This window comes from Cryptomeria japonica, chromosome 7, assembly GCF_030272615.1.
Source record: "Cryptomeria japonica chromosome 7, Sugi_1.0, whole genome shotgun sequence".
Taxonomy (NCBI): Eukaryota; Viridiplantae; Streptophyta; class Pinopsida; order Cupressales; family Cupressaceae; genus Cryptomeria; species Cryptomeria japonica.
Window position 1 is genome coordinate 370,075,577 of NC_081411.1, and position 72,089 is coordinate 370,147,665.

General features: G+C 35.2%; 2 protein-coding genes across 2 annotated transcripts; both read right to left on the bottom strand.

Moving 5' to 3' along the window:
• Window positions 1–18,205: 18,205 nt before the first annotated feature.
• Window positions 18,206–42,135, bottom strand: LOC131856771 (uncharacterized). The gene is made up of 6 exons (XM_059208692.1): window positions 42,071–42,135; window positions 28,595–28,658; window positions 28,104–28,543; window positions 23,899–23,962; window positions 23,408–23,847; window positions 18,206–18,302 (listed from the first exon to the last, which is right to left on the bottom strand). The coding sequence occupies exons 1-6, from the start codon at window positions 42,133–42,135 to the stop codon at window positions 18,206–18,208; spliced, it is 1,170 nt and encodes a 389-aa protein (XP_059064675.1).
• A 157-nt stretch (window positions 42,136–42,292) lies between these two features.
• Window positions 42,293–42,829, bottom strand: LOC131035435 (SKP1-like protein 1). Its single transcript, XM_057967131.2, has one exon. The coding sequence runs from the start codon at window positions 42,827–42,829 to the stop codon at window positions 42,293–42,295; it is 537 nt and encodes a 178-aa protein (XP_057823114.2).
• Between the last annotated feature and the right edge of the window lie 29,260 nt (window positions 42,830–72,089).

Consider the following 72,089-nt stretch of genomic DNA (forward strand, 5'->3'; position numbering starts at 1 on the left):
TCTTATTTTTCTTGTCATCTCTATCTATGGAAGCAGAAACATTCTAGTTTTTGAAGAGGTCCGAATCATCCTTTCTCCTAAAAAGAAGAGGCTTTCCATCAGCTTTCAAATTTTCCACAATGGCTTGCTTAATTTTAATAAACACCACTTCAGGGGAGGAGAAGGAGTCTCTAAAAATCTCATTGTTCCTTTCTTTCTAGATTCCCCAAACCACATGAGCCAAGGTGATGTCCCATAGAAATTTGATGAAGTTGTTCAACGAAAGGCATCTCCAACTAGTGAAACATTCTTGAATAGAAGCAGCAAAGACCCAATTCAGGTTCCAAATATGCAAAATCTATGACCAAATAGAATGAGATAAGGGAAATTGGATAGCTATATGGTTAATATTCTCTTCCTCATTATGGAAAAGGTAGCACCTATTGGGTAGATGGAAGCCTCTTTTGCAAAGATTATTAGTGGTGAGGATTTTATTCTGCAGAAGGATCCAAATAAATATATTGATCTTGGGAGTAAGACCACAAATGCAAGCTTTAAACCAAAAAGGGGAGGTTCAAGAGAGTGGGACAACAAAAGAACAATAGAGGCAACCGAATAACTACCAGAGGAAGTTCCCGCCCAAATGATTTTATCTTCAAGCAAAGGGTCCATCAAAACAGAACCAGAATAGGGTTGAGGGTTGGGTCTATGGAACTCAAATTCACCCAGTGGCTATCCCTCCAGTAATCATCCACCTTAGTACCAAATATGGCCTTGCACTCAGAGATAAAAGGAGAAAAGCAAACCTTATTGGAGAGGGGGGTCTCCAGTAACCAAGAATCCTCCCAAGAATTGGCTTTTCTACCATTACAAATAGTCCATCTTTTACCTAATCCAATGACCATTTTAGATTGGACAATATTATTCAAAATTGCAGATCCAGAAGGGGCTTCATAGGAATTTTAAAAAATATATAAGAGATGTCTGAGGTTGCATATATTTGGCTTGCGAGATTGAATTCCATTCACTAGTTTTCCCAAAAAATCTCCAGATTTGTTTAGCAAGAAGGGATTTATTAATGGTTTTGATGTTTCTTAGACCAAGGCTACCATATTTTTTAGGCCTACAAACTTTGTCCCAGGATATTAGAGAAATTTTTTTGCTCTCCTCAACCCCTGACCAAAGGAAGGACTTTTGAATCTTTTCAATAGTATTAGAAAACTTTGTCGGAATTCTAGATAGACTTAAAGCATACACAGGAAGACTCTAGAGGGAGGATTTCAATAATTGGATTTTCCCCACTTGGCTCATAAGGGTCCCTTTCTAGTGGGCTAATTCTATGTGGAATCTATCGACCAAGCTACTCCAAAATGTCTCAGGGGGATTTTTGCACCGAGAGAGACCCAAGTAGATAGAGGGGAACAAGTTGATCTAACAATCCAAAATTATAGCTATTCTTCCTTGCCTATCTTCAGGAGTGTTGACGAAGAAGAGGGAGCTTTTGATCTAGTTAATCAGCTCACTTGTGACTTGGCAATAATTGACCAAAGCTGATTTAGGGTTCTAGATTCCTTGATAGTAGATGCGTCCATCAACATTGTGTCATCACTAATTCTTGATGGGAGCAGACCTTGTCATCCGATGATGGTCTGACACATTTTAGTTGACCTTGAGAGACAAGTTTTTTGATATATCAGGCCAGACTTCCAAGAAAGATAACAAACAAAATAGAAGATATAGTATCCCCTTGTCTAAGACCCCTTGAAGACCTAAAGAAGTGGGTAGGAGAGCCATTAACAATAACCAAAAGTGAGGGAGTAGAGATCAGTTGGTAGATTAGCTGAATCACTCTCTCACCAAATCCAAAAGCTTTAAGGATTTTGAGAAGAAAGCACCAATCCACTCGATCATAAGCCTTTGATAGGTCAAGTTTCATCAAGAAACCTTGGTTTTTGGAGACTTCCAAGGAGTGAATAACCTCATGGATCGATATGATGGAATATAAATATTATTATAATGGAAGAGTGTGACTTTTGTAACCACCCTTGGTATTATTTAAATTAATAGATATTGGAGGTATGGAGGGGATACATAGAGAATAATATAGAGAAGGATTAATTGAAAGGAACACAAGAGAGGGGATAGTTAAAGGTCAGGTGGTTGGGCATTGGGCATTGGAGAAGGGGCATAGAGTGTGTGTCCAACTCGGGGTACAACGTACACCCAGAAGTGTCCTGGCCAGAGGCTCCCTTGCCTGGAAACCCTATACCTATAACTAATCCTCTGCCTACATTAATAAATTTCATATAATCATTGCCCTAATATTTTTATGAGTGATTATTTATCATTACCTTGAATAATTACTTTTGAAACTTTATTGAAATATTGTGTAAACACTTCATAATAAATAATAAATTAAACACCTTTATTTTAAATTATTTATCATTTAATCCACTCCAAATACTTAATTCTCTCCAACATAATAATAGGGTTGACATGGATCCTTAGCGAGCCTATGGAACGAGGGCTAGTCAAAATTGAATTTCATTAATAAAACTACTACAATAATGTGAAAATTTAGTATCAAATCAGTATATTCAAATAGACAACAAATTAACTCTTGGCTTATTGATAAATAAAGCTATAGCCTCTACTAAGGTTAGATGTCATTCAGAACAAAGAAAGCTTGGCACAATTTATATAGTGATGTTAAGATAATCCGTATTTTCTTATATTCAAAATTTGGAAATATATATATCATTGTAAATTGCCTTCTTACAAATGCATCCCATAAATAAATAAAAATAATAATTAAAAAATAAATAAATAGAAATATATATATATATATATATATAATTCTTCAATTTATATAATGTTCTTATAGCCACTTTGGCCAGTGCTATTGCGATTTTGAGGGAGTGTTTTCAAACCGGTAGGTTATATTTTGCAATAGTTTTCAAATAGATAAAAAAGCCTCCTACCTCATGCCTACAAACATACATATGATGTAACAACTCCATCATACTTAGTAGTAAAATAAAAGGAAATACCTCGAATAAATACAAAAGTTATTTTCATTGATTTGTTTGTTTATTTCTATTGGGAGTTAAGAGTTATTTATCTATAAGGATTTGTCTCTACAATTATTTCTAATTTTGTGCAATGTAGACCTCTATTGTAAATATTTATTAAACTAAATACAAAAGAACTAGAATGGTATATGATCTCTCCAATATCTTCTCACTTTTATCCTTATTTTTGTGTTTTACTTTAGACTAGCTATAAGCCTTTAGGATTAAATTTCGAAAAAAAAAAAACTGACAAAACAAAAATAAAATATTTCACTATAGAACTGTCAAACCTCAAGAGAAGAGTTAAATTACCCAATCAAACTTTATAAAGAGAGATGCAAGAACAAATTTTAGAACTCATTGTCTTTTGTACAAACTAGTTTGATTTCAAATCATTAGAAAATATAGGGGATTGTATACTCATACTATTTTTTCTTTTTGTTTGTTTGTTTCTTGTGCATTTTTAAGTGGTTTTGTTATGCTTAATATGTTTATTCCAAACCAACATTTATATTTGTTTAACAAAAGCTACATTGTGGGGCCATATTTCATAGTTCCCAAGATCAATTTGACATCCAAAAATGAATAAAATAAAATATTTAAATGAGTTAAAAACATTGTAGGAGCAAACATGAGGACATGTTAAACTTTATTGGGGGAAAAAATTTTAATTTTTTATATTTGACTAGATTAGTATCATTTAATCAAAATTCAAATACCTTAGTTACTTAAACAAAAGAAACATTGCAACTATTTTCTATAAAATGTCTTGTGGGTGTTCATAATGTATTATGTGTTTTCTTTTAAGATGCTAGTAATATATTTGTAGTATTATTTTTACCTATTGTACCGTGTTATTGGACTTGATCAACCCAATAAAATTGTACGTGTCCTATATTTACTCATGTAGTTCGGAATGCATGATTATAAACTTTGACTACATTTTGAATATATAGATTATAAAATATTCAATGATGAGCCACTACATAGTATAGGATGTGTATGCCATTCACTAGTTAAATGTTATGTTAAGACATTAAAGTTTATAAATTCTAAGTTACATACAAATTTATTAAAATGTATATGTTAAAAGAATGAGTCATATGAGATAAAATTGATGAAGCTGAAATATATGACCTTAAACAAATGAAATAAAAGCAATTCATTGAACTATAAAATTTTGATAGAAGAGATATATGTGTTATTGTCATAATTTTGATTGGCAAAGTGACTCCCTTGTAACTACTTGTTAATTTAGCTAGAATAGAAGAATATATATGGATTTAAAGAATGAAAAATATATATAGATGAAGTAAAAAAAAAAAACTAGAAATATTATGAAGAACAAATATGTTCAATATATATTTCTTCAATTATTAATTATGTGTTTTCTTTGAGCTGTGATGCAGATGTATCTCTTGCTATTGAGGAAAATAGCTAAATTATAGGGGGAGAAAATGTTAAGAGACTTTTTCCCATGAAATAATTTGTAATAAAGGAATATAAATATTATTATAATGAAAGGATGTGACTTTTGTAACCACCCTTGGTATTATTTAAATTAATAGATATTCGAGGTATGGAGGGGATACACAGAGAGGGGATGCACAAAGAATAATACAGAGAAGGATTAATTGAACGGAGCACATGAGAGGGGATAGTTAAAGGTCTCGTTGTTGGGCATTGGGCATTGGAGAAGGGGCATACAGTGTGTGTCCAACTCGGGGTACAATGTACACCTGGAAGTGTCCTGGCCAGGGCTGTGTTTATTTCATGTTGTGGAATACCTATAACTAATCCTCTACCTATAGGAAAGCAGCATCTTCGTGATTGCAAATTATTATCTCAATGATTTATTACTAATTATTGATGTACATTCATGTTTATAAAAGTTCATCTTTAGTATAATTGTTCTATAAATGTTTTGAAGGTTCATTTAAATAATCCGCTGCAAATACTTAATTAATCATAGGGGAAAAGTACCATTACAACCTAGACTAATCGGTTTGAAAAGCTCGATAGAGTCAACACCCGAGGTCTTAGGGATAAGGACCAAAAATGTGGCATTGATTTCTTTCAAAATCATCTTAGATCCAAAGAATTATTTAACACCCTTAACAATGTCCTGGCTAATAATGTGCCAAAAGAATAACATCGGGAAGTCATCTGGGCCAGGGGCTTTATTATCTTCAAAGGAAAAGACAAGTTGCTTGATCTCAGCATCAAAAGGGATACCAGGGAGAGATTTATTCTTGTCTCTCCTAATCATCTTTGAGATAGCAGCAAGGAATAAGTCTTGGGCACTTTTATCCAGATTGCAATCTGTGGACAATAGAGATGAGAAATAGGATCTATTCCTTTAAAAAGAGTGGTGGTGACTTTGTTCAAAGAAATTTATTAAGGATGAGAAGAAGTTCCAAATCTATAAAGTTTCTAGTCAACAAGGAATGTTTGTAGTCAATATTACCTGTGAAGCGCTTTAAGCACTAAAGGAAAATATAAAATAGTAATATTGGGTTTACATACTTCTAAACTGTTAATGGCAACATAAGTGTAAGAAAATAAAGTGTGCATGTTTGAAGATTATGATTATTGAGGAAATTTTAAATATGGTTGTAATAAGTTTTGTACGATCAATTTAAAATCTCACATTAACAAGAGGCTAAAAATTAAGATTGATGAGTTGTAATTGATATGATGTAAAGAGTTTGTAAAGGCTTATAAAAATGCATGAACATGTGCATCCCAATATAGTTCCAAAAGAAACCATGATATGTGAATAACTCTAACCATGCATTCAAATAAACTTTAGCATTGAAAATTTTAGAGCTATAAAATTCAATAGCTTCCATGGTTTCCCAAATGGCATACCACATCAAATTACACACGATCTTCCAAAATTCAATAGACACAATGATGACTTAGAAAAAAGACATTTACAATTGTTTAGTGACTTAATGGATGACTATAAACTACATCATGAAGATGTACTCATGAGGCTATTTGTTCAATACTTAAAGGATGATGCAAGAGAATTGTTTGCAAACTTATTACCACATTCCATCAACTCTTAGAATGAGTTTACATTACAATTCATTGAGAAATTTGGTGAAAGAGTATGTGTTTCTTCAATGCACAATGATTTCATAAACATCCACATTGGATAACATGAATTAGTTCCAGCTTTCAACCATAGATTTGCAAAGGAACTAAAGAGAATTCATAAACATGTTAATTACTAATGATACTATGACATTAGTTGTGTATTAGGTGCATTTGATAGGAAGATGATCTAAAGGATAAGAAGTGAGAAAACTATAAATTTTCATCAAGGAATTGAGATTGAAATTAATATTGAAAATGTTTCAAAGTATGAAATGGTTAGATTTCTCAAGTCTAAAACTATAGATTATCATAGAGAACAATATGCAACCAAATAAAACAAATAAGAATCTATAAATAAGTATCACAATTATTTTTCAGGCTACTATCCCAATTTATACTTCATTCCATGATGTTGGTTATACCATTCTAAGCAGTGTAAAGTTTGAGCCAAGGAATGATGCAATTCACATAGATGGAATGAATATGCTTCAACATGCATTTCTACCTCAAGTATATATCCACAATTTTTCATATGACTAGTGAAATGTTATGCACACACCTAAAAAATAATAGGAAAAATGTTCAAATATGTTGCTTAATAGGTTCAAACCAAGTAAGTTTACAAGGTTCTTGAATGGATTGAATTAGATGAAAATGTTAAGAGTCAAAATACATAAATATCAATCAAATCTTGGCTTGTCAAATTTCAGTCAACAATGAATTAGAGGTAGTTCATGATACTTAGGATGATGCATCGACTTCCAGAACCAATGAGATCATTATGAGTGATAGTGGTCTTGATGATAATGATAGAGCTAAAACTAAATTGCAGCCAAATGGTACCTATCACTCAAGTGAAATGTTTAATGATGTCAATTTTACTGCAATGATGCATTCATTATTAAATGACCAAGAATTGAGCAATATCAATTATGCCAATAGTGATTATATTACCACCAACCTTGCTCATGTGTCTTAATATTATGGTTTGAGTTAAGTTACATTCTTCCATATTGTCCTTAGTAGCTTATATAAGGAAAATAGAAAATCATGTGCAACATGTGAAGGTGACAATGATTTACGTAAATATTAATACCTTTATCAGTGATGACTATGAAAGTGCTCATATTTTTCAATTTTCCCATTCTTACAAAGTTGACTATGCTAGTTTTGACTCTATTACTCAAAACATTATAAATGAGGTACAAATGGAATCATTTACCATAGCCAAGGCTGATATTTCAAAATATCAATACATTAATTTTTGACAATGTCTATTGATTAATGATTAACTCAAAAGTAATGTTTGCATGATGTGCACAAAAATAAGTATGATAGTTTCCTCTTTGAAATGTAAACTTATGATGAAATGAGACTTTACGATTTTAGCTTTGCAGATGACTATGAGTGGTTTTAGATCACTACACGATGCATGGTAGTGACATAGATGATGGGCAGTGTTATAAACTATATAAGAATCTATTACTCAATCAATGTAGTATATACACCTCACTTGACGATGAAATAAATGACAATATGCATTATTTTATGCCTGGTTATGTAAAATAGAATGATGGAGGTAACATTGACAATGATATGTCTAGAGAAATGACCAATAATTTCAATGATAATATGTCAATGTTACTCATAGATTGTTTCTAATGCAATTAAATGGAAATAAGATATTTGACACTGTAATACATAAACTTTTGGTTTTTGGTAGCCCATGGCCACGCTAAAAGGTTTAGATTTATTTTTATAATGAAATATATAATGGTCGAGTGGAGTAGGCACTCGGTCTACTGCCCAAAGATCTAAATTCATACCATGCCCACAAGGGCAATACACCCACAAGCAAGAGCCAATATTGACACATTTATTATTTTTCAATTTGAAATGCTATTTTGTTTTGAGCTTGTAGAAATACCCTTAGAAATAGCTATGTAAAACTTGCCTAATTAGCATAATTTTGGAGAGTGATAATATGAAATCTATTGATTATCATAAGTTATCACTTGATGATCATGCTCATGTCACATAAGTGAGTACGTTTCGCTAGTTTCACATTAGCAAGATGAAATTTGATTAGCTTTCTATGCCCTCGACTGGTGAGTTTGGGAAGATTTTGCTATCTACACATTGCCAAAGATGCTTAGATGTCCTTTTTTTTTTGTTAATATATTGCATCCTATTGATTTTCATGAGATTCCCACTGGTATTCATACTCATGTGACATACATGAATGCATCTTTTTTGTTTCATAGCCTCAAGATTTGACTTGATCAATTTTCGATGCACAAAGTTGTTAGGGTTTGGAGAGTTTTGAAGACTTCAATTTTCTATGTCTACCCTAGATCACATCTTTAGTGATTAAAATGTCACACCCTTCTAAATATTTTTGTTAATCACACTCTCATATCATATGGTAAGTTGTGTGCCTGATTTCATGGCCTTGTGATCACATTTGATGAGTTTACATGAATCTAGATGTAAAAAAGACTATTTTGGTCCCAAAAAATTTTAGAAATTAAAATTTAAGAACTGCCCAATTCATCTTTTCGATATGTTTGTTTGGCGATGGTTCCAAGGTTGATTTGTTTGAAAACAAAAATACTATTTAACAAGCCCACAAAAGGATGACATAAGTCATGGCGTTATAAAGTCAATTAACTTTGACTCTAAAAAGCCTTTTATGCTTTGATTGGTAATGACTTTACATTTTCAATCAAACTATTTAGATATAAAGTTTATGCATGGCTCATTTTAATTACTTCTGCAATCCTACGAAGTAAAACCAATCAAGCCCAATCATGTTGCGGGATTTTGGGGAAATAGTGGGGGCTACATGAAAATTCAAATTCATTAATATAATAACTATTCCAAGTATTGAAGCAAGCAAAGGAATTAAAAGTGAAACTAAAATAGTATTTTGTAATGTTTAAAATAATAACCCCACTACCCCTAAGCAGATGCATTTAAACCAATTCGAAAGCCCATTTCAGAGTCGATTCTGGGGTCACCACCAGCAGGAGCATATCCAGCATCCTCACCAGGAGAAGTTTATCCAGCATTCCGACCAGCGGAGGTAAAGGCAGTAGAGCCGGCTTACCCATAAGCAAAGGCAGAGGCTACAGAAGAAGCAAAGGCACGGGCAAATCTAGCACAATCGTAGTTACGCCATTAATTTTCACGAGCCAACATGGAATAAAGTAAGCAAAACCAAAATTAAAAACCTTACCAAAGCTTTGTATTCCCCACTATCCCACAAAGAAATTAGGGCTCGGTGAGGAATGGGCATGGGATTGTGGAGATGTAAGATTTGATTAAGCAATTGTAATGGAATTAATAGAATAAACATAATATTGAATTAGATGTAAATTGATAAACTGACTATGATATTTAATAACCTAATAAGAATTATAAAGTCAATTGTTAGCAGAATAAATTGAATATCATAGCAACATACGTCCATCATATTATCATCAAATCATATATAAAACATTCTCAATATCTTATAAAATCAAGGTTTCCAATACTTATTTTCATATTGAGCACTAGAAATGGTCATTCTCACTCTAAGTAGATTCTAGTTTGCTTGAGTCCTTTATAGTTATGCAATCCCACTGAGAAAAATGATTCTTACATAGAACCTATGGTTCTTATATAGAACCTCTCATGCTTTTACATTATGAAAAACATAGCCCTAGCCACGACACTCCGAAGTGTATGTTGTACCTTGAGTTGGACACACAAATTAATATAATATCTTTTATTTTTTATCTCCCTTTTTAATTCTTAAAGGATTATTTCATTATTTTAAAAGGATTATTTCATTATTTTATCTTCTATTCAAGAAAAGTCACATAATAGGGGACGAGTTAGGGTTTGGCATTCCATGGCTTTTTGTCGCCTAGCGATGTGGTTCTCTAATTAGCCTTCTTTAAATCGTAATGTTTGCATACTGAAGGTGCTGCTTGTAATGGGGTGGAGCTCACTAAATGCCATTCCTGTAGAGAAGAGAGCATTGCCAACAATGCTAAGGGAGTGGGACAGAACATGTGCCTTTCCCCACTTGATGTCTTTCGTAGTCTTATGGTTGCGCTCATGATATTAGTTGATGATGTTGGTGGGATTGTGACTACTATTACTTACTCTCCTTACAATGTTGTTACATTGACTTTGTGATACCATTTTTTCTCTTCATCATTGGTGTTTCGATTGGACTTGTATGAATTTACAAGGACTTGAGGTCGGTGACTGTTGAGCTCACTAATTTACATGGAGAACTACGGCCTCATATTATTTATCCTTTGAAATAAGAAGAAGAATTTTTTGAGTTGAGATGTCTTCTTTGCAGAAACAAATTTTGGAGTGGCTTGTAATTTCCCTTGATTGCCATTTATCCTATAAAACAGGTGCGTTTTGCATTGAAATGGTTTTTGCTTCTTTGGCGGTCCTTTTTCTTCTCTTTCTGCCTGATTTCTCAAGCTCAATGGCTTACGTGTATCACCATTCTCATTTGTTCATCAACTATAGGAGAGGTAATCATTTGAATCTATCTTTTGGGTAGTTGAAGACATGCTGAATCTGTTCTGCAGTTGAAACTTTAACCACATCGGAATTGAAATGGGAAAAGCTGATAGAGTTTTGTTTATGGTTTCTCTTTGTGGATGCATACCAAGTGTTGCAACTCAAGCATGATTGAGGTTAAAGGTTTTCAATGTGTGTTTCTTTCATTTTATGAAATGCACATATGATGTAGGAGTTCTTTCCTGTACAAACATGTAGATTTGCATTTTACAAAAGTTTCAAATGAGCAAGCAAATGTGATAGAGGGGTCTGTGTTGCAGGACGCTATGATCTATCTATCATCTAATGTGATTTGAATTAATTGAATGTCTTCCTTAACGTATGCTATCTTTCAAGTGATTAAAGTTAAGCACGATTGTTTTTAACTGCATTAAAATTGGAAAAGATTTCAACGAATTTAGAGACTGTTAAAGAAAAATGGGTGATTTTATTCATTTAAAATGTGTTCATTAGGGGTAATCACTTTTGCCAATGAGGATCAAAGAGGAGAAAAGTATCTAGTTGTGAAATAAAATGCAACAACATAATAAATGTTTTCACTTAAGCGTGAAATATTTTTAGAAAATAGATAAACAGGAAAAAGAAAAAAATTAAAAACATTAGTGAAAATGATGTACAAATGAAGTAAATGTATTTACAAGATTCAATTGCCAAAGAAATTTTAAAAATATCTTAAATAAGATTGAAATAGTTTCATAAGAGCACTAAAGAGAGAAGTGTTATGCTACAGTCATAAACTTTCACTCGCCTGAAATTGTGTTGAACAGAAGAGCTAAGTGGGGACAAAGTGGAAATTCAGTTCTTGGCATAGGGGAGGGGTTGAAACATGGAAATTTTTATACACAAATATGAAACGATGCGTATATATATTAGCCAAGGGTATTATTGTTGTTAAATGATATTTTTCTTAAACTAAAAAAAATTCACGAGAAAGAGTCCTACAAGTGCAGAAAACACAAACTTATCTAATGCAGATTGGACGCAAAGCTAGAAAGGTGCAGATCAAACAAAGAAAAGGGAATAGTGTCAATACGGATTAAATATGTAATTTTCTTTTCTTCCAAAAGTTTGTATTAGACTAGGTAAAATAGAGAGATTTCTTTGTGTAGATTGTAAATCTTTTCTCTCTAGCAAATATTAATAAGATTATGAATTATTTTTTTACAGTAGTCATGCATTCTGAATGTTTCTGAGTGTAAGTAGGATTCACTGGTTGAATAAGAAGATTTATGAATGTAATGCATTAACATAATAAAATCCACTTATTTTGTTTGATTCGTTCATGGAATCTTTTCTGGTTTATAATTTGACCCCATGATCGAAGAATAGGCACAGATGTGTTCTAGGAGCTGATGCGTTTTCAAAACAATCTTAAATATTGAAATATCTTTTAGTTTGAGGACTAACCAGCAACATAAAATAACAATAATAAAAATTCTATTGTAAATGAAATTTAAAAGGATATTATTATTGTCATTTGGTTCAATAATTACATTCAATTATTGGCTTTACGGGAGTGAACTATCCAGTCAACTCACTAACTTAATTTGATTTATTAAAATGTAAATCTTATTGCCTAACAACTCCACTTTTTATCTAATGAAGAAAAACAAGAACAAAACTATATCAGCATTGGCCTAAACTTCCAAGTCTAGACAAATGTCTGAAATTTCCAACTCTTTTTTTCAGCATCAGCCTAGACTTCCTAATCTAGTCAAATGTCTAAAATCTCCAACTCTTTATCGCTATCAACCTAAACTTCATGATCTTGGTAAATAAATCTCCAACTCAAATCAGAATCAACCCAAACTCCTCATTTCTCCTCATTTCTGCATAAATACACTGCCATCCAAAACACAACTGTCCATTAATAGATGAATTTGAAATGAGTTTTAGCAGAGGGGATGAGCAGGTGGGTGTGGATGATCTAGGGTTTCGACTGGGGAAGATTCTGGAGAGGGAGGTGAGGATGGGGATGCACTACGACGGTGTGGACTTCTCTTCCTTGGCTGGTGCTGCTATTTTTCCTGGTCTCGTTGTTTTTGGGGTTGGCTTTTGTTCCACTCCCCTGTGTCTCTGCGTTGTTGTTCTTTCCTCTACAGCTGGGTGTGCCGATTCATTTTTGGTTCATTTTGGAGCTATCTCGACTTTTGGGTTCGATGGTTCTGGCCTTTTCTTTGATCGGTTCATCAGTTGTTCTCCCTATTATTGCCTTGATTCTCTTCGGTGATGCTTGGGGCTTATTTGTTCTGTTCCTTTTTGGTTTTTGTGTCCCCTGATTTGTACAAAGGGAGTTCTTCGGTTATATTTGGTGCCCTTTGTCTTTGGGTTGTTTCTAGAGGATGGGGACTGTCCCTTTATGGTTATATCTTGTAAACCCTTCCTGGCTTGTTGGTTTGGGTGTTGTTGGTCTTTCTTAATGTTCTTCCCTGGTTTTGGGTCTCGAACTTCATTTTTTGCATCTTTGGGCTTCTCTAGTCTTTTCTATTGAGGTGGTCTTATCTTCTATTGAGGGGGACATGGATGTGGCTAGATTTGTCCTTTTTTCTTTTGAGGTGGAGATGGATGCTTTTAAAGTTGTCTAGAAGTGCTATTCTTAAGGGAGCTGGCGCTAGCCTTTGTGCTATTTTTGTTCCTTTTTCTCCTAGTGAGATGGAGATTCCAAATGATTTGCTGGTGCTCAGTCTCTTGGTTGTTATTTTGAATGTCATGGGCACTACTGTTGAAGATGGAAAGTACTAGTGAGGGGTTGTTGATGCCCTATTTTTTGACTATTGGAGAGAAAAGAACCGTCTACTATATGGTCTACCTCCATTATTCCCTATTTTGGAAGTTTTTATGTATGTTTCTTTGCTCTTTCTCAAGACCAAGGTTAACAGTTCATTTCAAAAACCCATTGCTGGTTGTGTGAGCCTTATAACACCCATTCTTACTCGAAGCCTTATAAAACCCACTCTCAAGGTTGAGGGAGCTTGGAAAAATCTTATTTATTTTATTCTTTGGATTGGTTTTCATTTTTTTTATAATTAGAAGACATTGATTTATTCCATTTTTTTTGTTGGTTTTGACTTTTTTTATAATTAAAATAAATCTATATGTTCTAGGATTATCTAAATTTATATGTGATAATCTTCTTATTTCTTAAACCAGCTTAAACCTTGGTAAAAAGTTTGATATATAATCTCCATATTTTGTGTCATTTATTTATTCACTAGTTTCCTTAATCCTTCTCTTTTATACAATTGTTTGTGCTACCAATATAGAAACTATTTATGATCTAAAAATTCATAATCTAATACATTTTTACCTATGAGGAAAGAAATATTTGAGATTTCAAGCCTCCAAATTCAATGTATTCATCCTAATACACGATGAGCAAAATGTTGATGCATGATCTACTACAAAAATTTAAATTTACATGATCTATTATTTTTCTAAAATTGACATAGAAGACCACAACATGAATATACAATATAAAATTTAAACCTTTCAATTCTACTTTTGATTGCTTCTCCTTTCTCCTTACCTTCTTCTGTTTCTTTATTTTCACATTTGTATAATTGTATTATATTTATATCTATTAGGGTTATCTAAACTTATTTGTGGGCTATTATTATATTTTATTTTTTTAAATTATGAAGGTTATTATTTTCATTTTTCCAACTAAATCTACTTAATTTTTCAAATGTAATCATTAAAATAAAAAACCAAAATTCTCTATTAATTTTCTAGACTTGGCATAGAACAAAAACAACATGAATATACAATATAAATTTTGTACCTTTCAATTCTACTTTCCATTGCTTCTCCTCTCTTCGTACCTTCTTTTCTTGCTTTGTTTATGTATTTGTATAATTGTATTATATTTATATGTACTAGGGTTATCTAAACTTACATGTGCACTATTATTATATTTCATCTTATTTTTTATTATGAAGGTTATTATAGTGTCTCTCATGTAATTAAATCATATATAAAATATAGCTCAAATGGGTAGCATAGTTAGCTAAGGACTTTGGGTTGGCTATCAAATCATTGTAGGGATACCTCTAGAGAAAAATTAAATGAAACATAAAACATATGTAAAATTAAAATTATGTTTTCTATTTTATAAGTTCGGGCATATCTTAGAATGGTAGAAAGAGGGGGAGTGTAATGACATGAAAATTTTAATAGAAAACTCTTATCTTCCATCTTAAACAATAGATAAAATTTAATATTCATCTAAAAATAGTTTATGGCAAACTATTTTATTTATTGAAGACCTATATAATTTTTTAATAGATAAGTTTTTATTTTTATTTAATAGAAAAAGTTAATTTTATTTTTTCTCTCTCTTCTTTTAGGAAATCTTTAGATTATGAATAGTTTTGAATACAAGACTTTAAGTTGAATATTAGCCAAAAAATACTATCAATATTTGATCACTTTGAAAAGTATAAAAATATAATAGTACGTTTTTCCTTAAATCACCTTCCACCTTAGTTAGAGTTAATATGGAATGCACCCTTGATCAAATTTATTACCTCTCTTAAATTATTGCTTGCTAATTGTGATAGACCAAAATGTGGGTTATTGACCAAAACCAACATAACCCTCATATATGATTGAGGATTTATAGTAAAAAATAAGGCTGCAAGACTATTGTATTGCATGCAAATGACAAAAAAAAAAATGCATATAATATAGTATAAATCAAATCAAATATATGGAAACCCCAAAAATCTCAAATGAGGTATTGATGTTGATAAATTGTTGATAGTGTCGATTTGGTTGCTCAGAGATCCACTAGTATGATTATAAAATGAACAGCATAACAATAGCTCTATAAGTAGAATTTTTAATAAGAGGACCAAGGGAACAAATTAAGAGGTTTAATAGATGGATAAGATTAAAGGATTAGGGTTTTGGATTAAAGTTGTAGTCATGTGACAAGTGTCACATGAGGGATAGGATCTAGGGCTTGAAATAAGGTTAGGGGAACATCCTTATGGCAATGACTGGGATTAAGAGGTTAAGTCAAGATGGATGGATAGGATTTGAAGCTAAGTTTACTTTAATATATGTGTCTAGGTTCAATGAGTGTGTGACAAGGCTTAAGGTAGATATGTAAGGGGGAAAAGGTGGTGATAGTTCTGATACTTAATGCTCAGTAAATATGCGAAGCTAATAAGATGAGAGGGGGGGTGAATCATACAAACTTAATCTTCCATAAAAACATTAGATTCAACCTCAGTAACATATACTTCAATGATATAACCAAAACTATTAAACATGCAAACTCAAAAGCATATAAACATCATAAACCTCATAACACCAGATTTAACGTGGAAACCCAAATAGGGAAAAACCACTGTGGGATTTCGGACCCACTAAGAAATATATTCTTCTAGAGTATGCTCAGTTAAAAGCAAATCATGTTAAAGATTACAAACACATTGCTAGATGTGACCCGGTTAAGGGATTTCCCTCAGATCTGTTAGGATCTTCACCTTGTTAGAAGTGACCTTGTTAAAGGATTTCAAACACTCAATCAGAATGTCACCTTGCTAGAGGGTTTTACAAATAAGACTGTTAACTCCACTCGGTTAAGAGATTTTTGTCACTTCACAAAATAATAGTAATAAAAATCTATCTATAACTTCACATCTAAAATGCTAAAGTAGATTCTTATTTGCTCAATACAATCTAGACATAGAACTAATCTTGTCCATCTACTGGGCTGTATACTCTATTATACAAATAGTTCTTCAAGCTTCTATGCTCGGTAATTACTATGTAGCATCCCTATGCATACACTTGCCCGCATACATTGTTTATCCACGGTTCCCTATTTATAAGCAATTGCCAACCGCTTAATCTCCTTGATCACATTTCCCATGATCAATCATAGCCATCAGATCTTCAAACTTTGACCAAGTTCAATGTATTCTTCAATCTGAAAAATGTTTTACCATGCCTTGGAACTTGTGCTAGGGTATGCGGTTCAATCTACGCTGTAGATCTTCATGGCAATTTTCCTTTGCCATTGATTCTTTAACAAACTTTATGCATGACATACCAATCATTTAATTAGTTTCAGCTCATCAGCTCCCTTCATTAAATAATACATGTAACCATTTGATGCATTTTGTTATAGCTTGGTTACAACTCGGTAAATACTAAACTTTACTTGGTAGACACTCTGTCTTCATTAACCGATAATGATAACCTTAGGGTTTACCGACTAGGTTCCTCAAGGTTTACCGACTAGGTTCTTTGCTCGGTAACATAGTATAGTATTAACCTTACAATAAATAACATATGTATGATATCAAAACAATCTAAACATCATGATCTCATCATTGTCTAACTCGATAATAGTTGCCCATTGAATAACTTATTCATCCCCTTATTTTTGTGTCTTTTATCGACATCTTTATACTCATCAAATCATACTTCTTAAGATATGGTAACATCATACTGATTCAAAAAATCAATATCTTGACATCAATGATAAAATAATAATGTTAAGACAGTAAATCATCCTTAATCAGTTATATCCATAATCATCAACAACCTTCTCAATATCCTTATTGAAATGCCAACAATCTCCCATTGTCTGTTATAATGCCAACAAGTGGGACACTTGTCACATTTATATAAATTTAGATTGTGATACTTTTCATCTTATACAAATTTATATTATCCTTGACTCGAGGTAGACCTATGACCCTATATACAAATTCTCTTACAATATACCTTAGATCTATATCTCTCTTTTAGTTTTCCAGCTACAAATCTTACACCTGCATTATGTTGGTATTTTATCATTGTTTGGGACTGGTTCAATGAATGGGTACTTTGCTACCCAATCAGTCTTAAAACTCTTTGTCATCTCCTACACTCGCCCCAATTTTACTTTCCTTTTTCTTTTCTTCCTACCAACATCATCTTCAGTACTACCATTTGCATCCGAGTGAATTATCTCATTATGTGTATCCCTTAGAACATCTTTTGTCATGTCCGTATTGTCGTCCTCATTTGATGCATTTAACTCAATGACAATCCCACCTTGTGGTGGTGGTGGTCTATTGTGAATGGCTTTTGCAATTGCAGAAGTTGATGGACTAGAAAATTTGCCAATTCCAAAGAAAGACTCTATGGTAGTATCTTTAAGTTTAAGTTTTGGGCATTTTGATGGCCTCCCAATCCCTTCAGTTTCACCGCCTTGAGGAGTCTTACCCTTGTCTGACATCCCAATCCCTTCACCACCCTGAGGAGTCTCAGTCTCACCCTTGTCTGACATCTCAATCCCTTCACCATCCTGAGGAGTCTCAACCATGTCTGATTGTGACATCTTGAGTCTTAACCTCTCACTACGAATGAAAAGTTAAAATTAATACTATCAATATGAAGAAATAATTACTCACCTTTATGCCTTCTCAATTCTCTGAATCAGAAATCAGGAATGTCTGGGCCTATGTTGTAGGATTGTAACTCTGGCCCTCCACCCTACAATTAACTTCAGCGTTCCAACTCAAACTGTGGAATGCGAATCGTGAGCTCCCAAATTTACTAATCAAACAAGAACAAATTGTAAGAAAGAGTGTATTTATATCAATCCATGATTGCATTTTTGGCAAATTGCACGGGCGTTTAAAAATGCATCTTGATTCAAGTGCGGTGAAACGAGTCCTCAAATGCTTATAATGTTTTAATTGATATTGGTGATTTTGGCCGACACATGCAATGAACATTTAATTTACTGTTGGCGAATTAGGTCCTAGGTAGGTGGCCATTTTACTATTTCTGGCGAATAACGGAAGTGATCTAATACCCATGTCCAAGTGATTCTAGGGGAATATTATGGGCATGCACGTCAAACGGTGTGTGGTTAATGGTGAAGCCAGAATACAGTGTACTGTTAACCTCAAAATTCTAGGCGATTTGACCACTATGTTGCCCTAGACTATTCGCCATTTCCTAAAAAAAACAACATGGAATTCGCCAATTGGTGAAGATTCGCCACTAAAAAGCCCTTTGACCATAACCCTGAATTGTAAACCAAATTGAAACCTAACCCTACATGAAAGTGAACACAAATAATAAATTTTAACATAACTTAATTTAAATAGAATAATAACTTAGTTTATTTAATTTTAAAACTTAATTCAATAACTTAATTTAATAAATTAATTAATGAAATTTTAATTTAAAATTTTCTTTAATTAAAAAACTAGATTTATTAAATTTAAAACATTATTTAATATTTAATTTTTTTAAATAATTAATAGAAACTATTAAAGATAAATTAATAAATGTTTATTAATTTTGTTTCTTACATGTTGCACCTATGGATTCTACTAGCTTATATATATTAAATTATATGCATAAAGTAAGCCAAGAGATATGGAGGCTTTAATTTTTTATTTATTCCACTTAAATAGTATAGCTTTTATTTAAAAAAAAAATTAAAGCCTTGATATCTCTCTACTTACTTTATATGTATGTATGTATGTATTTATGTATGTAAATGTGTGTGTATTTATATATATATAAGCTAGTTTATTCACTAAAGAGCTATTTTATAGCTAGTAAATTTATTTTAAAGTTATTTTATTTAATTTTATTAAGTGTTTTAGTTCAATTGGTTGAGCACAATTGGTGAGGTGAGGAAATGGTATGTTCCTTGATTGCCCAATATACATAATAAATCATTTGAATTTAATACTTAATTATTAATTAATAATTGATTACTATTATTAATTATTTATTTAATAATATTATTATTGATTGATTATTAATAATGTTAATTATCTTCAAAATATTATTATTTAAAAAGATACAATTTTAAAATGGCTCTGCAAAATTTTGCCCAAACCATGACAAGTGGTAAGAAGTATCCTGAGATCAAGAAATCGCATTCAGCTACGAAAACCGCCCTTTGCCCTAAAATATCCAGGGGTCTAAGAGGACATCCCCATGGCAAGCTACCTCATTTTCTCAAAATGCCCACAAAAACAAGGTCAATTCAATGAATAGATTTGAAGCCCTTTCATCTATGCAATCCTACGCTACAAGCGTAAATTCGATCCCATTAACTCTGAATCAAATTTGCAAGAATGTTGATAGGGTTCCAGGTGGCCTCCCAATCAGCCAAAATAAATCTAAATTTACAAATAATAAGGATATCCCTGCATCTACGGTAGTAGATACTAATTGGTCAGGGAAACAAAGGAACCGTAGATCGGCACTGGAAAACCACAAGGACTAATCGGCAAGGAAGGACAATTGGTGGCCATCAGAAGAACCAACTTGATTTACTACAAATTTTATTGCCACAAGTCAAAATAGGGTTAAACTTGGGGAAAAAAGGCCTCATGGGGAGTCTTAGCCAAAACCATCAAGAGCCCTTTCTTTTAAGCCAGCAAAAAAGTCTCAAAATCATATTAGCAAGAAGCTAGTCAGAATACAATTATCATAAGTAACCAGTACACAAACGATATCTGGGAGGATTACAAGAGACGTGGTCTCTTTGGGAAATGGTGTGGTTTTGGTGCCTCCATCCAAGATATTATCTAGTGGTTGATCTCCACAACCAAAGGGAAGGTAAGTATCACAACCTTAGAAGATAATTATATGTTTATTCATTGAAAATTATAAGTATTAAGGGATAAATTACTAAATTTTCAACCTAGTTTATTTCAAGGGTACTATTTCTCCTTTTTTAAACGGCAACCAAATTTTTTCCCTAAGATTTTCGGAGATCATTCTATCCCAAGGTGGGTAGAACTAGCTAACCTCCCATTTGAGCTTATTCATGACCATTGCCTTGTCAGAATAGGTGACTCACTTGGGGGTTTTGAAGTTTTAGAAGAAAATTTTAGAGATTCTGCAACCATCAGAATGATGGTCAAATTGCCAATCAAAACTGTTAATATTGAGCCTATTAAAATTATAACAAATCATTCTTTGTATCGGATTAAATTGGAACTATTTAAAGGCAGAGTGGTCTCAAGAGAAGTTATCCTTCTAGATCTCATCCTACCCAACCCTAATCCATAAAATAGAAGTCCAACTTTACCCCCTAAGGATAAGATTGTTCTAACTCTCAATCTAGAAGGAGGAGGCTTCACCATAAATACTTTGATGAAGGCTACCACAGATAAATTGGACCTGAGTAGGAATACAATAGATAGGAAGGATAATGAAACCTTAAGTCAGGAATTAGAGGAAGGGGAAATTGCCTACGATGATGGTGGATTATTTGAGACACCCTCACTTGTGGATATAGATCCCCCTATCCCTTCCGTCGAAGAGATTACCCTCATGGATTGGTGCAAGCAGGGTTCTCCTTGGGAGAAATCAAACATGGCATTTAATGGAGGGGATATCGACAAGGCAGATGGCAGGGGTAGCCTGCCTTCTATTTTGAGCGATAAAGCCTGCTCAGTATCACAACTTAGTGACCCCCTAAATATATAAACCAAGGAAACTGAGGAAGAACATTCAAAGAGAATTGAAGTGGAAAATAGGATTATCTTAGATTATGTGGGTAATGAAACAGTTAATGATCTGATGGAAACTTTCATAGACAAAATTGCTGATGAGGAGGAACTAGCATATCAAAAAAGGCTTCTTATGCTAGGGCTCTTGAAGAAAGATATTATGTTGGATATAGTCCAAAAGGTTATGGGGATCATGGAATCAGAAAAGGAACTAGGAAAAGGCAACCTTGGATTAGCCAAAACCATAGAAGATATTGGTTCCCTTGATTGCACCAAAGAATTTAAAAGAAGGGGTAGGAAACCCCTATTGAAATTACTAAATGACGCTCTTCACATTGAATGTTAGGGGCCTAAATGCCCCTAACAAGCATCGAATCATAAAATGCTACTTAACAAAATTTAGCCCAGAATTAATTTTATTACAAGAAACAAAATTAAACAAGGATGATTTAGAAGCATTTAACAAAAAATTAGGGATAAGAGAAGTAGTGGAGATCCTAGCCATGGGGGCGTCTGGATGATTAGCAGTAATCTGGGACCTTAGGGCAGTTTCCTATGAGTCAATACATAAATCTCGCAACTGGTTGTGTGGTAGGATTAATAGTAACAAGAGAAATTTAAAATTCCTCTTGATAAATGTATATGGGCCCATTCAGAACAAGAACAAAGAGAAAACCTGAGCTGAAATTGAGCAATTCCTCACTTTGATGCCAGATCAATTTAGTATTATAGTAGGGGATTTCAATGCCATAGCAGATCCTCTGGAAAAATGTGGGGGCATGAAAAAAGTCTCCCAGGCCACCATAGTTTTAGAGAATGGATAATAAATAGAAATCTAATGGAAATCAAACTGAAATGAACTCCTTTACTTGGAAAAAATGGAGAAAAAGATTCTGCAATATTGCAAAAAAATTGGACAGATTTTTCTTACGGGGAAATTTGGCCAACATTCTAAACTCCTTTGAAGCAAATATCCTGCCAATATCTAGATCAGACCACTTCTCAATGTAGCTCAACATCTTAGAAGTCATCCCTTCTACCCGAAGCCCATTTAGATTAGAGCTAGTGTGGCTAAGAGATGAGAATATCTTAAATTTAATAGAAAAATGGTGGAAGGAAGCCGAGGCAATGGGTTCCAAATCCTTCCATGTAGTTGCCAAATTAAAAATAATATAGCAAAATTTAATAGCGTGGAATAAGAAAATTTTTGGAAATATCTTCAGCAAAAAAATTGAAATAGAAGAAGCTTTAAAGGTGTTGGTGTAAATAATTATTCATCATGGATATTATTACACTTACTTAAGTTTACTTAGGATAATGCATTTCATAGTAGTTTGGATATGAGACACTTGGGTGTTTGTGCCACATTGGGATAGTGTGTGTAGGAGAAATTCCACCTCTTATGGTGTTGATCTTGTTATTACACTATCATATCCACTTATTGTGGAGTGATAATTCCACCTTCGGTGGGTGATCCACCTCATGTGGAATATTATATTATTTCTCCTACCTACCCACACCTATTTCCTACCTACCCTTGTTTCTTATTGAGCCACATGTCATGTTTGTGTGCTCATACATATCCCTAGCCTTGCCTATATAAGCAGGCTCATCTACATTGTATTAAACAATTGTTGATCATTTTCTATTGATGAGAATACAGTTTATTCTTGTCCCATATTGTGTCTCTATCTTGTACATTTCATTGACCTCTTGATCTTGGCAAAATCCAACATGGTATCAGATCTTTTGGAGTCTCATTGATTCATCTTGAAGAGGCATTATTGCGACGTCAAGAGGTAGATCTTAGGAGCAGCATCTTTTGGAGGCGTCCTAGACCAGATCCGACCTCTCCATTGCGTCCAGAAGGCCATTTCCATGAATTTTGGTTATATAGTTGGCCTATTTTGGTGAGAAAATTTTTTTCTCCATTTTTGCCCTATATCGTACGGATTTCGAAAATTTTTTATATTTTTTTTGGAAAAAATTATTTTTCCTTTTTCAGAAAAATTTTTCAAAAAATTGAAAAATCAAAAAAAAAATTGAAAAGATCAAAAAAATTTGAAAAAGCAAAAAAAAGAAATCAAAAAAAAAAAAACGATTTTTTGGGGGGTCTGTAGACCCCCCCCCCCTCGTGCTCCCATAACTTGCAGGTCGCAGGAGCCTCCGTACCTGACAGTGCACGTACCTGTCTGCACCTCTGGCCGTCTCCTCTGCCGCACACGTACCACGTCCCGCACCTCGTTCTGACCGCCATCTCCAATGCCGGCCAGATCCCGCACCTGCACCGCCCAGCACCCGGCGCCACCCCCGCTTCCCGGCAGCTTCCGCCATCCCCGCCTCCTCCCGGTCCACGCCGCATCCGTCCGAGCGGCGCCTCCCGCATCCACGCTCCGGCGCCGCCTGCGTCCTCCCGGACCTCCACCTGCGGCTCCGGCTCCCGCAGCGCCATCTCCGCCGCATCCTCCAGCGCCGCTCCCCGCTTCCGCAAGCTCCCTCAGCTCCCGGGCTGGGTCTTTCTCTCCGGCTGCGCCACCCCCGCCACGCGGACAAAGACTGGATGAACTCGCGTCTGCCACGTGGCAGGCAGCCACGGGCCCACGGGTAAAACCCTGATACAGTCAGCTCTTCCGTATAGTGCCACGCAGGAAGCCGTACGCCACATCAGCCTGCCCAGTCAGTAATATTCCGTACAGTACGGAATACACAGTCAGCACGCCACGCAGTCTGTCCGTACAGTACGGACGTCCAGTCAGCAGGCCAAAGTTTTTGCGATGGTTATACGGCCGTCAAATTTAACCCAGTGAATTGCTGACATCAGCGCCACATCAGCAGGGTTTGAAAATTTTTGGACCCCCTCTCATTTGCATTTTTGATTTTGCAGTCCAACTTCAAATGGCCATAACTTGCTCATTTTTGCTCCTTTTTGGGTGCAATTTTTTTTGAAATGGGCTAGAATTTTGTGCTCTTCGCAGTGGTCAAAGAATTTTTTGATTTTGATACACGGATTTTTCAGAAAATGCAGTTTTTGGTGACTGTCCCTAAGTAATCCCAGTTTTTGCAACTTCAGAGGCTTCGTTTGGGGTCATCCGACCTCCTTTTTAGGTGCCATTTTTTTTGAAAGTGCGTATTTTTTTGTCTACTTTCACATGATGCTATCAGATTGATGTCATTGTAAGTAGAAATTGTACTATCAAATCTTGGTCATTTTTGGCTCTCTTGGTACTTGTATATTTGCTTGAATCTCAGTTAGATTCATTGCACTATTGATTGAAGTCTCTTGTATCTCATTTGGGAAGTTGTAAAATTTGCATCATAAGCCCACTTTGCCTTGTTTTGCAAGTGGCTCATTGTAATCGCACTAAGTATAAAGTGCCAAAATCATCACTTTAGGGGGGTTACTTTGATTGATTGAATTTGGGGGGTGTCTCTTGTGCTTTTGTGCTCTTGTGTTCTTTCCTTTTTGCTGCTATGGGTTCTTCTAAGTTTCCTCTCTTAACTCCACATAATTATGCTACTTGGAAAATTGATGCATGGAGTAAACTTATGGAAAAAGGACTCACTCATTACATTGATGGAACTATTGTTGCTCCAGCTGATCCTAAGGTTGATCCAGTTGGTCACTTAGATTGGCTCACTAAAAATATCATGGCAATTGGTACCTTAAGAAAGTATGTATCAAAGGATCTCATTTTTCATATTGAGAAATGTACTCTAATCAAGGATGCTTGGCAAAAGTTTCAAGACTTGTATGGTCAAGTTGATGAGACTAGGGGATATCAAATTGATAGTGATCTCACCATGGTAGATCCCAAGAACTTTGATACTATACAAGATTATGTCACTAAGGCAAATGAGTTGAGGGCACAACTCAAAGATTGTGGCATTGATAAAAAGGATACTCAATTGATATTCAACTTGATAGGGAAGCTTCCACAAGAATATGCAGCATTTGTTTCTAGTTTCCAAACTCATAGGATGAAAATGGGTTCAAGCTACAAAATGCCTACATTTGATGCTTTCAATGAAATGTTGATGATGGAACAAACTAAGTTGATAAGCATGGGAATTCTTAAGGCTTCTTCTAAGTCTCAAGCATTAGTGGCAAATCAAGGAAACAAAGGAAATCAAGGAAAGGACAACTCAAACAAGAAGAAATGGCAATCAAAGCCTAAAGAAAAAGCACCATCTTCTCCACAACAAGCAGATTCACCAAAGAGAGAGAGACCTACTTGTGCTTATTGTAAAAAAATTGGTCATGAGGAACATCGTTGCCATACTAAGAAGATTGATGAGCTCACACATATCATCAAAAGGCATAACATTGATTTGCCTAAAGTCTACAAGAAGGATGATTCATCAACTTCCACTTCCTCACATTCAAAAGGAAAAGGGCAAGCATTCATGGCTTCTACAAGTGGAAAAACTCACTCTTTTGGAACAAGAAAAGGAAAAGCTCTATGTGCTACTATCAGTCATGATTCAGAGAGATGGCTTCTCTATTCAGGGGCTTCTCATCATATGGCATCTTCACAGTCTATGTTCTCTACATTTGAGCCTTGCACCATGCCACAGATTTTGATGGGCAATCATACATACATGGATGTGATTGGGAAAGGATCTATTGACATTGGGGATAACTCCTTCAATGATGTGTTGTGTGTACCCCACTTGACAAACAATCTCCTTTCTATCTATCAAATCACACATGGCACAACTAAGAGAGTTGTGGAGTTCACACCTGACTCCATTTTTATTAGAGACATGGAGACTAGAGCTATCATTGCGACTGGGGTGGTTGATCATGCATCTCGGTTATACTCCTTTTCAGATTTTGTTGATGATGATGATTTCACATTTGATGATTCTACACATGATGATCACACTTATTATGATGATTCAGATTTTGAGGAGAACTTTGGACACTTGAACATGGGGATTCTCACATGTGACCCCATTCTTGAGTCTTGTATTTCATCTTCTCATATTGATATCACATCACCTATTGCACCTGATGATGCAGATAGTGCGATAGTTTTGCCTTCATGTGATTCAGTGCAGTAGGATATACATTGTCTTCCAGCTTTAGATTCATGGGATGATTACATGACAGATATTGCAGGTTTGTTTGTGGAATCCTACATTGCAGATTTGGGAGACATCATTGATGACATACATCTTCTCTTTGATGAAGATGATCCTTCTTCGATTGTTGTGAGGGCACACTCTGACCCTCTTGTTCATTCTCTACATGATCATTCTTTCGAGGTTGACATGATTGTGGATACTTTTGTTCAACAGTTGGAGGAGGTCTCTTTATGCTTTGAGGAGACACATGAGTCTTTGGATATTGTTCTACATTCATCTTCACTAGATGTTGGAGTTCCTTTTTCAGCAGTGTGGCATAGTTTACCACCTTTGGAAGGGGTATCTTTCAACATCGACATGAGGACACTTGAGCAGTTTTCAGAGATTCCTTTCATCATGAGTTTTCTTCATACATCTTCCCTTCATGATTGGGGAGACTTCATGGATACACCTTTGGTTTTGTTTCTTCCTAAGGGGAGGAATGTTGTTCGACATTCGTGGAGCAGTTTCTTCATACATCGAGCTTCTATCATTGGTGCAGATTCTTCATTGAGGGAGGATCACAGTTTGACTTCTCTTCTTCTCTCATATGGGGGGGACTTTTTCCTCACATGGGGTTTTGTTCCTCACATACTTCTTTGAGAGTTCTCTTGTATAGCTTTCATCTCTCTTTTGGGGGAGGGTTTTTTCCCATTGGGTTTTTCTCTCTTTCCCCACTTTGTAAGAGATTTCATTGCATTGGTTTGCATGCATTTGCATTTGTTCATGGGTACCTAACATGGCCTCGTAGCCGGGACCCATCTTGCATTGCTTAGTTGCATTGTAGACTTAAGTGCATTCCCCTAAGTTGCACTTAAGGGGGGGTGTTGGTGTAAATAATTATTCATCATGGATATTATTACACTTACTTAAGTTTACTTAGGATAATGCATTTCATAGTAGTTTGGATATGAGACACTTGGGTGTTTGTGCCACATTGGGATAGTGTGTGTAGGAGAAATTCCACCTCTTATGGTGTTGATCTTGTTATTACACTATCATATCCACTTATTGTGGAGTGATAATTCCACCTTCGGTGGGTGATCCACCTCATGTGGAATATTATATTATTTCTCCTACCTACCCACACCTATTTCCTACCTACCCTTGTTTCTTATTGAGCCACATGTCATGTTTGTGTGCTCATACATATCCCTAGCCTTGCCTATATAAGCAGGCTCATCTACATTGTATTAAACAATTGTTGATCATTTTCTATTGATGAGAATACAGTTTATTCTTGTCCCATATTGTGTCTCTATCTTGTACATTTCATTGACCTCTTGATCTTGGCAAAATCCAACATGGTATCAGATCTTTTGGAGTCTCATTGATTCATCTTGAAGAGGCATTATTGCGACGTCAAGAGGTAGATCTTAGGAGCAGCATCTTTTGGAGGCGTCCTAGACCAGATCCGACCTCTCCATTGCGTCCAGAAGGCCATTTCCATGAATTTTGGTTATATAGTTGGCCTATTTTGGTGAGAAAATTTTTTTCTCCATTTTTGCCCTATATCGTACGGATTTCGAAAATTTTTTATATTTTTTTTGGAAAAATTTATTTTTCCTTTTTCAGAAAAATTTTTCAAAAAATTGAAAAATCAAAAAAAAAATTGAAAAGATCAAAAAAATTTGAAAAAGCAAAAAAAAGAAATCAAAAAAAAAAAACGATTTTTTGGGGGGTCTGTAGACCCCCCCCCCCTCGTGCTCCCATAACTTGCAGGTCGCAGGAGCCTCCGTACCTGACAGTGCACGTACCTGTCTGCACCTCTGGCCGTCTCCTCTGCCGCACACGTACCACGTCCCGCACCTCGTTCTGACCGCCATCTCCAATGCCGGCCAGATCCCGCACCTGCACCGCCCAGCACCCGGCGCCACCCCCGCTTCCCGGCAGCTTCCGCCATCCCCGCCTCCTCCCGGTCCACGCCGCATCCGTCCGAGCGGCGCCTCCCGCATCCACGCTCCGGCGCCGCCTGCGTCCTCCCGGACCTCCACCTGCGGCTCCGGCTCCCGCAGCGCCATCTCCGCCGCATCCTCCAGCGCCGCTCCCCGCTTCCGCAAGCTCCCTCAGCTCCCGGGCTGGGTCTTTCTCTCCGGCTGCGCCACCCCCGCCACGCGGACAAAGACTGGATGAACTCGCGTCTGCCACGTGGCAGGCAGCCACGGGCCCACGGGTAAAACCCTGATACAGTCAGCTCTTCCGTATAGTGCCACGCAGGAAGCCGTACGCCACATCAGCCTGCCCAGTCAGTAATATTCCGTACAGTACGGAATACACAGTCAGCACGCCACGCAGTCTGTCCGTACAGTACGGACGTCCAGTCAGCAGGCCAAAGTTTTTGCGATGGTTATACGGCCGTCAAATTTAACCCAGTGAATTGCTGACATCAGCGCCACATCAGCAGGGTTTGAAAATTTTTGGACCCCCTCTCATTTGCATTTTTGATTTTGCAGTCCAACTTCAAATGGCCATAACTTGCTCATTTTTGCTCCTTTTTGGGTGCAATTTTTTTTGAAATGGGCTAGAATTTTGTGCTCTTCGCAGTGGTCAAAGAATTTTTTGATTTTGATACACGGATTTTTCAGAAAATGCAGTTTTTGGTGACTGTCCCTAAGTAATCCCAGTTTTTGCAACTTCAGAGGCTTCGTTTGGGGTCATCCGACCTCCTTTTTAGGTGCCATTTTTTTTGAAAGTGCGTATTTTTTTGTCTACTTTCACATGATGCTATCAGATTGATGTCATTGTAAGTAGAAATTGTACTATCAAATCTTGGTCATTTTTGGCTCTCTTGGTACTTGTATATTTGCTTGAATCTCAGTTAGATTCATTGCACTATTGATTGAAGTCTCTTGTATCTCATTTGGGAAGTTGTAAAATTTGCATCATAAGCCCACTTTGCCTTGTTTTGCAAGTGGCTCATTGTAATCGCACTAAGTATAAAGTGCCAAAATCATCACTTTAGGGGGGTTACTTTGATTGATTGAATTTGGGGGGTGTCTCTTGTGCTTTTGTGCTCTTGTGTTCTTTCCTTTTTGCTGCTATGGGTTCTTCTAAGTTTCCTCTCTTAACTCCACATAATTATGCTACTTGGAAAATTGATGCATGGAGTAAACTTATGGAAAAAGGACTCACTCATTACATTGATGGAACTATTGTTGCTCCAGCTGATCCTAAGGTTGATCCAGTTGGTCACTTAGATTGGCTCACTAAAAATATCATGGCAATTGGTACCTTAAGAAAGTATGTATCAAAGGATCTCATTTTTCATATTGAGAAATGTACTCTAATCAAGGATGCTTGGCAAAAGTTTCAAGACTTGTATGGTCAAGTTGATGAGACTAGGGGATATCAAATTGATAGTGATCTCACCATGGTAGATCCCAAGAACTTTGATACTATACAAGATTATGTCACTAAGGCAAATGAGTTGAGGGCACAACTCAAAGATTGTGGCATTGATAAAAAGGATACTCAATTGATATTCAACTTGATAGGGAAGCTTCCACAAGAATATGCAGCATTTGTTTCTAGTTTCCAAACTCATAGGATGAAAATGGGTTCAAGCTACAAAATGCCTACATTTGATGCTTTCAATGAAATGTTGATGATGGAACAAACTAAGTTGATAAGCATGGGAATTCTTAAGGCTTCTTCTAAGTCTCAAGCATTAGTGGCAAATCAAGGAAACAAAGGAAATCAAGGAAAGGACAACTCAAACAAGAAGAAATGGCAATCAAAGCCTAAAGAAAAAGCACCATCTTCTCCACAACAAGCAGATTCACCAAAGAGAGAGAGACCTACTTGTGCTTATTGTAAAAAAATTGGTCATGAGGAACATCGTTGCCATACTAAGAAGATTGATGAGCTCACACATATCATCAAAAGGCATAACATTGATTTGCCTAAAGTCTACAAGAAGGATGATTCATCAACTTCCACTTCCTCACATTCAAAAGGAAAAGGGCAAGCATTCATGGCTTCTACAAGTGGAAAAACTCACTCTTTTGGAACAAGAAAAGGAAAAGCTCTATGTGCTACTATCAGTCATGATTCAGAGAGATGGCTTCTCTATTCAGGGGCTTCTCATCATATGGCATCTTCACAGTCTATGTTCTCTACATTTGAGCCTTGCACCATGCCACAGATTTTGATGGGCAATCATACATACATGGATGTGATTGGGAAAGGATCTATTGACATTGGGGATAACTCCTTCAATGATGTGTTGTGTGTACCCCACTTGACAAACAATCTCCTTTCTATCTATCAAATCACACATGGCACAACTAAGAGAGTTGTGGAGTTCACACCTGACTCCATTTTTATTAGAGACATGGAGACTAGAGCTATCATTGCGACTGGGGTGGTTGATCATGCATCTCGGTTATACTCCTTTTCAGATTTTGTTGATGATGATGATTTCACATTTGATGATTCTACACATGATGATCACACTTATTATGATGATTCAGATTTTGAGGAGAACTTTGGACACTTGAACATGGGGATTCTCACATGTGACCCCATTCTTGAGTCTTGTATTTCATCTTCTCATATTGATATCACATCACCTATTGCACCTGATGATGCAGATAGTGCGATAGTTTTGCCTTCATGTGATTCAGTGCAGTAGGATATACATTGTCTTCCAGCTTTAGATTCATGGGATGATTACATGACAGATATTGCAGGTTTGTTTGTGGAATCCTACATTGCAGATTTGGGAGACATCATTGATGACATACATCTTCTCTTTGATGAAGATGATCCTTCTTCGATTGTTGTGAGGGCACACTCTGACCCTCTTGTTCATTCTCTACATGATCATTCTTTCGAGGTTGACATGATTGTGGATACTTTTGTTCAACAGTTGGAGGAGGTCTCTTTATGCTTTGAGGAGACACATGAGTCTTTGGATATTGTTCTACATTCATCTTCACTAGATGTTGGAGTTCCTTTTTCAGCAGTGTGGCATAGTTTACCACCTTTGGAAGGGGTATCTTTCAACATCGACATGAGGACACTTGAGCAGTTTTCAGAGATTCCTTTCATCATGAGTTTTCTTCATACATCTTCCCTTCATGATTGGGGAGACTTCATGGATACACCTTTGGTTTTGTTTCTTCCTAAGGGGAGGAATGTTGTTCGACATTCGTGGAGCAGTTTCTTCATACATCGAGCTTCTATCATTGGTGCAGATTCTTCATTGAGGGAGGATCACAGTTTGACTTCTCTTCTTCTCTCATATGGGGGGGACTTTTTCCTCACATGGGGTTTTGTTCCTCACATACTTCTTTGAGAGTTCTCTTGTATAGCTTTCATCTCTCTTTTGGGGGAGGGTTTTTTCCCATTGGGTTTTTCTCTCTTTCCCCACTTTGTAAGAGATTTCATTGCATTGGTTTGCATGCATTTGCATTTGTTCATGGGTACCTAACATGGCCTCGTAGCCGGGACCCATCTTGCATTGCTTAGTTGCATTGTAGACTTAAGTGCATTCCCCTAAGTTGCACTTAAGGGGGGGTGTTGGTGTAAATAATTATTCATCATGGATATTATTACACTTACTTAAGTTTACTTAGGATAATGCATTTCATAGTAGTTTGGATATGAGACACTTGGGTGTTTGTGCCACATTGGGATAGTGTGTGTAGGAGAAATTCCACCTCTTATGGTGTTGATCTTGTTATTACACTATCATATCCACTTATTGTGGAGTGATAATTCCACCTTCGGTGGGTGATCCACCTCATGTGGAATATTATATTATTTCTCCTACCTACCCACACCTATTTCCTACCTACCCTTGTTTCTTATTGAGCCACATGTCATGTTTGTGTGCTCATACATATCCCTAGCCTTGCCTATATAAGCAGGCTCATCTACATTGTATTAAACAATTGTTGATCATTTTCTATTGATGAGAATACAGTTTATTCTTGTCCCATATTGTGTCTCTATCTTGTACATTTCATTGACCTCTTGATCTTGGCAAAATCCAACAAAAGGAAATAAATGAAGAGGTTATTAGGAAGGGCATGGACAATTATCTCTACCTTAGAGAAAAATACCTATTAACAGAGTATGAAGAAATTTTGGCTAGAGAAAAAATTTTGTGGAAACAAAAGTCAAGGGAACTCTGGCTAGAATCAAGGGATAGAAATACCAAATTCTTCCACAATAGTACTGAGTAGAAAAGAATAATAAATAAAATCAACATCATTAAGAGTCACTCTAGTAATCTGAGAAACAACCTGGAGGTCATTGCAAAAGAAGCAATTGATTACTTTAACATCATCTATAACAACCTAGAAGGATAAAGATTAGCCTCTAGGAACGAGGGCTGCAAGTGTATCCCAAAGCTAATAAACAAAGAGCAAAATCAGTTTCTAAATGCAAAATTCACTAAGGAGGAGATTCAGAGAGAACTTTTCCAAATGAACTCGGACAAAGCCCATGGTCCCGATGGTTTCCCAGCTTCCTTATACCATCAATGCTAGAACTTCATTGGTGATGAGATCACTGACGTATTAGAAGGAATAAGAAACTCTAGTAAAATTCTAAAGGAGCTAAACAATACATTTATAGCCCTAATACCAAAAAAAGACAAAGCTAAGTGCTTTGAAGACTTTAGACCAATAGCCCTATGTAACACATTATACAAACTACTAACAAAAAAAATTGCAAATAGACTACATAAGTTTCTTCCTCGGTTGATCAGTGAGGAAAAGACTGGGTTTGCACTAGGCCGCTCAATCTATGATAGTATCATCCTTGCCTAAGAAGCAATTCACTCAGTACAGACTAATAAAGAATCAAGTTTGCTAATTAAGTTAGACATCAAAAAAGCCTATGACAAGGTAGATTGGCACTTCTTATGCAAATGCCTTTAAGCCTTTGGCTTTGCCAAACAATGGATCAACCTTATTTACGAATGCATTTCCACACCCAGAATGTCAATTCTTGTAAATGGATCTCCTACAGGTTTTTTGGCTATCTGTAGAGGGTTGAGGCAAGGGGACCCTATATCTCCCTTTCTCCTCATTCTAATGGAAGAATCCTTGGGAAGATTATTTAATAGGGCCAGGGAGGAATCATCTATGTAGGGCATCAAAATTACTCAGGGACTTGAAGCCACAACGCACCAACAATTTGTTGATGACACTATGTTCATTGGACATAGTGATATGCTATAAGCCAAGTCTATCGAGAAAACTCTTGACACCTACTCATTAAATTTTGGCCAAGAAATCAATACCCTGAAATCAAATATATTCTTCTTCAACACAAAAGAAAAACTAGCAAATATAATAAGCAATATCCTCAAATTTAACAAAGGCAACCTACCTTTTAAATACCTAGGTATACCCTTGGATAAGGGTTGTAGATCCTCAAATCTATGGGACCAAACTCTAACAAAAATTATTAAAAGAATAGATACTTGGAAGGGAAGATGGTTGTCCTCAGCGGGCAAGGCAACTATGATAAAATTAGTTTTATCAGCCATGCCCATATACCAACTCTCCTGTATTGACCTACCTATATCAAAAAAGAAGGAACTGAACAAACATCCGAGGACCTTGTTTTGGCAAGGAGATAATGAAAAATTCAGAATGCCCCTGGTAGCATGGGATAAAATCTGTAAACCAAAAGAAAATGGGGGGTTGAGAATAAAAGACATATTTCTCCAAAGTAAAGCTCTAAGGGCAAAGCTAGTATGGAGAATGTATAATAAACCCCATTTAAAGTGTGAGAAATTACTCTATAATAAATACCTCCAAAATTTCTATCTAATCAACATCTTTAGAATCTCTTCCCCTCCTAAGGGATCAAGGATTTGGAATTTCATGATGAACTACAAGGAAATCATATCTAGTAAGTTGACTTGGAATCTAGGAAATGGAGAGAAAGCATTATTTTGGAAGGATTATTGGGAAGGGTACCTTGCTATCAATAGAGAACATAAATTTGATACTGCCATATCAATCCTACAGAGTCGGTGGGGAGAGAAGGTTTTAGACTATATAGAGGAAATCTTGGTTGATTACATTAAAAGATGGAAGTGGAAATCCTTAGGAAACTTAGATCTCCCACCTAATGAGTTAAAAGTTCTAGAAGACACATTGGCTTCAAGAATAATGTCCTTTAGTCAAAAGGAGGATAGTTTAGCATGGAATGTATCTAAGAAAGGTAAATATAGCACTAGAGAAGGATACAATGATCTCATCAGAAAAGGACAAACCAAAGATATAGAGATGAGAAGAGATGAGTTGGGAGATCAGCTGAATCACTCTCTCATCAAATCCGAAAGATTTAAAGATTTTGAGAAGAAAGCACCAATCCACTTGATCATAAGCCTTCGATAGGTCAAGTTTCATCAGGAAAACTTGGTTTTTGGAGACTTCCAAGGAGTGAATAACCTCATGGATTGATATGATGGAATCCAAAATCTTCCTTCTAGGAATGAATTCGGTCTATTGTGGAGAAAAGATATCTAGAAGAATAGAGAACAATCTAAGGGTTAGAACCTTAGATATAATCTTGTACAAGGAATTGTAGAGACTAATCGGTCTGAAAAGCTCCATAGAGTTAGCACCCAAAGTCTTAGGGATAACGACCAAAAACGTGCCATTGATTTCTTTTAAAATCAGCTTAGATCCAAATAATTCTTTGAAATCCTTAACAATGTCCTAGCTAATAATGCACCAAAATGACTCAAAGAATGACATTGGGAAGCCATTTGGGCCAGGGGCTTTATTATCTTCAAAGGAAAAGATAGCTTGCTTGATCTCATCATTAGAAGGGATAGTAGAGAGAAATTTATTTTGGTCTCTCCCAATCATCTTTGGGATAACAACAACGAATAAGTCTTGGGCACTTTTATCCAGATTACAATCTGCCGACAACAAAGACAAGAGGCTAAAAATTAAGATTGATGAGTTGTAATACATATGATGTAAAGAGTTTGTAAAGGCTTAGAAAAATGTGTGAACATGTGCATCCCAATATGGTTCTAGAAGAAACCATGATATGTGAATAACTCCAACCATGCATTCAAATAAACTTTAGCATTGAAAGATTTAGAGCCATACAATTCAATAGCATCCATGGTTTCCCAAATTCCATAGCACATCAAATCACACACAAGCTTCCAAAATTCAATGGACATTATAATGACTTAGCAAAAAGACATTTACAATAGTTCAATGATCTAATGGATGACTATAAAGTAGATCATGAAGATGTACTCATGAGGCTATTTGTTAATACTTAAAGGATGATGCAAGAGAGTTGTTTGCAAACTTATTACCACATTCAATCAGATCTTGGAATGAGTTTTCATTACCCTTCATTGAGAAATTTGGTGAAAGAGTATGTGTTTCTTCAATGCTCAATGATTTCATAAACATCCACATTGGATAGCATGAATTAGTTCTAGCTTTCAACCATAGATTTGCAAACCAACTAAAGAGAATTCCTAAAGATGTAATTCCTAATGATGCTATGGCCTTAGTTGTTTGTTTATGTGCATTTGAGTACAAGAAGATGATCTAAAGGCTAAGAATTGAGAAACCTATTAATTTTCATCAAGTAATTGAGATTGTAATTAATATTGAAAATGTTTCAAAGTATGGAATGGTTAGATGTCTCAAGTCTGAAACTATAGATTATCATAGAGAATTATATGCAACCAAACAAAACAAATAATAAGTTATAAATAATTATCACAATTATTTTCAGGCTACTATCCCAATTTATACATCATTCCATGATGTTGGTTATGTCATTCTAGGCAGTGTAAAGTTTGAGCCAAGGAATGATGCAATTCACATAGATGGAATGAATATGCTTCAACATGCATTTCTACCTCAAGTACATGTCCACAAATTTTCATATGACTAGAGAAGTGCTATGCACACACCTAAAAAATAGTATCTAGGAAAAATGTTCAAATATGTTGCTTAATAGGTTGAAAACAAGTAATTTTTCAGAGGTTCTTGAATGGATTAAATTAGATGAAAATGTTAAGAGTCAAATTACATAAATATCCATCAAATCTTCGCTTGTCAAATTTCAGTCAACAATGAATTAGAGGTAGTTCATGATACTTAGGATGATGCATCGACTTGCAGAACCAATGAGATCATTAGGAGTGATAGTGGTCTTGAAGATAATGATAGAGCTAAAACTAAATTGCAGCCAAATGGTATCTATGACTCAAGTGAAATGTTTAATGATATCAGTTTTAATGCAATGATGCATTCATTATTAAATGAGCAAGAATTGAGCAATATCAATCAGGCCAATAATGATTATAATACCACCAACCTTGCTCATGTGTCTTAATATTATGGTTTGAGTTAAGTTACATTCTTCACTATTGTCCTTAGTAGCTTATATAAGGAAAATTACGAATCATGTGCAACATGTGAAGGTGTCAATGATTTACATAAATATTAACAACTTTATTAGTGATGACTATGAAAGTGCTGATATTTTTCAATTTTCTCATTCTCACAAAGTTGACTATGCTAGTTTTGACTCTATTACTGAAAAAAATTTAATGAGTTACAAATGGAATCATTTACCATTGTCAAGGATCATATTTCAATACACAATTTTTCGACAATGTCTATTCATTAATGATTAACTCAAATGTAATATTTGCATGACGTGCACAAAAATAAGTATGATAGTTTCCTCTTTGATATGCAAACTTATGATGAAATGAGACTTTACAATTTTAGCTTTGCAGATGACTATGAGTGCTTTAAGCTTTTAATTTAAAAAAAAAAGAAGAGATCACTGCATGATGCATGGTAGAGACATAGATGCTGGGCAGTGTTATAAAAAATATAATAATGTATTACTCAATCAATGTAGTATATATACCTCACATGATGATGAAATAAATGACAATATGCATTATTTTATGTCTCATTATGTAAAATATAATGATGGAGGTAACACTAACAATGATATGTTTAGAGAAATGACCAATAATTTCAATTGTAATATGTCAATGATACTCATAGATTGGTCCTAATGAAATCAAATGGAAATAAGATATTTGACACTAGAAGACATAAAATTTTGTTTTTTTGGCAGCCCATGGCCACCATAAAAGGTTTAGATTTCTTTTTATAATGAAATATATAGTGTTGAGTCACCCAATAGAGTAGGCACTCAGTCTACTCTCCAAAGATCTAAATCCATACCACGCCCACACGGGGAATACACCCACAAGCAAGAGCCAATATTGACACCTTTATGATTTTTCAATTTGAAATGCCCTTTTGTCTTTAGCTTGTAGAAATACCCTTAGAAATAGCTATGTCAAACTTGTCTAATTAGCATAATTTTGGAGAGTGATAATATGAAATCTATTGATTATCATAAGCTATCACTTGATGATCATGCTCATGTCACATAAGTGAGTACTATGCCCTTGACTTGTGAGTTTTGGGAAGATTTTGATATCTACACATTGTTGAATATGCGTAGATGCCCATTTTTGATTATTAATATATTGCATCCTATTGATTTTCATGAAATTCCCATTAGTATTCATACTCATGTGCCATACATGAATGCGCCTTTTTTGTTTCATAAGCTCAAGATTTGATTTGAACAGTTTTCAAGGCCCAAAGTTGTTAGGGTTTGGAGAGTTTTGAAGACTTCATTTTGCCATGTCTACCCTAGATCACATCTTTAGTGATTAAAATGTCACACCCTTCTACATATTTTTATTAATCATACTCTCATATCATATGGTAAGTTGTGTGTCTGATTTCATGGTCTTGCGATCACCTTTGATGAGTTTTCTAACATGAATCTAGATGTAACAGAGACTATTTTGGTCCAAAAAATTTGTTAGAAATTAAAATTTGAAGGTGGCCCAATTCATCTTTCAATATATTAGTTTGGTGATTGTTCCAAGATTGATTTGTTTGAAAACAAAAATACTATTTAACAAGCCCACAAGAGGACCCACATAAGTCATGACATTATAAAGTCAGTTAACTTTGACTCTACAAAGTTATTTATGCTTTGATTGGTAATGACTTTACCTCTTCAATCAAACTTTATTTAGCTACCCCCTAGCACAATCTTAGTTATGCCATTCTTTTCGCGAGCCAACATGGAATAAATACTTGATTAAGCAATTATAATGGAATTAAACTTGATTAAGCAATTATAATGGAATTAATAGAATAAATATTTACGTTAAGATCAATTATAGGATGTTATTATATGAAATTAGATGTAAATTGATAAATTGACTATGAAATTAAATAACCTAATAAGAAATATAAAATCAATTGTTAGCAAAATAAATAGAATATCATAACAACATACCTCCATCATATTATCATAAAATCATATATAAAACATTCTCAATATCTTATAAAATCAAGGTTTCCAATACTTATCTTCATATTGAGCACTTGGAGTGGTCATTCTCACTCTAAGTAGATTCTAGTTGGCTTGAGTCCTTTATGGTTATAGCATTCCACAAAGAAAAATGGTTCTTACATAGAACCTATGGTTCTTATATAGAACCTCTCATGCTTTTACATTATGAAAAACATAGCCTTAGCCCCTTCCAAGTCTCACATAAATGACTTATATAACCTTGTAAGGGCACTTTCCAAACCATCACGCCTTTGTTACTCTTTAATAAATATAATTATAACTCTCTTTTAAGAGAGTTTTTCATAAACATTCTTTATTAACCTTTCTTTAAAACAAATGAGTATAATATCCTTTATTTTTAATCTCCCTTTTTAATTCTTAGAGGATTATCAGAGGATTATTTCATCATTTTATCTTCTATTGGAGAAAAGTCACATAATATGGGAGGAGTTAGGGTTTTGCATTGCCTAGCGATGTGGTGCTTGTAATGGGGTGGAGCTCACTAAATGCCATTCCTGTAGAGGAGAGAGCATTGCCAACAATGCTAAGGGAGCGGGACAGAACATGTGCCTTTCCCCGCTTGATGTCTTTCGTGGTCTTATGGTTGCGCTCATGATATTAGTTGATGATGTTGGTGGGATTGTGCCTACTATTACTTACTCTCCTTAAAATGTTGTTACATTGACTTTGTGATACCAGTTTTTCTCTTCATCATTGGTGTTTCTATTGCACTTGTCTATATGCAATTAGGATGAATTTACAAGGACTTGAGGCCGGTGACTGTTGGGCTCACTAATTTACATAGAGAACTACGGCCTCGTATTATATGTAGAGTCGTCAAAGGTGTTGAGAATTATTTATCCCTTGAAATAGAAATAATTTTTTGAGTTGAGATGTCTTCTTTGCAGAAACAGTACTATAAACAAGTTTTGGAGTGGCCTGTAGTTTCCCTTGATTGCCATTTATCCTATCAAGGCTATTTTCCTCAATTACTCTCAAAATAATTCCAATCATTTGGTAAAACAGGTGGATTTTGCATGGAAATGGTTTTTGCTTCTTTGGCCCTACTTTATGCATTTTTTCTCTTTTTTGCCTGATTTCTCAAGCTCAAACTAATGTGGTCAATGGCTTATGTGTATCACCATTCTCATTTGTTCATCGACTATAGGAGAGATAATCAATTGAATCTAGCTTTTAGGTAGTTGAAGACATGCTAAATCTGTTCTGCAGTTGAAACTTTAACAACAAGGGAATCGAAATGGGAAAAGCTGATAGAATTTTGTCTAAATTATTAGGTTGAAGTTTTTAGGAGTTCATTCTTGTACAAACATGTAGATCTGCATTTTACGAAAGTTTCAAATGAGCAAGCAAATGTGATAGAGGGTTTTATGTTTACCTAACATTTGCATTTGAAGATAGATCTTAGTGTTGCAGGACGCTATGATCTATCTATCATTTAATGTGATTTGAAATAATTGAATGTCTTCCTTAACGCATGCTACAATATTAAACTTTCAGATTTTAGTCTTGCAGTAATAATTGGAGGAGTTGCGGACAGTGATCTGTCATTGTTTGTTTTTATCCGTTTTTAGTCTTGCAGTAATAATTGGAGGAGTTGCAGACAGTGATCTCCAACTCTTCGTCACTATCAACCTAAACTTCATGGTCTAGGTAAATAAATCTTCAACTCAGAGCAGGATCAACCCAAACTCCTCATTTCTGCATTAATACATTACCATCCAACACACAATTGTCCATTAATAGTTGTATTCGAAATGAGTTTTAGGGGGAGGGGACGAGGAGGTGGGTGTGGGCGATCTAGGGTTTCAACTGGGGAAGATTTAGGAGAGGGAGGTGAGGACGGGGATGCAAGATGATGATGTGGACTTCTCTTCCTTGGCTGGTGCAGCAATTTTTCTCTGTCTGGTTGTTTCTGGGGTCGGCTTTTGTTCCACTCCCCTTTGTCTCTACGTTGTTGTTCTTTCCTCTATAGCTGGCTTCTGCGGGAGTTGTTTTTCATGGTGACGACTCAATGGAGGGTCTGTGGTGTGCCGATTCTTTTTTGGTTCGTTTTTAGAGCTATCTCAACTTTTGGGTTCGATGGTTCTGGCCTTTTCTTTGATTGGTTCATCAGTAATTCTCCTTATTTAAGTCTTCTCACCAGGAGGGCCTTGCCTTGATTCTCTTCGGTGATGTTTGGGGTCTTATTTGTTCTTCCTTTTTGGTTTGTGTCCACTATTTTGTGCAAAGGGCGTTCTCTGGTTCTATTTGGTTCCCTTTGTCTCTGGGTTGTTTCTGGAGGATGGGGATTGTTCCTTTATGGTTATTTCTTGTAACCCCTTCCTGGCTCATTGGTTTGGGCATTGTTGGTCTTTCTTAATTTTCTTCCTGGGTTTTGGTTCTTGAGCTTTATTTTTTTTTTTTTTTTTTTTTTTGCATGTTTTCGCTTTTCTAGTCTTTTCTATTGAGGTGGTCCTATTTTTTATTGAAGGGGAGATGGATGTGGCTGGATTTGTCCTTTTTCCTTTTGAGTTGGATATGGATGCTTTTAAATTTCTAGTGCTCAGTCTCTTGGTTGTTATTTTTAATGTCGTGCACTACTGTTGAAGATGGAAAGTACTAGTGAGGGGTTGTTGATGCCCTATTTTTCAACTATTGGAGAGAAAAGAACGGTCTGCTATAAGGGTTCCTCTCAAAAACCCATTGCTGGTTGTGGGAGCCTTATAACACCCATTCTTACTGATTGTGGGAGCCTTATAAAACCCAATCTCAAGGTTGAGGGAGCTTGGAAAATTCTTATGTATTTTCTTCTTTTCAGGGCCAAGCTGGATGCTGGCAATTTTAAGGGCCCAGTTTGGCCAGTCTTTGTTTTTGGTTAGGATCGGGTTTTGTAACTTTGATCTATATTTCTACAACGTCCTTTTGTTGGTTCCGGATCGGATCTGTCAAAAATCCAAGGGTTTTAGGTCCCTTCAAAACCTGTCGTAAGGTTCCGGTCCTATCAAAACCTATTTATCCTAATAAAAAACTGTCCAATTTTAGTTTGTGGATTCAACTATCCATAGACCAACAACTCAGCAATTTTGTGGATTCAACAATCCACAAACCAACATAGTACTGCATGCCCCCTCTTTTTCTGAATGATGGCACTGTTATAGAAACAAAGATTAATCACAAAATAACAACATGGAAACATTTATTTCGGCCAAAAGACAGCTGCTACTAATAATTATGAAATCATGTAAATAAAATAATTATCCCTAAATAGTTCTACAATATAACATAACAAAATACCTCTGAAATAAATCTGTCAAATTTGTCACTCTCACATTTTTTAATATATGTTTCAAAGCATCCATTGTAATCCTATTATTTTATTCATTTAAAACATAAAATGTTGCAAACCAAATTCGGACTAGCTCACATCAGTTTAACCAAGTTTCAAATAAAAACATTCCATAATAAAAGTAAATAGTAGATGTGCGAGTGAATAGAGGAACAGAGGTTCCATTTAGTCTAATGCCCAGCTGATCTCTTCCCTGACTGCTGTCTCTTCCTCCTTGCTAAAATCATTCTCTTTCCTGAAAATACGACGCATCTCTTCAATACTTTTGTCTTTAAAACATTTCCAACAGCCTTACACAATAAATCGAATAGCCCTTTGATATCCAGAAAATCCGCAGCCCTTATAATATGATAAGCAATTGCCTGGTTTTCGTCAGCAGCCACAACATTTTTGGCGAAGTCCATATCCCATATCTTCACATTCTCTTCTGATATACTATTCGATTTTGCATTTGCATGGTATTCACAATAATCTATTACCTTCTCCAAAATTTTACCCCTTTTGATGTATGGGAATCTGCTCTCCAGCGTCTTGCATGGTATCCAGGAAACAGTAAATATTAGAACCTGGTCTCCAGCGTCTTGCATAAATTTCTTTATGACCTCTGATTCCATTGCAACCGTTTTCTCCACTTGGAAATCCTCAAACACTTCGCCTTCTCCCGGCAGACTCAATGTTACGGTACTTGTTGCACTTTTATCCTCCATAGATAGATTGCAGCTATTCAACAGAAGATAATCAGAGGGCAAAATAGGAACCAAAAGAATGGAATTATGAACAAATAATATATAAATTTGTTTTCCTTAGAATTCATTCTTTTTACTTGATTGTCTATTTTGATATTACTAATATAGGTAGCTAGAAGAGAACCTTCAACAAACATGAGAAATAATTAGAAGACATTGATTTATTCTATTTTTTTGGTTGGTTTTGATTTTTTTAATAATTAAAATAAATCTTTATATTCTAGGATTATCTAAATTTATATGTGATAATTTCCTTATTTCTTAAACCAGCTTAAATCTTATTTTGATTAGGGTAAAGTAAGTTTTGAAGGGACCCCAAATCCTTTATAACAGAAAGCTTAAACCTTGTTAAGATTGGTAAAAAGTTTGATATATAATCTACATATTTTGTGTCATTTATTTTATTGACTAGTTTCCTTAATCCTTCTCTTTTATACAATTGTTTGTACTACCAATATAGAAACTATTTATGATCTAAAACTTCATAATCTAATACATTTTTACCTCTAAGGAAAGAAATATTTGAGATTTCAAGCCTCCAAATTCAATGTAATCCTAATACACAATGAGAAAAATGTTGATGCGTGATCTACTACAAAATTTTAAGTTTACATAATTTTTCAAACGTAATCAGTAAATAACCAATATTCTCTATTATTTTTCTAAAATTCACATAGAAGACCACAACATGAATATACAATATAAAATTTGTACCTTTCAATTCTACTTTTGATTGCTTCTCCTTTCTCCTTACCTTCTTCTCTTTCTTTATTTTTACATTTGTATAATTGTATTATATTTATATGTATTAGGGTTATCTAAACTTATATGTGGGCTATTATTATATTTCATTTTTTAAAATTATGAAGGTTATTATTTTCATTTTTCTAACCTAAATCTACTTAATTTTTCAAATGTAATCATTAAAATAAAAAACCAAAATTCTCTATTATTTTTCTAGACTTGGCATAGAACACAACAACATGAAGATACAATAATAAATTTGTACCTTTCAATTCTACTTTTCATTGCATCTCCTTTCTTCGTACCTTCTTTTCTTGCTTTGTTTATGTATTTGTATAATTATATTATATTTATATGTATTAGGGTTATCTAAACTTACATGTCGGCTATTATTATATTTCATCTTATTTTTTATTATGAAGGTTATTATAGTGTCTCTCATGTAACTAAATCATATATAAAATATAGCTCAAATGGATAGCATAGGTGTCTAAGGACTTTGGGTTGGCTAGTAAATCATTGTAGGGATACCTCTAGAGAAAAATTAAATGAAACATAAAACATATGTAAAATTAAATTATATTTTCTATTTTATCAAATCTGGGCATATCTTAGAATGGTAGAAAGAGGGGGAGTGTAATGACATGGAAATTTTAATAGAAAACTCTTATCTTCCATCTTAAACAATAGATAAAATTTAATATTCATCTAAAAATAATTTATGGTAAACTATTTTATTTATTGAAGACCTATGTAATTTTTTAATACATAAGTTTTTATTTTTATTTAAAAGAAAAAGTTAATTTTATTTTTTCTCTCTCTTCTTTTAGGAAACCTTTAGATTATGAATAGTTATGAATACAAGAATTTAAGTTGAATATTATCCAAAAAATACTATCAATAGTTGATCACTTTAAAAAGTATAAAAATATAATAGTACATTTTTCCTTAACTCACCTTCCACCTTAGTTAGAGTTAGTATGGAATGCACCCTTGATCAAATTTATTACCTCTCTTAAATTCTTGCTCGCTAATTGTGATAGACCAAAATGTGGGTTATTGACCAAAACCAAAATAACCTTCATATATGATTGAGGATTTATAGTAAAAAATAAGGCTGCAAGACTATTGTATTCCATGCAAATGACAAAAAAATATATGCATAAAATATAGCATAAATCAAATCAAATATATGGAAACCTCAAAAATCTCAAATGAAGTATTGATGTTAATAGATTGTTGATAGAGTCGATGTGGTTTCTCATAGATCCAATAGTATGATGATAAAATGAATAGCATAACAATAGCATAATATTCAATCCCCTAAATTGGATGAGAATCCTTTTTAAGTAGAATTTTTAATAAGAGGACCAATTGAACGGATTAAGAGGTTTAATAGATGGATAAGATTAAATGATTAGGGTTTTGGATTAAAGTTGTAGTCATGTGACAAGTGTCACATGAGGGATAGGATCTAGGGCTTGAGATAAGGTTAAGGGAACATCCTTATGGCAATGACTAGGATTAAGAGGTTAAGTCAAGATGGATGGATAGTATTTGAAGCTAAGTTTACTTTTAGGTATGTGTCTAGGTTCAACGAATTGGTGACAAGGCTTAAGGGAGATATTTAAGGGGGACACTTGTCACATGACTACAAATTTACATTCTCCTTGATTTGAGGTAGACCTGTGACCCTATATACAAATTCTCTTACAATATCCCTTAGATCTATATCTCTCTTTTAGTTTTCCAGTTACAAATCTTACACCTGCATTATGTTGGTTGTTCATCATTATTTGGGACTGGTTCAATGAATGGGTACTTTGCTACCCAATCAATCTTAAAACTCCTTGTCATCTCCCACACTTGCCCCAGTTTTACTTTCCTTTTTCTTTTCTTCCTACCAACATCATCTTCAGTACTAGCATTTGCATCTGAGTGAATTATCTCATTGTGTGTATCCCTTAGAACATCTTCTGCCATGTTGGCATTGTCATCTTCATTTGATGCATTTAACTCAATGACAATCCCACCTTGTGGTGGTGGTGAGATACTGTGAATGGCTTTTGCAACTACAGAAGTTGATGGACCAGAAACTTTACCAATTCCAAAGAAAGACTTTATGGTAGTAACTTTAAGTTTAAGTTTTGGGTGTTTTGATGGCCTCCCTAAGGAGTCTTACCCTTGTCTGACATCTCAATCCCTTCACTACCCTGAGGAGTCTCACCCATGTCTGACTGTGACATATTGAGTCTTGACCTCTCACTACAAATTAAAAGTTAAAACTAATACTATCAAATATGAAGAAATGGTTACTCAGCTTTATGCCTTCTCAATTATCTGAATTAGGAATCAGGAATGCCTGGGCCTGTGTTGCAGGATTGTAACTCTGGCCCTCTGCTCTACAATTAACTTTGACGTTCCAACTCAAATTGCAAAATGTGAATTGAGAGCTCCCAAATTTACTAATCAGACACAAGAAAATTGTAAAAAAGAGTGTATTTATATCAATCCATGATTGCATTTTTGGCGAATTGTGCGAGCGTTTCAAAATGCATCTTGATTTAAACAGGGCAAAATGGGTCCTCGAATGCTTATAATGTTTTAATTGATATTGGCGAATTCGGTCGATGCGTGCAATAAACATTTAATTTACCATTGGTGAATTAGTTCTTGGGTATATGGTCGTTTTACTATTTTTGGTGAATAATGGAGGTGATCTAATACCCACGTCCGAGTGATTCTAGGCAAATATTATGGGCATGCACGTTGAATGGTATGTGGTCAATGGTGAAGCAAGAATAGAGTGTACCATTAACCCCGAAATTCTAGGCGATTTGACCACTCTGTCACCCCAGACTATTCGCCATTTCCTCCAAAAAAAAATGTGAAATTCAATAATTAGGGAAGATTCGCCACTAAAAATCTCTTTGACCATAACCCTGAATTGTAAACCAAATTGAAACCTAACCCTACATGAAAGTGAACACAAATAATAAATTTTAACATAACTTAATTTAAATAAAATAATAACTTAATTTATTTAATTTTAAAACTTAATTCAATAACTTAATTTAATAAATTAACTAATGAAATTTGAATTTAAAATTTTCTTTAATTAAAAAATTAGATTTATTAAATTTAAAACATTATTTAATATTTAATTTTTGTAAATAATTAATAAAAACTATTAAAGATAAATTAATAAATGTTTATTAATTTTGTTTCTTGCATGTTTTTTTTTTTTTCAATAAAAGTGGATTATTCCACTAAACTTTTTTATTAATATTTTTTTACACAGGATTCAAAGAGCATACTAGAGGAAAGAACCTTGGGAAGAAAACCTTTGGTCACAGCTCATAAAATGAACCTATAGTATCTAGTAGATCAGTTTATAGACCTCGTGCAAAACCACATACAAAATATGGTCACAACACATATAATATCAGTTTTACATAGAGACAATATAATTTTCAAATGTAGACTCCACAGTTGCTCTCAATGGAAGAAGACAAAATTTTCCAAAGCCCTGTGCCAAATCCCATGAGCCAAAAACCTTCCTACCAAAAAAGAAAGTATAAAAAAACCTTTGGAAAAACACTATTGTATCAAATACCATGGGCTCAAACTCTCCTCCAGACAATGAACATGAATACTTGAAATGAAAGGGGAAAGTGGGAATAATTATCATCATAAAATTTTACATCAACATTACTCAAGAAAATCACATAACTATTGTTGCAAACCTTCCCATACCCTAGAAGGAATTTCCTCAAAACCCACCTCTCGCTGATTAGCATTGCTATCAATGGCTAAATTTTCCAAATAATCTGCAATCTTATTAACTTCTCTGTAACAATGGGATAACAAGAAAGATTCAAACAATTCTTATTTTTGTAAAATTAGATCAAGTATATATTGCAAATTCTAACAATTTGATTTCTTTTTCATAACACATTGAATAATCACCATAGAATCACCTTCAATTATTAAGTCCTTAATTCCCAAAGAGACTACTATATCCAATCCAAAAGACAAAGCATGAAATTTTGCATAATTCTTAGTTTTAAAACAAATAGCATGACACTTAGCTCGAATAAAATTTGCATTGTGATCATGAATTACCATGCCTACCCAAGCCAGCCCAGGGTTACAATGAGAGGCCCCATCAAAATTCAGTTTAAAGTGCCCCTACAGAGGAGGTTTCCATCTAGCAGAGCATCTCTTACCTATTGTATCATTCTTTTTTAAAATTAAACCATGAGAGGGTAAAACTGATAAAATCTTCCAAGCTCTCGTAACTCTACTATCCCAGTGCAAAAAATAAGTAATATTGTGCAAATTCTTATAAATAAATGACAACGCAACCTCAAAGATTGAAGACTGAATTTTTAATATAACCTCAGACATAGGAGAACTTGTTTTTTAAAATATCCTATTTTTTCAGTCTAGCCAAATATTCCAAATCACAATAGATGGAGATATGATCCAAAGGCATGCATAAAAAGATGAGGCAAACATAAAGCGCCAAGATCTAAAATGGGAAATGAGATCCTTACCAATAACAAAGGATATATTTAACTTCTCAAACAACCATTGCCAATATTCATAAGCATAATCACAATGTAGGAACAAGTGTGAAGAAGATTCCAATTTTTTGTTACAAAGGACACAATGACAAACAACAATAATACCAAGCCTATCAAGTCTCATACCTGAACTCCCAACCAAGCAAAGGCTCCAGCTTTAGGAAGACAAGCTGAATGCCAAAACAACTTATAAGGCCAAGATGATAAATCTTTACCAACCATAAGAGAGTTGCAACCATCTTTAACAATGTACTTACTAGAAATATTCTTTGTCCAAATAAGTTCATCCTCAAAATTAGAAAGAAATACAATTCTATCCCCCAAAATCTTCTCAAAATATAATTTCATTGTTTGATCAACATTTAAGAAATCAATCGACTTCCATCTAGCTAGCTTAAGGGGTCCACTAGTCACAATTTCAAAATAATCTACTACAAGAACACCCCAAAGGGAGGAAAGAATAGTGATCAGAGGAGACCAATCCCTAATATTCACCAAAGGTGTGTATCCATTCCATACTTCATCCCAAAATCTGACCTTTCTACCATTGTGAACAATACATGAGAGATGAGGCAAAATAACTGATCTACATTTACAAAGGAAATTCCAAATGGCAAAACTTGAAGGAAAATTTGAAACTTTAAAAATGTACTCTCTCGGTCCATTATTTAAATATTTGGCAAACATAATCGGTGCCCATAAGGAGCTAGGCTTGTCATATAAATTCCAAACCAACTTAGCACCTAAGGCTAAATTCTAATTCTCTAGACTCCGAATTCCCGCTCCCCCAAGTTCCTTAGGCAAACATACCTTATCCCACGCAACTAAAGGGAATTTTTTCTTGCGATCTTTATTATTGTTCCAAAGAAAATCTCTAAGGGTATCTTGTAAACTAACAATAACTACTTTTGGAGACTTCAAAATGGACATGAGATATATGGGAACAACATTCAAAATAGACTTGATGAGAACAATTTTACCCGCCAAAGTTAACCATCTATGGTTCCATTAGAGAATTCTTTTAGAAATGATCAAAATAATCTTATCCCAAAAACCAATCTTATCCTGTTTAACAAAGAAAGGAATACCAAGGTAACTACATGGAAGATTTATAGTCTCAAATCCCCAAAAGGATTGCGACCTATGCTGAACTAGTTGTGATGTATTAAGGAAGAAATTTTTTGATTTATCACCATTCACTTTCTAACCAGAAAATGATGCATAATTTTGTATTATTCCTTTAAGCACTTTTGCCTCAACTAACGAAGCATGTCCAAATAACAGAGTATCATCTGCAAAGAGACAATGAGAAATACTTTGGGAAATATTATGAATCCTTATACCTTTCCAAAGCCCCCCACTTTAGCAGCCCTAATAGCCCAACTAAAGGTTTCACCTAGGAGAATAAACAAAATGGGAGAAAGGGGATCTCCCTGTGTCAAACCCCTGGTGGAAGTGAAAAAACTACAAGGAGAACCATTAATTAAAATTGATTATCTTGCAGAAGAAATACATGCATGAATCCATTTGACCTAGGCTTTGGAAAAACCTATATTCTCAAGAATAGCACATAAAGCCCCCCACTCTACCCTATCATAAGCCTTCATCATGTCTAGTTTAAGTATCATGGATGGGGTTCTTTGTGTGGAAGTAGAATGAAGCACCTCATGTGCTACTATTGCACCCTCTATCATCTCCCTTCTAGGAATAAAACAACCTGGCTCCAATGAAATGATCCTAGGTAGAATTTTTGCCAACCTAAGGGAAATTGCCTTCGTAAATATCTTATACAAAGTGTTACATAAAGTCTTAGTATCCTCTTTTTTAGGAATAATTGCAATCATTGTAGTATTAACTTCTTTTAAAACAGACCTATTTCTCCTAGCTTCCTCGAGAGCCAATAAAACATCATTTCCCACAAAATCCCAACATTTCTGAAAAAATAAAGGAGTAAAACCATCTGGTCCTAGAGCTTTATTTGGATTCATGGCAAAGACAACACTCTTAACTTCTTCTAAGGAAAAGAGAGACATCAACATACTAAAGGAGGAATATTAGATATAATATTATTGTTGAGATTTCCATTTTCTGAAGATAATAATGACTTAAAAAACCTAATTGCCTTTGAAGCAATATCCTCTGGATCTGTCAATAAATTCCCATTCTGACACTGAATACAAGATATCCTATTCTTACATATTTTAATCTTATTTGAAGAATGAAATTTTTTTGTGTTCTTATCACCATCTAAAAGCCATAACTCTCTAGATTTTTGTCTCCAATAGATTTCCTCTCTAGCTAAAACCTCCTCAAGCTGTAAGTTTAGTGACTTCCATTCATCAAAAACTTCTGGTACCATACCATGTTGAAGCACATGAGTATTAAGAAACTCAATCATATCTTGAATCCTTTGTTTCTCCTGAAAAATGTTCTTAAAATGCGAGATATTCCATTCCCTAATATACAATTTCAAATAACTTAACTTCTTAGAAATCTAAAGCATACAGGTCCCAAAATAAAAAGGAGCAGAATTCCACCATTTCATAAGTAGAGGCAAAAAGGAAGAATCCCTAAACCACATGGGCTCAAATTTAAATGGAGACTTAAAAGAAGCCCTATCTTCAATAACTGAGAGGGAAATTGGAAAATGATCAGAACCCAAGACCGGTAGAATAGAGGAAAAGAATTCAAAATCTGAATCAATCCAATTCTCAGATTACAAAAACTGATCTAATCTCTCGGCAATCTAAGAAAAATACCTTCTCATGTTTGTCCATGTGAAAACCCCATTTTGAGACTTACAATAAAAAAGGCTCATATCATAAATGAAATCCCCAAAGTCATCCATAGTCTTTTTTATTAGGGTAAACACCTCCTCTTTTCTCATCTAAATTAGTGATAGCATTAAAATCACCCCCAAAGATAATAAAGGAACCATGTCTTAAGGGAGAATAAATCCTCTTTAATTCACCCCATAACTTACTATTCCCTTGAATTCTTGACGGAGCATAAATATTAGAAACACAGAATTTAAGCTTCGAAATATTGCTTATAACTAAAGTCAATATCTAATTTGTAGTAGATGCCACTAATTGTAACTCAATATTATAATTATTCCACAGTAGTGCCAAACCTCCTAAAGCACCACAAGAAGGAGAAGAAAGAAAATTCCACCTTCTCCAAGATGAAAAAACCAAATCAGCAGACTCCTTTGACAACTTTGTTTCTTGCAACATAGAAATATCACACTTAAATAAGTCCATCTGGGACTTAATTAAGCATCTCCGGTTGGGGGCATTTAAGCCCCTAACATTCCAAGAAATAATTCTCATTTTCCTCGAGTGGAGGCCGAAGCTCTCCTCTTCCCATTAGTCAGAGAATTTTTGCTTTCCCCAAAGCAACCTTGCAAATTACGTTTCACAGCCCCTGACCTTGTCACAGGAGGACTAGTCATAGATCTTTTACTCCTCTTTCTTTTTACACTTATAGGAGTTAGGCATGTTTTCTTAGGCCTACCAAGAGAGACTGAATGCTTCCCTTGCCCACTAGCAGGAGAAAGGGACAAAGTGTGATCATTTGGTTTCCCAGAACTATGACACAATGGATTATTTTCAAGATTAATGTGACCTATTTCTACCAATTTATGCGAAGAGACATTTCCACATCCTTCAACCAAAGGTCCCGCGGACAAACTATCTTTATTAAGGGATTTAGTGATAGAGCCAACAACCTGCTAGTTTTTCTTAAAATCCATAAGTAACGGAGCATCCAAAAGTAAAGGAGACTTAAGAAGCTCCATATCTAATTTCTCAATTGATTGGCACCAAATACCATCACGAGACTTGATATTACAAGTATGGGGGCAAACATTTTTAGGGTTAATAAGAACACAAATTTTTACCAGAACCTCCCCCTCCACAAAGTCCATTTTAGATGCTAAAAAAGTTCCAATAGTATTTCCAATTTGCTCAAGAATATCTGGATCCATTGAGTCAAAAGGAATTTTGGGTAAACCAAACCAGAAAGGAATAATTTTTGAACTAGACCAAGTAGGAACAAAAAAAGGTTTCCAAGCTGCAATTGAAATTAAATGTTTTCCAAACCAATGATGTGAAGTTCTTAATACCTCATCTCTGAAAGGAGAATCAAAGACAATAATAAATGCATTTGCAGACAATAATTAAAAATAATGCATATCCCCCCATCTTTTCTACAATTTATGATAAAGCTTTAACAAACTAATTTGATCACACCGAATTTCCCCAGAAATAGCATTTGAATGCAAAAAATTCGCTATCTGATCGACATAGGAACCCAGAATATCAATACAAGGGATAGGAGCCCAAACCTATGATGAAGAAACCCCCAACAGAATAGGATTAGTAGGTATCTTAGTTACCTTTTCTAGACTAGCTTCCTTGAGGTTCACATTTACCTTATTTCCCACCTACTATGAAGAAATAGAAACCCTAGCCACAGTCTCCTTATTTGCCAAGCCAATGACCCTAGCAAACGTTCACTAATTTCCCAGATCCAAAGACCATTTCCCCGAAAAACCCTTCAATTGCTTCTTCGAATTCCCTTGATTCTCACCATTATTAAAATTCCCTCGAGTGAATCTCCTTCCATTGTTATTCTGCCTCCATGCCACACTACTTCTATTGTGAAAGAAGCCTTGAAAGTATTTTGAAACTGGTCGAAAAACCTTGTTATTTCTACTCCGGTTTACCTGTATTGCCATGTCCTTGCATCTATTGTTTGTGTAGACCCACTACGGAACATGAGGTGGGTCTTCCCAACCCACATCCGCCCATGACCCCAAATGTTTTCTATCAGTCATGACTATATTCATTTTCTGAAATTTGTAACCCTAAATATTTGTTATTGTTGCAGGAAGGAAACACAGGAGATTCAGAAATAAGCGAGCTGGGAAGGCGAGGGCTATGACCAAGTATCCATGTACTCTACTATTCATCTTTGTATTACAAGGAGTGAGAAAGGAATCTCAAGTCCACTACAACGGAAAAGATAATGCAACTTTCATCCACTTTGTTCTTTTCCATGTCCAGCAAATTATCATCTGACCCCTCGATCAAAAAAATAAAAATGGCTCTACCAATTCGCACAACTTTGCAGAATCTAGGGCACAATGAAGTTGGATCACAAAATTAAAATCAACAAAAGTAAATCCCCATGCTCTGATCCATGACCAAGCCATAAGGAAATCATTGTCATAGATGTCACTAGTGGGTTCCAAAACTATTTTGGTGCCAAACCCTAACTGTCAAATATTCACTCCGTTGAACTCCTTGGAATAGCCTGGCAGACGGTTCTATTCATTCTCCTATGGCTGAGCTTAAACTTTATAGCGGCAAAGACTTTTTCAATTTCACCAATTCTTGTGATGCATTACAAGGTGAAGATGCTCAGATCTATTGAAATAATTGAACATCTATTAGAATGGTCAAAATAGTTCTTCCTTCCCCTGCTAATAAATATAATCTGAGATGGTGGTAAAATGATGATGCACTCGGTATAATTGATTCACTCGATCAACCTAATTGCTTGTCTGATATACTTGATTATGTTGGTAATTCTACCATTTCTTACATGTTGCTACTAGTTTACATATATTAAATTATATGCATAAAGTAAGCCAAGAGATATGGAGACTTTATTTTTTTATTTATTCCACTTAAATAATATAGCTTTTATTTATCAAAAAAAATTAAAGCCTTGATATCTCTAGTAAATTTATTTATAGCTAGTTTATTCGCTAAAGAGCTATTTTATAGCTAGTAAATTTATTTTAAAGATTTTATTTCATTTTATTTAGTGTTTTAGTTCAATTGGTTGAGCACAATTGGTGAGGTGAGGAAATGGTATGTACCTTGATTGCCCAATATACATAATAAATCATTTGAATTTAATAACTAATTATTAATTAATAATTGATTACTATTATTAATTATTTATTTTATAATATTATTATTGATTGCTTATTAATAATATTAATTATCTTCAAAATATTATTATTTAAAAAGATACAATTTTAAAATGGCTCTGCAAAATTTCGCCCAAACCATGACAAGTGGTAAGAAGTATCCTGCGATCAAGATATCACATCCAACTGTGAAAACCACCCTTCGCCCTAAAAATATACAAGGGTCTAAGAGGATATCCCCATGGCAAGCTACCTCATTTTCTCAAAATGCCCACAAAACGAAGGTGGGTTCAATGAACAGATTTGAAGCCCTTTCATCTATGCAATCATGCACTACAGGCATAAATTCAATCCCATTAACTCAGGATAAAATTTGCAAGAATGCGGCTAGGGTTCCAGGTGGCCTCCCAATCAGCCAAAATAAATCTAAATTTACAAATAACAAGGTAATCTCTGCATCTGCGGCAGTAGATACTAATTGGTCGGGGAAATAAAGGAACCTTAGATCAGCACTGGAAAACCACAAGGACCAATCAGCAAGGAAGGACAATTGGTGGCCATCATAAGAACCAACTCCATTTACTACAGATTCTATTGCCATAGGTGAAAATAGGGTTAAACTTGGGGAAAAAAGGCCTCATGGGGAGTCTTTTCCAAAACCATTAGGAGCCCTTCCTTAGGCTTTTAAGTCAGCAAAAAAGTCTCAAAATCATATTAGCAAGAAGAAAGTCAATTCCCGTATCAGCTCTTGTCAGAACACAATTATCATAAGTAACCAGTACACAAACGATACCTGGGAGGATTACAAGAGACATGGTCTCTTTGGGAAATGGTTTGGTTTTGGCACCTCCACCAAGGATATTATCCAGTGGTTGATCTCCACAACCAATGGGAAGGTAAGTATCACAACCTTAGAAGATAATTATATGTTTACTCGTTGTCATTCATTAGTATTAAGAGATAAATTACTAAATTTTCAACCTAGTTTATTTCAAAATTATTGTTTCTCCTTTTCTAAATGGCAACCAAATATTTGCCCTAAGATTTTCAGAGATAATTTTGTCCCAAGTTGGGTAGAACTACCTAACCTCCCAGTTGAGCTTATTCACGATCATTTCCTTGTCAGAATAGGTGACTCAGTTGGGGCTTTTGAAGTTTTAGAGGAAAATTTTAGAGATTTTGTAACCATCAGGATGATGGTCAAATTGCCAATCAAAACTGTTAACATTGAGCCTATTAAAACTATAACAAATCATTCTTTGTATTGGATTAAACTAAAATTATTTAAAGGCAGAGTGGTCTCAAGAGAAGTTATCCTTCCAGATCTCACCCTACCCAACCCTAATCTGGGAAATAGAAGTCCAGCTTTACCCCCTAGGGATAAGATTGTTCTAACTCTCAATCTAGAAGGAGGAGGCTTCACCATAAATACTTTGATGAAGGTTACCACAGATAAATCTGACCTGAGTAGGAATACAATAGATAGGAAGCATAAGGAAACCCTAATTCAGGAATTAGAGGAAGGGGAAATTGCTTGCGATGATGGTGGCTTATTTGAGACACCCTCACTTATGGATTGGTGCAAGAAGGGTTCTTCCTGGGAGAAATCAGACATGGTATTTAATGGAGAGGCTATCGACAAGGCAGATGGTAGGGATTGTCTGCCTTCTATTTTAAGCGATAAAGCCTGCCCAATATCACAACCTAGTGACCCCCTAAATATAGAAAGCAAGGAAACTAAAGAGGAAAATTCAAAGAGAATTGAAGTAGAAAATAGGATCATCTTAGATTATGTGCAAAATGAAATAGTTAACGATCTGATAGAAACTTTCATAGATGAAATTTCTAATGAGGAGGAACTAGCATATCAAAAAAGGCTTCTTATGCTAGGGCTCTTGAAGAAAGATATTATGTTGGATGCAGTCCAAAAGGTTATGGGGATCATGGAATCAGAAAAGGAACTAGAAAAAGACAACCTTGGATTAGCCATAACCATAGAAGATATTGGTTCCCTTGATTGCACCAAAGAAATTAAAAGAAGGGGTAGGAAACCCCTATCGAAGTTACTCAATTTGGCAGGAAAGGCAGAAGGAAAAACAAAATTAGAAAACCTTTTCTATGCACGGAAGGGGAAGATCCTTCCCAAGGAGAAATGAGGATCTTCATGTGGAATGTTAGGGGCCTGAATTCCCCTAACAAGCAATGAATCATAAAATGTTGCTTAACAGAATTTAGCCCAGAATTAATTTTATTACAAGAAACAAAATTAAATAAGGATGATTTAGAAGAAGTTAACAAAACATTAGGGATAAGAGAAGTAGTGGGGATCCCAACCATGGGGGCGTCTGGAGGATTGGCAGTGATCTGGGACCCTAGGGCATTTTCCTATGAGTCAATACATAAATCTCCCAACTGGTTGTGTGGTAGGATTAATAGTTACGAGAGAAATTTAAAATTCCTCTTTATAAATGTATATGGGCCCATTCAGAACAAGGACAAAAAGAAAACCTGGTCTGAAATCAAGCAATTAATCACTTCGATGCCAGATCAGTTTAGTATTATAGGAGGGGATTTTAGAGAATGGATAATAAATAGCAATCTGATGGAAATCAAATTGAAATGAACTCCTTTACTTGGAATCAATGGACAAAAGGATTCTACAATATTGCAGAAAAATTGGACAGATTTTTCTTATGGGGAAATTTGGCCAACATTTCAAACTCCTTTGAAGCAAATATCTTGCCATTATCTAGATCAGACCACTTCCTAGTCTAGCTCAACATCTTAGAAGTCATCCCTTCTACCCGAGGCCCATTTAAATTTCAGCTAATGTGGCTAAGAGATGAGTATATATTAAAGTTGATAGAAAAATAGTGGAAGGAAGTCGAGGCAATAGGTTCCAAGTCCTTCCAAGTAGTTGCCCAATTAAAAATAATATAATAAAATTTAATAGAGTGGAATAAGAACAATTCTGGAAATATCTTCAGCAAAAAAATTGAAATAGAAGAAGCTTTAAAGGAAATAAACAAAGAGGTTATTAGGAAGGGCATGGACAATTATCTCTACCTTAGAGAAAAATACTTATTAACAAAGTATGAATAAATTTTGGCCAGAGAAGAAATTTTTTGGAAACAAAATTGAAGGGAACTCTGGCTAGAATCAAGGGATAGAAATACCAAATTTTTACACAATAGTACTAAGAAGAAAAGAATAATAAATAAAATCAGCATCATTAAGACTCAATCTGGTAATCTAAGAAACAACTCGGAGGTCATTGCTAAAGAAGCAATTGATTACTTTAGCATCATCTTTAACAACCTGGAAGGATCAAGATTAGCCTCTAGGAATGAGGTCCATAAGTGTATCCCAAAGCTAATAAACAAAGAGCAAAATTAGTTTCTAAATGCAAAATTCACTAAGGAAGAGATTGAGAGAGAACTTTTCCAGATGAACATGGACGAAGCCCATGGTCCTGATGGCTTCCAACTTCCTTCTACCAGCAATGCTGGAACTTCATTGGTGATGAGATCATTAACACATTAGAAGGAAAAAGAAACTCTGGTAAAATCCTAAAGGAGCTACACAATACATTTATAGCCCTAATACCAAAAAAAAGACAAAGCTAAGTGTTTTGAAGATTTTAGACCAATAGCCCTACGTAACACATTATACAAACTACTAACAAAAACAATTGTAAATAGACTACATAAGTTTCTTCCTCAGCTGATTAGTGAGGAACAATCTGGGTTCGTGCTAGGCTGCTCAATCTATGATGGTATCATCATTGTGCAAGAAGCAATTCACTCAGTACAGACTAATAAAGAATCAAGTGTGCTAATTAAGTTAGACATCAAAAAAGCTCATGACAAGGTAGATTGGCACTTCTTATGAAAATGCCTTAAAGCCTTTGGCTTTTCCAAACAATGGACCAACCTTATTTACGAATGCATTTCCACACCCAAAATGTCAATTCTTGTTAATGGATCTCCTGCGGGTTTTTTTGCTATCTCTAGAGGGCTTAGGCAAGGGGACCCTATATCTCTCTTTCTCTTCATTCTAATGGTAGAATCCCTAGGACGATTGTTTAATAGGGCCAGGGAGTAGTCGTCTATTTAGGGCATCAAAATTACTAGTTGAATTGAAGCCACCATGCACCAACAATTTGTTGATGACACTATGCTCTTTGGACATAGTGATATGCTAGAAGCCAATTCTATCAAGAAAACTCTTGACACCTACTCATTGGCTTTTGGCCAAGAAATTAATACCCTAAAATCAAATATATTGTTCTTCAACACAAAAGGAAAACTAGCAAATAAAATAAGCAATATCCTCAAATTTAACAAAGGCAACCTACCCTGTAAATACTTAGGCATACCCTTGAATAAGGGTTGTAGATCCTCGAATATATGGGACCAAAATCTAACAAAAATTATAAAAAGAATAAATACTTGGAAGGGAAGATGGTTGTCCTCAGTGGGCAAGGCAACTATGATAAAATTAGTTTTATCAGCCATGCCCATATACCAACTCTCATGTATAGACCTACCTATATCAAAAAGAAGGAATTGAACAAACATCTAAGGACCTTCTTCTAGCAAGGAGCTAATGAAAAATTCAGAATGCCCCTGGTAGCATGGGATAAAATCTGTAAACCAAAAAAAAAGGGGGGAAAGACATATTTCTCCAAAGTAAAGCTGTAGGGGTAAAGTTGGTATGGAGAATGTATAATAAACCCCATTTAAAGTGGGTGAAATTACTTTATAATAAAAACCTCTAAAATTCTGATACAATCAGCATCTTAAGAATCTCTTACCCCCTAAGGGATCAAGGATTTGGAATTTCATGATGAATTGCAAGGAAATCATATCTAGTAAGCTGACTTGGAATCTAGGGAATGGAGAGAAAACATTATTTTGGAGGGATTCTTTGGAAGGCTACCCTGCTATCAGTAGAGAACATAAATTTGATATTGCCATATCAATCCTGGAGAGTCAGTGGGGAGAGAAGCTTTCAGACTATATAGAGGAAATCTTGGTCGATGGCATTAAAAGATGGAAGTGGAAATCCTTAGGAAACTTAGATCTCCCACCTAATGAGTCAAAAGTTCTAGAAGACCCATTGGCTTCAAGAATAATCTCCTTTAGTCAAAAGGAGGATGGTTTATCATGGGATGGATCTAAGATAGGTAAATATAGCACTAGAGAAGGATACAATGATCTCATTAAAAAAGGATAAACCAAAGATACAAACATCCCACTAAAACTATGCTGGGATAAATTAGGTCTTCCCAAAGCTGGGTTATTTGCCTGGCTGGAACTTCAGGATAAAATCCTAACAGCTTCCACATTCAAGAGAATGGGTTTTGAAGGACCTAGTAGAAGCCCTCTTTGTGAGAAGATGGAGGAAACAACTGATCATCTATTTTTGACCTGTGAATACTCCCACAATTGTTGGGGTTGGCTTAAATTGATGATGAATTGGTATGCCCCCATCCTAGACTCAATCCTAGCCATGTTCCAAGCATGGCCGATGAAAAATAAAAGATGCTTATATAAGGGTTTATGGGTTTCAACTCCTTCACTATTAATTTGGGAGATCTGGAAAGAAAGGAATAGGAGGATCTTTAAATATTGCAAGATGGAGTGGCCTCAAATTACAAACAAGGTCGAGGTTGCTATAATTGAATTAATCAATTATCAATCTATGAAGGGTCAGAAAAATTTGGAGATGACTGAATGGGATGGGGAAATGAGACTAAAATGGATTGGTTTGAAAATTCCCCCATATGTTGGAGATGGGCCATCCATCAACCTACAAAAGTGAAAGGAGTGCATGTGGTTCCCCCCTAAAGATGGCTGGTTTAAGCTAAACTTTGATGGGGCTTCCAGAGGGAATCCTGGTATTTCAGGTATTGGATGTTGTATACACAATTTGAAAGGAGAGGAAATTGCAGCCCTACCCTCACCAATGGGTATAAGCTCCAACAATTAGGTGGAGCTAAGAGCGCTTCATGAAGGTATAAAATTATGCAAAATCCTAAAATTAGGAAAAATCAACATAGAAGAGGACTTGGCTATTGTTATTAATGCCCTCAGAAAAGGAAATATGCCTACTTGGAAACTCAATGCTATCCTGTCAAACATCATGATTGATATTCAGTCCCTGGATGAAATCACCTTTAACCATATTTATAGAGAAGGCAATTCCAGAGTGGATCAACTAGCAAATAAAGGTGTGGATGGTTTCTCCTCCATCAACATCAAGCTAGGACACCCTGATTACCCCTGAGGTATCCATCATATTCAAATTTTTGCTAGAATTACAACCTTTAAACTTGATTTTTCTTTTTAAACTTAGAAGGGGTTCGGAACATTATCCTCATTAACTCTTAAAAGTTAGCCTTATCCTAGTGGATTAACTTGGAGTTCCCCTCCCCTTTAATAAAAAATGCCTAACACACAAATCATATGATTACTTATATTCTAGTAATTAAGATTCTTGAAGGCATGCATAGTATACCTCCATCCCCAGTCAGAGCCACTATTGAGAATTGAATTTAAATAAATAGAATTTTGTGGTTTCAATTGAAACTACAAAAATTTTCTTAGAAAAAAAATGAAATCAAGCAAGCCCTTAAGAATTTTGATAGAACTCTTGGCATTTCCATTGACATCAGAATCCTAAAAATTATCGCTCAAACCAAGGCCATTGGATATACATACTAATCCTTCACCGAAACACCCAGTCTGACCGAAATGACTCTATTGAAGAAGCTTACCATTATCCCATTGATAAAGTGATTTATCAAACAAATCTTGGCCGCGATGAACCTCCAAAAGGATTCACAGAAAACATTAGTTCCATCAACATAAAATACATCGAGGTAATCAGGAGTGGTCCCATCGACAAAATAAAGAGTTTCAATGAAACCACAGTATCGATGAGACATGTGAACAACTCGCCAAGGGAAGTAGTCTAGCTGATAGAGTGATATCGAAGGAACCAATGGATATTTTATCAATGAAGCTATTTCAAGGAAGAGAGCGAATTGAAGAGGCACAAAAGATGTTGACCAAAGATAGCTTTCTCATCGATAAGACTTTTTCGAGAAAAGGAAGGTGTCAAAGAGGTGAAAAATTTATTGGTCAACGAGCACAGTTCCATCGAAAAATGAAAAATCGAAGGAGGATATTTTTTCGCCGACATAAAAAATTTCATCAATGACTTGACCGATAAGATGGTTGCAAAACACAATGATGAAAGGATTCCTGCCGAATATGGGGTTTCAATGAGTTGATGGAGGATTGCATTGATATAAACACGTGAGGTAGAGCCTTTTGATGAAATTAAAGAGATCGATGAAGCCACAAAGCTCCTTAACAGTGACGGTAGTTTCATCAAATCTAAGGAGACATATATGAAACATGACATTTGGAGGGAAGATAAAATTAAGCCACCGAAGTACATGATTCCATCGAAAAAGAGTGTGGCCATAAAATTGATGAGCATCGATGGACGATATGAAGTGCTGCTAGACAAATGATTAGTTTCTGCCGCAAGGGTCAATACAAATCTTAATAAAGTGACTTCATCATAAATTAAAATAAATGCCTTCTGTGACCATTGTGCAACTGGTAATGGTAACTGATAAAAATTGCCATGAATGCTCAATAAATTGACAAAAGAGGAAAAACTTTTGAGCAATACTTGAAGAATTTGCAGGTGAGTATTATTACAAAAGGAGGTCTTTTTAGAATATGTGAACAACAAGAAAGATCTTTCATATCAATAATTTCAAATCTTAATTGCGCTGGCATATCACCCGAAATATTAAGTAAAATGAACTAAGTGTCATATAATCATTACTCCTTGTCCTCAGTTTTGATAAGACATCAATTCTCCCCTTATTTAATAAGATCTGTTTGACTGTCCTTCCCAACTTACTCAGGCTTATTAAAAGTGAATTTCAGCCATGGATATCCTGGTTAGATTGATAAGTGTTAAAAGGCAGTTGGTCTTCTGTGGAGTGATCACGAAGGATAGGCTGAGAAGGATTATCCATCTCCCTCATGAGGTGGTGATTTATGTGATTTAAAGAGTTTTAGGGCATGAATATCTCATTAATGAGGACCACACTAGGGCCAAATAGGATATAGTGGCCATGTTCCTAGTTGTAACAATGTATTTTGAGAAGGAAAGAGAGGTCACGGCTACCCTATGTAGGGATGCCTTCAATGCAACCATTCTGGGGGAGATGGAGAGGGTTGTTGTCAATATGAGTGACAAACTAACCATCCCAAGGCCTAAGCATTATGACATCTTGATCATTAACAATAACCCGGTGCCCAACAAGCATATTCTGGTTATTGAAGACCCATCCACCTTCAATGCCAGAACTGATGAAATCCGTAGGAGCCTTGCGTTCCTCCTCTGCCTTTTTCACCTTCGTGATCCAAGCAAGGACTCATGGTTTGAAGATTACATGAAACTGTAGGGTATTGAGCTAGATGGGGAGCTTGTTATCTTAGACTCCCAAGGACAAGTGAATTAACTCACCATGTTGCCTCCTTGAACACCCATAATTTTGTTTGATCTGGTGATGTTCGGCTTCCACCACCTTGTTGTTACTTTTCTATACAACTCCTTTCTTTGGTTCAGTCTAGGATATAGTATAGTTGATACAGAGGTCTCTCTAACCTATTATCCTTCGCTAAGTAATTTGGACAAGATATGCTTTTTTGGTTCTTATTTTTTAGTAAAGACATCTGTGGGATCTAGATCGTGATAATTAATCAAACTGTGTTTTTTGGTAGGAATAATATCCCATTGGATTAAGACTAAAAATTGTATAGAATGGGGTTTTTATGAAAGATAAAATACAAGAATTATATTCATACGAAGTTATATGCTCTTTATTGGTCACTTTTGGATGAATGGTCCATGAATCATAGATAACATTATATAATTCTCCTAGTCCTAGGATAAATCTTTAGAATTATGTGACCTGACTGGAGCATTTTCTGATTATCATCATGACATCCACTATAATATGGTGGTCCATTTCAATTTGTTGCTTGATTTCAGACTAACATATGTTGACATGGTAATTCAAGATGTTTGCAGACTTTTCAAGTGCATAGTGTTGTGTGTTTTTTTTGGGATGGTTGGTCTGTTTTGTAGGGCAAGGATACCAGGAGGGAATGATAGTATATTTCAAGCCTCAAACCAGGATGTATATCTGAGAGAAAATATTAAGCTTCTAGAGCTTTCATAAACTCCACAACATTTGCATAATTTTCACATTTATATTTTAATGGCAATATTACCAAGCAATGTAAGGTAGAAATACCATCATAAGATTCTGTACTTTTTATAGTAAATTAATCTTCCTTGGTCTATAATAGAGGTTTTCTTGCCTCGGTTATTTCCTACTAGTGCCCACACTTAACCAAGATGTAAAATACTTTAAATCAATAAAAATTTCCGGCCCTTGGCCTATTACCTATCAACAAAAAAAAAATTATTATTATTTAAAAATAAACAAAAAAATAAATTGTTTTTAATGAAACATTATTAATTATCGATAGCTATTATTTCCTATTCATGGGGTTTTTAATCCTATACATCCTTCATATGATCACTCACAAGCCACATGAATCATGACTCAACCAAGTAAATAAAAATGATGATGCATTTGAGGAAACCCAAGACCGTTTGCTGCTAGATGTGTTATTTGGGATTCTTCAAAAAAGGTGATCGAAGTGAAAGAAAAAGAAAATTAAATTAAGAAACTAAAAAAAAAATAGAGGCTCAGGCACTACTTGTCCTATATTTGGATAAATCACATAACCTCAATAATATTATTATCAAATTTGACTCGATTGTGGTGACTCTCTATTTGACATATAGGCATTAAACAAACTAGAATATAATAAACCTCAAGGATATTTTGGTTATCTTAAATAATATTTTTATTTATTTAATTAACCATTGATATAGGGAAGTGTAGTGTCATAAATCATATATGCATACAATTTCATACTCACTTGGGCCTCACTTTGGTGTTTTTGATTAGATCAAAAGGACTCGTATTTGAACCCTCTAATGATACAAACAAATTGAGAGGAAATTAATATTTGATGTTGGCCTTCTTCTTAATTTTCAACAGAGTTCATTACAATAGGTATAAAATCAATTCTTATCACCTCATTTGAAACATCTCTCCACAAGTTTCTAATTCAATTCATCAAGAGAAGATTCAAATTCAAGTGAGAAAGTAGTCAAGAATCATTAGATTATTGAATGAGAGGTCAAATATTTAAATTTCAAGCATTAAAGATGACATCCATGACCAAGTTCTTATGAAAACATTCATGAATTACTACTTGGGAACATAAACCTTTTCATCAAGACTTCAAGGAAAGGGAATTCATAAATGTATAACATTTCAATCAAGCATTTTCAATTTTAGATCTACCATCTACCCCATAATGGAATACCATCTTTTTTGATTTCAATTTATCATAAGCATTTAATTTCAAACCTAGGATTTGGCCTAGGCAAACCACTATCAACCCAGCAAATTTTTTTCTATTATGTGTGCAAGTGATAGATTCTAGAGAGAACACATACAGATCCAAAAAATTAAAACTAATACATGTATTACTAGATTTCAGACAAGTTAGAAAGGTACAACAAGGTCACCTAGTCTCAAAGTTTGAAACTTTTCATTGAAATTTAAACAAGATATTCAATGTGATATCTTCATCCTAAATTATTTTTGATATATACATCTAACACATTTGGAACAAGGTTGCCTAGCCCCATTATTTATAATTTTGAGTTTAGATTTAAGACAGATTCCTCTTTGTATCCTATTTCTTGACCTCTACTTGATGTTTGCATATCTAAATTATAAAATTGTATGCTCATGTTGATTATTTTTCAATTTTGAATCATTAGGCCTAGTTCTTGCATTTAATAATTTCATATCCAATTACAAATTTCATATTGTAATTCAGTTATTAAATATTTTGTATTGAGAGCTATCATAGTTGGAAGCTCAAAGACACTCATATACCATATTTTATAGATGTAGAGAACTAGAAATAATATTGTGTGCAACAATTAGCATCTAATTTTGTCAAAATTAACATTGAGTTAGCTAACTTGGATGGAAACAAATAGATAAGGAATGGCAATTAAAATTTAGTAAATATTTATCTTTGAATGACTAATGGCTCAATGGAAGAAAATATCACCAAGGTATGAATGTTAGCCTCTATTTTAGGATAGGTGCAAGCTACCAAGTAAAATAAATATAAAATTATATATGAAAATATTTGATAGAATTGAAAGATAGATATTATAAGACAATTAAATTTGGGAACAAGTAAATTTTCACTTATATTTAGAGTTTATGAGGATTCATCTCACTGGATGAAAGGAAATTGGGAGGTATGTTTCTAAAGGTTATTCAAATGGAGAAAATAGTTGCAATTGCTAAATTTCAAGTGTCTGATTTTTTGGCAATGAAAATAAAGATACAATTACTTTTAATTGGAAATATCTAAGGGATATTGTAAGCAAATTTGTTAAAAAAACACAAGATGTAGATGAAGTAACAAAATGGATGGATAAAAGAAATACATGGACTTTGGGAGCCTAAATGGAGCTAAGGTTTTAGGAGGTTGTAGAGGACTCTAAAAAGGGGGATGGAGATGGAGAGGTTGATGGGCTAGCGTTCTCAGATTCTACTCTATTCCTATATAGGGTCTTGGTGTTGGTGACTAAACTTATCAATTTGTGTTGGGTTGCTTTGGTGCTTGGTGTTTTTGCCTTTTCTTGGTGGGGTTTTTCTCTTCTACTAGTTTGGAGGAAAAAGTTGGTTTCCCCTTGGGTCTTGACTCTATTCTATTGGGATTGGGTAAGTGCAAGAACATGAGTCCTCTATTCCCCTTGGGTCTTGATTCAGATTCTACTCTATTCCTATATAGGGTCTCGGTGTTGGTGACTGGACGTATCAATTTGTGTTGGGTTGCTTTGGTGCTTGGTGTTTTTGCCTTTTCTTTGGTGCTTGGTGTTTTTGCCTTTTCTTGGAACCTGAGGTAAAAAATAACAAGGTCCCATTCCTTTTCAAAACGGGGGTTTGTTTTGTGAAAGTTGACCCCACAGCCGCCTCCTACCTTGGATTTAGGTCTGGGATAGACATAGAATGCCCAGACCTTAGACTTGGACCTGCAACTTTGAACTTGGATCAATGAAAGTACAAATATGGACTTCTGCAATATTTTACATGCTTGTTATTAGAGAAGTTTTTCACGAAATTAAAACCCATTTCACATTATACTGTGTAGATTCTGAATATATATTTTTTTAATATTTTTTATTATTTTCTCTATTTGTCATTTAATTTATACTGAATTTGGTCCATAAACTTTAAATATCAACTAATTTTGTTTATTTAACAAATTTTTTTCTGTTTAATTCTTTTTTGAAATGATAGGTTTAGGTCAAATTATGTGGACCGTACACATCAAGTTTTAAAACAATATTTACGGCCAATAAAAAATTAATAAAAAAAAAATCCAAAACAAAAAAAAATGCTCATCGATCTTCATTGTGTTATAAATCATTTCCCAAGATGGTTTGAAAAAAAACTTTTATTTATGTCAAAAAGTGTCTATCATACACGTGCATTGTATGGTCCTGAAACGGGCATTTTTTTTAAAAGTGGTTTTTAGAATTGTATTTTGAAAGTCAATTTATATTATATGGCTATTAAAACAAATTACGTATTTGGAAGGTAGACTTAGAGGGATATATTTTGTACTATTGACTTTTTCCAAGATTCAATCTCTAAGTGCTTCAAATTTTCAATTCAAATGTGGCAAAATCTGAAAATCAGTAAAAATACTTCCACTTTTTGGCCAAAAAGTGGACTTTGCTTCTTGCACTGACCCTCTTTGTTCTTCCTTTTTCTCACCCATGTGATGTGCCCACCTATGAAGGTGTACGATGCTCTACCTCTTCATTTGGGTATTTCCCCTTCTCCTTTCTGGGCCCTTTGTTAGTGTGCACCAATTGCAAACCCTCTTGTATGTGATCTATTTGGTGAAAGTTGGGTTGTGCTGACCTATTAGTACTCCAGTTCCTTTTGAAGCATCTTTGTGCGGAAGGCCTCTATTTGGCCTTTCTGGGGTATTGTACTTCTTTACAAGATTGTTGATCACCTCATGCATATTGTGCACCCTAAGCAAGGTTCATGGTTTTTGGACATTAATCTCTCATTTTGGCTATCTAAAAATACTCTCTGGTATGGTGTTGCATTCTACTACGCGTTAAGTTGTTCTACTACTATTTCCTAGCAGTGAGTTGCCCTACTCCTTGAGGGTTTGTGGCTTGTATGGATAAAGGTCGAGTCACTTGCCAAGTCTTTGCCTTGCATGTGGTTTATATTCCAAACTCTCATTGGAGGGATGCATTATTGGAATGCTATAGAGGTTTGTCTGTCTTTATGGAGTTTTATTGCTTCTCTTTTGCTTGCCTAACTCAAGAGGCTATAGTTTTTCTCCTCCCATTCTTGTTGTTGTTGCTGGTTGGACAAAGATGCTTCTTGAGGTTTTGTGAGTTCTTGCATCTCCTCTCTATTGGAGGGTGGGTAAGACTTGTGATTGTGAGGCTTTCTTAGTGTACTATGTGTTCCAAGTTGCGATGTCACATTGGGTGTTTTTTCTTTGGCTACCTACTATGGGTATGCCCTATTTTTGGTGGTGTAAGTACTAGGCTTCCATTTTTATATGATGCTTCAAACTCTTATGTTCAGTGTTCATGGTCCTATGGAGGGGGGATTTCATTCTATAGTGGGTGGTTTCCTTTGGTGCTTCAGGTTTCTTCAAATGGGTAGCTTATTCCTTTCTTTTGTGACTCTATCTCTTAGTCTTCCTTTCTTGTTTGGATTGGGTTCTGAATTTGTGGGTATGTGCAGGATCATGGTGTGCCAAAATAGGCCCTTAAGTGGCAATGAAATTTTAAAAAATTAGAGTTATGCAACTTGACATGAAAAATTGAATAAGTTATGAACATTCTTTTTAAAATTTGTAACAAGATAATCTTGTGTGGGAGAAAAAGTGACACTAAGCAAACATGCCCTAATCTCACTTTCAACCACACACTTGTGGAATACGAAAGAGCCTAGAGGTATCACACAATTGGCTACTTCTTTTTGTGGAAGAGAGAGCCACGGGCTACCTATTAGGATTGCTATTCCTTTGTTGTAATTGAAAGATAAAATGATGCAAGTTCAATCCCTAACCCCAAAGTGCAAGTATGAACTAATAACAAGATTGCAGAATTGAACTTAAACAATGGAAAGTTGTAAACACAAGGACAAGACAAGAATACAAATGCGTACCTAGAGTTAAAATCTGACTGAAAATGTTCGGGACGGGGGCGTGGGTGCCACTGCCCTGATTCTGCCCCTGAAACTGCTCCGGAAATTGCTGTTTTGCACTCTGGAAAAGCTGTCAAAAATGCTGAAAATGTTGTCTGTCAGGAGGACTAGGGCGCCCAGCGCCCCTGTCCCAGGGACCAGGGCGCCCAACGCCCCTGTCCTGGCAGGACCAGGGTGCCCCACGCCCCTGTCCTAGTCTTTTGCTCTGAGATTTGGTGTGTTGTTTGGTCTCCGTTTGCTTCTTCCGGATCTGTAACTTGCGGCGTCGTCCGAATTCCGAAACCTGCACTTATATCTGAAAAGGTGTGTTGGGCGGCTATATAGGGTTTTGCCTTAGTCAAACCCCCGCTTCGGTGATTTCCACCTCCACGAATAGCCAAGTTGTATTGTATTGTGTGTGCAGACCTAGTGTGTGTGCAAGGTCCTAAGATGCAAGTAAGCAAACTAGAGCAACCTAGAAAGTAAACCCTAATTGCTCATAAATGATAATGTAAATGCTCTAAATCAAGATGCAAAGTGATCTAAAGCATGAATAAAGGATATATTGAAGCTTATGCAAAGACATGAAAACAACATGAAATCATACCCAACCCTCAAGGGAGGAGTACAAGCCAATCTTCAGTCGGTAATCTCCTATTGTTCTTCAATGTCTCCCAAGCCCTAAATGAATGAAATTGATGAATGCTTGATGGATGGATGTTGAATGTTATTGAAGTCTTCAAAGATCTTCTCTTTCGCTACATAGAAGGTCCTCGAAAGCCCAAAATTCGGATCCTTTCAAATGAAGAAAGAGAGCTCTTATATATGAAACCCTAGGTCTTAATTTCAACTTTTGGCCGACCTAGAGATTGAATCTCCCGCCAATTTCTTGGGGTTAAGCTTTATTTTATGATTGGATCGCGCTCCTAAAATTTCGGGAAAAATGTCCGGGACCATGTGCATGCCGGGCGCCATGGTCCCGACAACTTTTCACCAAATTTTCAGGGCCATCGGATATGATGATTTTAGAGCGAATCCCGAAGTTACAGCTGATTTTGAGATGTTTTGACCCCCAAAATCAAGCCCCCAAGTTCAAAATAGGACCTAATTAGGGTTTTTGATTAAATGATGTATTGGAAGAATAAAATGAAAGGGGCACACTTTAATGAAAGGGCCCAACTTTATGATGTGGGAGATGATGAAATAGAACCTTAGACCTAATTAATTTGACTAATTAAGTGCTAAAGGGGAAATGCAATGCAAAAATGCAAAATGCGCCAAGGCGGGTGCTAAACTAGGTGTGAAATTGTACCACCCTAGCAAGTGCGTACAATTTACGACGCTACATTTAGCCCTCACTTTAGCGGTCATATGAAAACTACGTGCATATGCGAGCTAAAGTACAGAAAAGTAAACATTATTTGGAAAAGGATATATCCATAAGTTGTCGGATGAAGCCCCCAGCGGCATCTGCAGTACTTAGTTAGGAACCACAACCTACAAAACCACATGTTAGATCACAAAATCACCTAATGCTTACTAAGGAAGGTGATGAAAATTCGAGGGTAGCTATATGCCGCCCCCTGTTTCGGCTTGCTAATTTTAGTGAGTTGAAACAAGGTATCATGTTTACCACTTCGAATTGTTAAAGAATATTGATGACAAATGCTCACAAGAAGATTTGATATGAGATCAAAAATTAATGGAGAATCATTTGGTAAGAAAGAGGACCAAATCTCAATTCTAACACAACAAAGAGTGTGAGGATTTGAGAGTTCTCTAACACAAGATGAAGGATGTAAATGGAAACAAAATGCCAAGAGAAGAAAAGAAAGGAAAAAAAAAAGAAGCATGAATACACACATTGGTGATCCATGAGAAGAATAGTGAGAGAGAAAACATGGACTTCTCGCCCCTAGATCTTGTCTAGGTGATCCATGTGAAAAAGGACATCGAAAACTAGCCCCTAGAGTCTGTCTAGGTGATCCATGTAAGGGAGGAGAGTGAGAAAGTCTAGCCTTATGCCGCTAGTTCCACTCAACCTTGTGCATGTGTGTGTAAGGGAGGTTAGAAGCACCTCATAGGAGTTTATGCCCGAGTATGCTACAACCTGTATATGTATAGTACAAAAGCGTGACATCTCGCTCTAAGAGTCTGTGCTCTAGTTCTGAGAATGACCCATTGCTCAAAAAGTGTAAGTTTTATGTCATAAGAAAAGTAGAACAAGGATACCTACCTTCATCACACAAGAAGATACCCCAAAAATGCAACAATGTCATAGATCCAAGCAAAAGAGTTTTGCACTCTTTAAGCAAGGATAAGATAGTTGAAAAAGGGATATCCTGTAGTATGTGTAAAGGAGATCTTTAGAGGAGAAGAGATCTTCGTATAAAAGACACCTATCCCCAAGAGAAAACATCTTCTAAAGAAGAGAATAAGAATGCAATACTTCCTTCTTTTGCAAGGTGAAAGTGATTCTTAATGAAGGATGACGCTCTTTTCAACCCAATTGGGAGAGTGAATTCATTATGGATGTATTTTACCAAGTGCAAAAGAGGTTGTAGTCAAGGACTTACACCTCTTGTGAGAGAGAATCCTTGAACAGACAACAAAAAATGCATACAAGGAATAACATCAAATAATAAAGTTCACACCATCCACGAAATAGGAAAAAGTGGATCCTTAGATAAAAATAAGGAAAGATCATTGCCTCCCAAGGATAAGGACAATGAGAAGGACTTACACAATCTTCTAGGGAGAGATTTGGACATAAGCAAAAGAAGAGATGTATGAAATCGCTCTTGTCCCCATAGGAACAAGAAAATTAGGCTATTATGTTGCTTCAAAAAAAAAAAATGATTGCACTTGAAATTGTACCATCATGAATGACAATGAGCCCCCAGTAAATGAGCTACCAATGTCACATAATGATGAGCAACATAATAGCCATTAATGTTATTTAAAGACATGATAGACTAAATGAGGTATTTGAAAATGACATGTTAAATGCTCAACTATAAGTGAGATCAAGAACATGTATAAAATGATAAAGATTGAAGAAGAAAAGTCACATGAAATCTTAGAAGAGGGATGAGTGTAATTTATTAGAGCCTTATCCCTGGAGGAAAGGGCTTTATGATGAATAGGAGATAAAGATTCATAAGTGGATTTAGAAATTTGAGGGGAGTCATAAAGAGATTTGTTCATCGCCAAGATTTCCTTATGAGGGGAATGAGAGTTGATAAAAGTAGAAGATGATTTAGTTGAAGTGAGATCATCATCACTACTAAATATAGCATTCACATTGAGAGATGGTCTTTTAGATTCTTTGGTGGGCTTAGAAAGATTATATCCAAGTCCAAATGAATATTCATGCATGTTATGTTCTAAAGGAACTTTAATTCCTTGTTCATTTGCACCACAACCATTTCCACTATAGCCACTCTTAGCCAAAATATGAAAACCACGACCATAACGATTAGCCATTTCAGAAAGAAAAGGTGGTTTTTC

What these genes read in the sequence shown, in the direction of transcription:
- LOC131856771 (XM_059208692.1), bottom strand. Translation starts at nt 42,135, where the DNA reads ATGGATGCTTTGAAACATATATTAAAAAATGTGAGAGTGACAAATTTG. An exon ending in TTGACAGATTTATTTCAGAG is followed by an intron (nt 28,659 to 42,070) that starts GTATTTTGTTAT and finishes CTGTACGGACAG; the next exon opens with ACTGCGTGGCGTGCTGACTG. An exon ending in ACAGGTACGTGCACTGTCAG is followed by an intron (nt 18,303 to 23,407) that starts GTACGGAGGCTC and finishes TTGTTTGATTAG; the next exon opens with TAAATTTGGGAGCTCACGAT.
- LOC131035435 (XM_057967131.2), bottom strand. Translation starts at nt 42,829, where the DNA reads ATGGAGGATAAAAGTGCAACAAGTACCGTAACATTGAGTCTGCCGGGA.